At 38.3% G+C, this 72089-nt stretch overlaps 1 protein-coding gene across 1 annotated transcript; it reads right to left on the minus strand.

The window, feature by feature from the left end:
• Positions 1-40375: 40375 nt before the first annotated feature.
• On the minus strand, positions 40376-50365 carry Otol1 (otolin 1). The gene is made up of 4 exons (XM_020155075.2): positions 50010-50365; positions 44944-45033; positions 42111-42182; positions 40376-41492 (listed from the first exon to the last, which is right to left on the minus strand). The coding sequence occupies exons 1-4, from the start codon at positions 50359-50361 to the stop codon at positions 40594-40596; spliced, it is 1413 nt and encodes a 470-aa protein (XP_020010664.2). The 5' UTR covers positions 50362-50365; the 3' UTR covers positions 40376-40593.
• Between the last annotated feature and the right edge of the window lie 21724 nt (positions 50366-72089).

The raw sequence follows: 72089 nt of genomic DNA on the forward strand, positions 1-72089 counted from the left end.
CCTTCTTCTGAGTCATTTTTCAGAACTCCACACTAAGGGACACAATTATGGCGTGAAAATTAAGAAAGGTAAGTTTGACACCCTTTGCTCAGCAGAATGGCCAACCTTTAATGTAGGCTGGCCTCCTCAAGGTACCTTCTCCTTGGACACGATTAAGAAGGTCCGAGATGTCATTAATAGACCCGGTCTTCACGGCCACCCTGATCAATATCCCTATGTCCTTATGTGGCAGACTTTAGTAGAAGACCCCCCTTCCTGGATGTGGCCATTTATCCATGGAGCACCTACAGACCGGCCCGCAATACTGGCCGTGTCGGGGAACACCTCCACTCCCATTAATTCCCCTAAGAAGACTATTCTGCAGGAAGACCCAACTCTCCATCCATCCTTGATAGATTTAGATTGTGAAGTAAATCCCCTGCCATATGCCGCTGCTGCGCCACTCCAGCCAGAGGCAGCTGGCTCCTCTGAGCCTTCTCACTCATCAGCCTCCCCGTCTGCACCCCCTGCCCCAGTCTCCAGACCGGCGAGGGGACTCAGGCCCCGTAGGCAGTGAGAAGAAACCCCAGAGGAGGAGCCCTCCCCCACTTCCACCAGGCCCCCCATCCTCCCGGTGTGGGCCCTGGGTGGTGCTGGTCCCGATGGGGGACGCACCTATCAGTATTGGCCTTTTTCAAGTAGTGACCTGTACAACTGGAAAGCCCAGAATCCTCCTTTTTCTGAGGACCCTAGAGGCCTGACTGATCTGTTCGAGTCCATTTTGCATACTCACAGTCCCACATGGGATGACTGTCAGCAGCTCCTTTGGACCCTATTCACCACCAAGGAACGGGAGCAGATTCTCACTGAAGCCAGAAAGAATGTCCCCGGCGACAATGGGTGACCAACCACCCTGCCAAACCTGATTGATGATCGTTTTCCTTTAAACAGACCTGACTGGCACTATGGGACTGCAGAAGGTAGGGAGCGTCTCCGGGTCTACCGCCAGACTCTTATGGCAGGCCTCCGGGTGGCAGCCCGCCGCCCTACCAATTTGGCTAAGGTAAAGGCAATAATGCAGGGGGAAAATGAAAGCCCGGCTGCGTTCTTTGAGCGTCTTTATGATGCATACAGACAGTATACCCCCCTAGACCCACTAGCGGAGGTGAATCAGTCAGCTGTGATAATGTCCTTCATAAACCAAGCTGCCCCTGATATTAGGAAGAAACTATATAAGCAAGAAGGGCTTGGGGAGATGACTAACCAGGATCTGATGAAAGTAGCTGAAAGGGTTTTTAACACCCGAGAAACCCCAGAAGAACGAGAGGATAGAATCAGGAAGGAGAATCAGGAACTACAAGAAAGGATTCGGAAAGAGGACAGGGAACACCAGAGTAGGGAAAACAAGAAACAGCAAAAAGAGATGGCTAAGATATTGCTAGCAGGAGTCCAGGGTCTGGCCGGACCAAGTTCTGGATGGGCCGGCCCCACAAGTCCCCGAAGAGATCAACCCAGGCTAGACCAGGGACAATGTGCCTATTGTAAGGAATATGGACACTGGAAGAAGGAATGTCCCAAACTCCAGGGTCGCCCGGGACCAAATAGCAGCCCTAATAATGATGCCCGAGTCCTGTTAGCTGGAATGGACAGTGACTAGAGGGCACGGGACTCGGACCCCCTCCCCGAGTCTTGGGTAACCATATATGTGGAGGGGAAGCCCGTGAGATGCATGGTGGACACAGGGGCCCAATATTCAGTCCTTAATAAACCTACTGAGCCACTGTCCCAGAGAATTAGCCTTGTGCAGGGAGCCACTGGATCCAAGGCATATCAATGGACTAGCAAACGTCAGGTGGATTTGGGCCGACATCAGGTGACCCATTCCTTTCTGGTCATTCCTGAGTGCCCTGCCCGCCTTCTGGGACACGATCTGCTAACTAAGGTGAGGGCTCACATTCACTTTGAGCCGGATGGTATCAAAGTGACAGATGGACAAGGACAGCCCCTCCAAGTCTTGACCATGTCTCTCGAGGATGAACATCGCTTGTTCTCCTTGCGGGACCCTCCCCTGAAACCTGTTGAGTGGTCCCCTGAAATGGCTTATTGGATTCAAACCTACCCCCAAGCTTGGGCAGAAATAGCAGGTGTGGGGCTGGTGGAACATCGAGCCCCGCTAATAGTAGAGATCAAGGCTTCAGCTCAGCCCATCCGAGTCCGTCAGTATCCCATGTCTTCCGAGGCACAGAGGGGCATTGCCCCTCACATAAACCTTCTCCTGGAGGCTGGAATATTATGGCCCTGCCATTCTGCTTGGAACATTCTACTCCTCCCCGTTAAGAAACCCGGGAGAAAAGACTATAGGCCAGTCCAAGATTTAAGGGAAGTAAACAAGAGGGTTGAGGACATCCACCCCACAGTCCCCAACCCCTATACCTTGCTGAGCCATTTGCCCCCCTCCCATGTTTGGTATACCACTTTGGACTTAAAAGATGCTTTTTTTTCGCATAGCCCTGGCACCCAATAGTCAACACATTTTTGCCTTCGAATGGCATGATGAGAATATGGGAACCCCCAGACAGTTAACATGGACTAGATTTCCACAAGGTTTCAAAAACTCCCCTATTCTGTTCAACGAGGCTCTTAATCAGGAACTGGACTCATATCGCCAGAGCCACAGTTCTGTCACACTTTTGCAGTATGTAGATGACTTGCTTCTGGCAGCTGCATCTGAAGCTGAGTGCCAGAAAGCCACTGGAGACCTCCTCCAGGAGCTGGGGAAGTTGGGCTATCGGGCCAGTGCAAAGAAGGCTCAAATTTGTAGACAAACAGTCACCTACCTGGGGTATGAACTAAAAGAGGGAACCAGATGGTTAATGAATGCTATGAAAGAAACTATTCTCAGACTCCCCGTCCCCACGTCGGCTCAAGAAGTCTGCGAGTTCCTGGGGACAGCAGGCTACTGCCAGCTGTGGATATTGGGGTAGGCTGAACTGGCAAAACTCTTATATGAGGCAACTAAGGACAAGGCCCCTTGGGCCTGGGGGCCAGATCAACAAAAGGCCTTTGAGGAGCTCAAGACCGCCCTCCTGAGAGCCCCAGCCCTGGCGCTGCCAGAACCTCTAAAGCCCTTCACCCTCCTTGTAGATGAAAGAAAGGGGATAGCGAAAGGAGTACTAATGCAGCACCTAGGGCCCTGGAAGCAGCCGGTTGCTTATCTATCCAAAAGGTTAGACCAAGTTGCAGCGGGCTGGCCCCCATGCCTGCGGATCATAGTGGCAGTTGCCCTAATGGTAAAGGATGCAGATAAGCTCACTTTTGGGCAACATCTGAAGGTGGTAACCCCCCATGCAGTAGAGGGAGTCCTAAAGCACCCTCCAGGTAGATGGATGACCAACGTCCGACTGACTCATTACCAAGGGCTTTTGCTGGATGCTCCCCAAATCCTCTTCTCCGACCCGGTTTCTCTAAATCCGGCCACCTTGCTGCCAAATCCAGACCTGGAAGCCCCTCTACATGACTGTCAGGAGATTATAGCTGAAATCACCTAAGTGTGCCCCGATCTCCAGGACTCAACCCTACCCAACAGTGAGCTGGTATGGTATACAGATGGGAGTAGTTTCGTCTCGGATGGGGTGCGTAAGGCAGGCGCAGCGGTGGTGGACCAAGGTGGGAACATAATTTGGAGTGCCCCACTGCCCCCGGGGACCTCAGCCCAGAAGGCTGAACTGATCGCGCTGGCAGAGGCACTCGAGCAGGCTGAGGGAAAACGAGTGACTGTTTATACCGACAGCCGTTATGCTTTCAGCCCCGTCCATGTACATGGCGCCATCTACCAGGAAAGGGGTTTCATTACAGCGGAAGGAAAGGAGGTACATAATCTCCTGGAGATCCAGAGACTACTGACTGCAGTGCAGAAGCCCCAAGCTGTGGCAGTAGTACATGTTCCTGGTCACCAATCTGCCCAGACTCCAGAAGCTACAGGGAACCGGCGTGCAGACATAGTGGCCCGAAATGCTGCTTTGGCCTCCATGACCCTAGCGCTGACTTTACCCATGCCCGAGCTTCCGTGCTTGCCACCATGACCCGAGTACACCCCGGAAGACAGACAGTGGATCCAAGGTCACCGATGCCCGGAGCCCAATCAGCAAGGCTGGTATCATGATGATGAAGGGCAACTGATCCTTCCTGAAAAGTTAGGACTGTTTCTCCTCTCCAATTTACATCAAGCCAACCATTTAGGCAAGAAAAAACTACTCACCCTCCTCGAGTCGGCCCGCCTCCGGTTCCCACACCAAACAGCCCAGATTCAAAGGATTGTGGACCAATGTGCCGGGTGCCAGGCTGTGAAACCCAGCAAAAAGGGACTCCTACATACAGGTACATGGGTACGGGGGAGGGCGCCGGGACGGAGCTGGGAAGTGGATTTTACTGAAGTGAAGCCAGGAAGGTATGGGTACAGGTATTTGTTGGTTCTGATAGACACCTTCTCAGGCTGGGTGGAGGCTTTTCCTACAAAACGAGAGACTGCCCAGGTTGTAGCTAAGGTCTTGCTGGAGGAAATCATACCCAGATATGGCATCCCCGAAACTCTAGGCTCTGATAACCGTCCGGCTTTCATCAGTAACATCCTACAAGGGCTGGCCTGGGCAGGGGACTAATTGGAAACTGCATTGTGAATATAACCCCCAGAGCTCAGGGCAGGTAGAAAGAACAAATCAGAACCTGAAGGAGACCTTATCTAAATTAGCCATCGAGACTGGCGGAGACTGGGTGGCCCTCCTACCCTATGCCATCTTCCGGGTTCGAAATTCACCATATGTACATGGATTGACACCTTTTGAAATTCTATACGGGGCTCCGCCCCCCATTATTGTCCGAACCCTACTGGACCAAGACCCCAGTATGGCCCCAAATTACTTGGCCAGCTTAAAAGCCCTACAGGAGGTCCAACGTGAAATCTGGCCCATAGTGCACACCTTGTATGAGACAAAGGACACATCGAACCCGGAACATGGCATCGTCCCAGGGAATTGGGTATGGGTAAAGAGGCACAGAGCCCGCACTCTGGAAGAAAGATGGAAAGGCCCTTACCTGGTCATTTTGGTTACCCCCACTGCTCTTAAGGTTGACGGCATCGGGCCTTGGGTCCATCACTCCCACGTGCATCAAGCCAATCATCAGGAACAGAAAAAGGCTAGAGAGTGGACCGCACGGTGGCACCCAGATAACCCATTGAAGCTGAAGCTTTTGCGACCCCGGGGAACATGCAGAGTCTTCAGGAGCAGCCACGGATGGGTTGGCTGGTCGCTCTGATCTTGCTCAATGCCCAGAGCAGGAGCTTCACAGAAACCAACCCTCACCAGCCCTATAAGCAAACCTGGATACTCACCGATGGGGAGACTCATACCACCCTTAACGAGACTACTCCCACTGCCCCCATAGGAACTTGGTGGCCTGACCGGAGCTTCAATTCTGCTTCAGAGACATCAATCCTGCCTACAAGTCTACTGCCCCGGAGTCAGCCCGACGTTATGGTTTATGCTTGCCCCGGCCACAAAAGAACAAGGACTGTGGGGGGATACAACACTCCTTTTGTAAGTCATGGGCATGTGTCACATCCAACGATGGTGAATGGAAGTGGGGGATATCAAAACCGGACCTAGTCAAATTTGCCTTTGTAAATGGGGTATCGTGGGGGTGCAGAATTCCATCACCCACCCATAAGTGCCAGCCCACAGATACAGATAGAATCAAGGTCACCTTCACTGACAGTGGCAAAGAGGACACCCCCAGGTGGATACAAGGTAAGGTGTGGGGACTTGTGTTTTATAAATATGATGGACATTCTGGCTTGACCATAGTAATCAGATTAAAAGTTGAGCCCATGGGGCCACCGTCTAAAATGGTAGGCCCCAACAAAGTACTTAAGCCGCCCTATGTAGAGCCACCTCTCTGACCTCGCACAACCCCAGTCCCTACCCGGCCTCACACAAAGGCTAGTATTAAAACTCCAGGACCATTAGGCACCGGCCCTCCCTTGGTGAAGCCCAGTCTCATGACTGGGTCCACAGACCCCCCTCTGGAATCTGGTAAATGCTGCATTCCTAACATTGAACCACACCAACCCTAATATGACTACCTCCTGCTGGCTGTGCTATGATGTGAGGCCCCCATTCTATGAGGCAATAGGGCTAAATGTCACCTACAATATCTCAACTAGTGAAAACCCCACCCAATGTTCCTTGGGAGACCATAAGAGAGGTCTGACCATACAAGTGAGCAGCCAAGGAACCTGCTTAGGGAAGGTGCCAGTGGGAAAACAGGACCTATGTACTGTTGTAAAAGACAACCCCACCTGGGGCGATGGTATTAAGTGGGTAATTCCAAAAGGCAATGGATGGTGGATATGCTCACAGTCCGGGCTCACCCCTTGCCTATCAACTAATGTGTTTAACGGCTCTAAAGAATTTTGTGTCCTAGTGGCTGTGCTGCCCCGCATCATCTATCATTCTGAGGAGAGCCTATATTTATACTGGAATACAGGAACAGGTGAGAGAAAGAAGAGAGAGCCTATTTCTGCATTAACCATTGCTACCCTACTTAGCCTAGGGGTGGCTGGGGCAGGAACCAGCATAGCCTCCCTGGCTACTCAACATAAAGGGATGTCCTCACTGCACACAGCCATAGACGAGGATATAGAGAGGATAGAAGCCTCAATTAGTCACCTAGAAAAATCCCTTACCTCTCTATCTGAGGTAGTGCTTCAGAACTGATGGGGTCTAGACTTATTGTTCCTTCAGCAGGGGGGAATATGTGCTGCCTTAGGGGAGGAATGTTGTTTTTATGCTGACCATTCAAGAGTAGTTAGGGATTCTATGGCTAAAGTGAGGGAAGGACTGGCAAAAAGGAAACAAGAAAGGGAAGCCCAAGAAAATTGGTTCGAAGCTTGGTTCAATAGGTCCCCCTGATTCACTACCTTGGTCTCTTGGTTCACTACCCTGGTGGGCCCTCTGGTCATACTACTGCTTATCTTAACCTTCGGTCCTTGTATTCTGAATAAGCTAGTGACCTTCGTAAAAGATCGAGTTAGTACAGTCCAACTAATGGTCCTGAGGCAGCAATACGAACAATTACCTAGCCCTGAGGATGTTTACGCTCATCACCCAGATGAGCATGATTCCTCATTATGAACAACTAAAGGGAGGAATGTTAGGGTACAAACGTTAGAGTACCTTTGAGGCTTGCAGCCCACTCAGCCTGAAACCCGCCATGGCTAACATGACCCAAGCCACCACTTACTGGCACAAAGGGAGGTGGGATGGTTTCTGGGAACAGGGACTGTTTCTGGTTAATCTTGCTAAAACGGTATGTGAGTCAATGAGTTGAGACACCTGGTGTTTACCAAATTCCTGATAAATAATCTTCAAGTAATCTGGCCCCACCACCAGGATGTGGGAGATATCAGAAAAATGTGACCCCAGGGACCATAAAAATTGCTGTGTAACCATGACTAATGTCTAAAAATATATAAAAGCAGCCTGAATTTTGTATTTGGGGTCTGTGTTGAAACCCACTGTGTCGGGCGGATACCCAGACCCCAGCTGGCTGGAAATAAACCTCGCTTTGTGGCTTACATTATCGTGAGTGTCTTTTTGTTCCTCTGAGGGGTGGTCAACTCTGGACCCCAACAATATTCCTAGCATTGATTTCATGTACACATTTATGACCCATGTTGATTCATCTCTAATTGATCTTTACCCTGGTTACTGATCTCCTTCTCAAGATAGCCTCTGTTGCTTTAAAGTTTCTGTATTAGCTCCTCTGGAGTGGGGACATCAAATGCTTTCATGTTTTGGGTTTTCTACCTATTTCTTTATCTCTCCTATGTGCTCTCCCCTTGTCATGTGGTCCCAGTCCAACCACATTGCTGCATTTGCCCTAGATCTAAAGTCTGCATATGAGGGAGAACATATGATTTTTGGTCTTCTGAGCTTGGCTGACCTCGCTCAGAATGATGTTCTCCAGTTCCATCCATTTACTTGCAAATGATAAGATTTCAGAATGAAAAGGAGAACCTTTGAATGACTAGCCAAGGTCACTGGATTACTTAAATAAGAGCTGTGCCTAGTTACCCTGACTTCTACATAAGTGTTTTTCCACTTTTGTCTGTAAGACTCTTAGCAGTCTCATTCTTACAATAGCTTTAAAAAGACCTAATGAAATATTTTTTTCAAGACTCTCCTGTCTTCAACTGAAGTGATCACTCATCAATTCTTTTCCTGTAGGATAGAAAATACTGGATTTTTATAACCAGATGCAGACTAGTCACCTCTCAGGAGTCAGTAGTGGAACTGAAGATCAGTGTTCTGGACTGAATGCCTGTGTTCCCCCAAGATGCACATGTTGAAATCTGGGAAGTGGGGTCTTTGAGAAGTAATTAGGTCATGAAGTAGATCCCTCATGAATGGGATTAAAGCCCTTTTAGAAGGAACTCAAAAAACATTCTTGCTCTTTCCACTATGTGATGTTATAACAAGAAGGGAGCCATTTATGTACAAGGAAATGGACCCCCACTAGACACTGAATCAATTGACACCTTGATATTGAACTTCTGTAAGAAATAAATGTTTGTTTAAGCTGCTCAAAGGAATTTTTGTTATATCAGCCTGAACTGATTAGGATAATCAGGTTATTTTAAAATGGCTTCTGCACCACTATTTATTATTCACAACCACCAGGAGGAAATTATGGAAAACTAAATAAAGTAAGTAGATAATGCAATGCATTTTGTGAGTAAGTGGGGAAAATGTTCTCATGACCTAAGTTTTCACCAATGTGTGTTGAATATGCTTGCCTCTTCTTTCACTTATTTTTCGGTTGAAAAGAATAAATATAAAGCAAAGGTTTTTTTCTCTTTTTTTCCCCAGGGGAAATGTAGAGAAAGAATATGTCACGATGAAAGTCTAGAAATAAAATGGTAAGAAAACACAAAAGGAGTGAGCAAGTACAATTAGAAAAGTTTTACCCAGAGTGTGTATCATTTTCAGTAAAAATCCGGTCTACCTAACCGAGTCCTCTCAGTTACTTTTTCCTTCAGATGTGCTTGGCTTGTGCTAATTCTCTATACTGTCATTTTTCCACTGATGAAGGCTACCTGGGTTTGTAAGATGGATGTCTTACTATAGAATCACTGTGGCCATATGAAAAATAAAGCAGACTCCTTTTCTAGTGATAAAATCTTCATTGTCCATTGACTCTATCACTACAGACTACACAAAGGTGAGAAAAAAAGCACTGAGTTACAGGATTTTATGGCCTAGTCAGCCAATGGTACCCATATTTTCTTAGTCTTCTACTGAGACCAAATAGAAATGTAGCACATTCCCCAATGTATATATAGCTGATGTCTGATAGTTTTAACGGCTCTACCACATTTCCATGAGTTACTCACAGTGCCTTTCTCTCACCAGAAAACAGAAAAGTTTCCTTTCTAGGAAGTTAGATTATGAGAGATTGTGCTAAACACAAGAAATAAAAGACATGTGAAGGCAAGAGGACAGAGGGCTTCACAAATCAAGAGTGGTAAAGTGTCAGTTTTAACCCAAAAAAAAGGTCATAAAAAGAACTCCCAAAGTTAGATTTTTCAAAATGGCTATAAAATTGCACATCTCTGGCTGCTTGTCAACCTCACCTGCACCACCTGTGCATATATGCAGTTTCTAAGGAATTGGTAGCTGCCCGTGGGTGGTGATGGTGTTGATGATGCATGGAGCTGGCTTGTTCCAGCTTCACTTTCATTTTATATGAAGAGCCAGACCTTGAAAACACCTTTAATTCACCCTTACAGTTTTGTGAAGAGATATCTAGGTGGATATATTACAAGTGTAGCACAAATATATAGAATAGCTTGATAAACATTGATCTACCATTTGATCCAGCAATACCACTCTTGGGAATATACCCAAAAGACTGTGACACATGTTATTCCAGAGGCACCTGCACACCCATGTTTATTGCAGCACTATTCACAATACCCAAGTTATGGAAACAGCCAAGATGCCCCACCACTGACGAATGGATTAAGAAAATGTGGTATCTATACACAATGGAATTTTATGCAGCCATGAAGAAGAATGAAATGTTATCATTCGCTGGTAAATGGATGGAATTGGAGAACATCATTCTGAGTGAGGTTAGCCTGGCCCTAAAGACCAAAAACCGTATGTTCTCCCTCATATGTGGACATTAGATCAAGGGCAAACACAACAAGGGAATTGGACTTTGAGCACATGATAAAAGCGAGAGCACACAAGGGAGGGGTGAGGATAGGTAAGACACCTAAAAAATTAGCTAGCATTTGTTGCCCTTAACGCAGAGAAACTAAAGCAGATACCTTAAAAGCAACTGAGGCCAATAGGAAAAGGGGAGCAGGTACTAGAGAAAAGGTTAGATCAAAAAGAATTAACCTAGAAGGTAACACAAAAGCACAGGAAATTAATGTGACTCAACTCCCTGTATTGCTATCCTTATCTCAACTAGCAAAAACACTTGTTCCTTCCTATTATTGCTTATACTGTCTCTTCAACAAAATTAGAGATAAGGGCAAAATAGTTTCTGCTGGGTATTGAGGGGGTGGGGAGGATAAGGAGGGGGCGGAGTGGGTGGTAAGGGAGGGGGTGGGGGCAGGGGGGATAAATGACCCAAGCCTTGTATGCACATATGAATAATAAAAGAATAAAAAAAAAGAATAGCTTGAAAAATAAAACTAATAGATTCTTGGGATATATTTTGACAGTAATAAGTATTTTCATATCATATGATTTTGTGATAGAGAAAAAAAATCTCCAAAAAGTAATTAGCTGAATAAAATAAGATGCCCCACAAAAATAACCCCTATTTGAAATTGTTCTGAAAATCATTAATTACAAAACCAAACTAAAAACTTAATAAGATCCAAAGGATAGTTTTCTCTTTGAAAAATGGCACACATGGAGTTGCAGGTGCTGAGGCTTTTTTTGTGGTGGGGGGTAAGAATGAGAGGATTCTGTCTCAGTCACTTAGGTTAGTTAACTTTCCAGTACTTCAGTGAAATACTTGAGACAATAAAGTATAAAAGAGGACAGATGAAAAGTTTGTTTTGCTCACAGTTTTGGAGGCTTCGCTCCCTGCTTGGCCAGTCTTATTGCTTTGGGGCTATAGTAGGCAGAACATCATGGCAGGAGTGTGTGGTAGAGTCAGCTATTCACCTCATGGAGTCAGGAAACAAAGGCAGAGAAAACCCAGGACCCCCAGGACCTAAAACCCCAACTAAGCCCCACCTCCTAAAAATTCTATCACTGTCCAGTAGTGCCAAGCTAAGAACCAAGCCTTTAACACATGGGCCTGTGGTGGATATTCTAGATCCAACCTAGAGCACCACCCTAGCTTCATTTGTATATGTAAGCATGATGATTTTCATCTCTGAATGCTGATTTCTTCATTGAGAAAGGAACTGATCTACTCCTGTAACTGTACAAATCACCATTTATTACTTATTAATAAATTATCAAAAAATTCTTAAAGTAGGCAAGTTATTAAACACTGGATAGGAAAATGAAATAAAGGATCTAGTACTTTTATTAGACTACATAATGTCATATTATCATGTATAAATTATTAAGAAAAAGCACTGTTTAGTAAACTAGAGTGCTTCAGGCAACACAATAAATAACAATAATGGCAGTAATAATAATATAACTTGCATCTATAAACTAACTTACAACTTAGAAACTCACTTGGAGGAATGGGAAGATGGTAAATTAGAGACACCCACCACTTTCCTGTTTGTCTGAAACAAAACATCAGGTCCATGGCTACAGGGAGAGGTAGGTAGTAGCATGGGCATACTTCAGTAAATAGTAAACAGAGATCAGGTAAAATCCAGAAATATTCAACTTTAGATTTGTAAAAGAAACAATGGGCCAAAAAAGTAGGGGAGGAGGAGAATCCCATTCACTGCAGCTTTAAGTAAAAGAGAAAAGGAAAGCCTCAGCAAGCTCTTAGAAGCACAACATCTGTTACTCTGCAAAAAATACAGTTTAACACAGTACCACAGTGATCCATGCAGCAAGCTAATTCCAGACAGGGGCCTCCTACTCTCCCTAGCTTGCTCACAGAGGTATGGTGGAGAACCATCTTAAGAGAGGTCTTATAGTCAAACCTTTTGACCAGGGGAGGCAGAAGCCTCTGCATTTTTATGTCTCCAAGCCCCAAAAGCCTCTCCTTTCCTCTAGTTAAATGAGCATCCAGCCCAAGAATCAGTGTGGGCCTAAAAGACTGATTTTTAAATTGGATGCAGTCCCAGGAACAAAGGTCTACATGGTGGAAAGTGCTGCAGAGGGAAGTGGAGAGCACCTCCCTGGGTTAGTGTGGCCAGAGCACGCAGAATCACTAAGTGCCTGTGCCTCTCCCTGCCAGTGCAGATTGCTTTGGTTTGTCTGCTTTCTGTACTTTCAGAGTTCCAGGGACACTTGGTAGAAACACAGCCTACTCCAGCATTTCCCAAACCAACACCCACATGCTCAGAGAGCTTCTTTTGTGAGAAGCATCCAACCAGGCAGTCCATGGGCTTAACTGATGGGAGCAGCTTGAGGGTGGCTCCTACACTCACCACATTGCCAGGTCTGCAAATGGAGAACAGTTGTAGGAATTCAACCTAGTGATTATCAGTAGCTTGCTCATCCCAACTTCAAAGGCAAGGAAGGGCTCGACCTTGTAAACACTCCTTTCCAGTCTAACCTGTTTGGACTTCAGAGAAAAAAATAACTGAATACCTCATGCCCCCACACACCTTAAACTGAAAAAATAGCAATATGATTTCTCAAAAATTGAATATAGAACTAAAATATAGGACATCAGTTACATTTCATATTCTCAGAAGAATTAAAGGCAGTGGCTCAAATATATTACACACCCATGTTCACAGTGAGATTATTCACAATAGTCACAAGGTGGAAGCAATCGAAGTGTCCTTCAACAGATGAGTGAATGAGAAAATGAGGTATATACACACAGAGGAACGTTACCTAGCTTTCAGATGAAGAAAATTCTGATACATAGAACATGTAGAGAAACCTTGAAGAGATCATCATACCAATTAGCCCAAGTGAAACAAATCATTCATAAAAGAGAAAATGTTGTATGATTCTGTTTGTATGCAGTACCTGGAGTAGTGAAACTCATAGAGACAGAAAGTAGAATGGTGGTTGCCAGAGTCCAAAAGAAGGAAGGAATAGTACATTGTTGCTTAATGAATAGAGTCATTCTGAAAGTTATAAAGAGTTCAGAGATGGATGGTGGTTTCACAATAATATAATTGTACTTAATAACACAGAAATGTGCAATTAAAATAAACAATTTTGTTGTGTATATTTTACCAAAATCTTTAAATAAATTAATTGATTAAATATTTTTTGAACTATATCTATTTGATGAAAAGTATCTGTGATGATTAATTTTATATGTCAACTTTTTTAAGCTATGACAACCAGTTTTAACATTTAAAATCAGTTAACTTTCAATAAAGCAGACTACTTTCCAGAACATGGGTATATTTCATTGAGTTAGGAGAAAGACCTAAGAGAAATGATTTGAGGCCTCCTGAAAAAAGAATTCTACCTCTCGACTGCAGGAGTTTCCAGGATTCAGACTCAAAATTGCATCAACTCTTGCCTGAATTTCCAGCCTGGGACTTGCCAACTCCCACCTTTGTATAAGCTGCTTTCTTAGAATAAGCATCTCTCTTACTCTGCATATGATGTGTGTTATTCTCTTATTGATTCAGTTTCTCTAGAATTATCTTGATTAATATCACATTTAAATATTAAAGAAAAGTGAAATCTTAAAAAAATACAACTGTGTTCAACATTATTAGCCAGTAGAGCAATTAAAACCACAATCAGATACAATTTCACACCTATCAGAATAGCTAAAATGAACGGGAATGATAGCGTCAAATGCTGGTCAGGACGCAGAGAAACTGGATTACTCATATGTTGCAGATAGGAATGTAACATAGTACATCCATTCCTCTAGATGGTTTGACAATTCGTTTCAAAACTAAAAATAGATTTATTACATGATCCAACTGGTGTACTCTCCATCACTTTTCCCAGAAAACTTACTTTCACAGAGGTTCTTATATACAAATGTTCATAGCAGACTCATTCCCAAACTGGAAACTACCCAAGTGCCTTTCAGAGGGTGAATGCCTCATTAAACTGTGGTACATCTGTACCATGGAATATTACTCAATAAATGCCGAAGAATTTTTGATGCATGCACCAACAATGAAATGTATGAGGAAAATAAACATCAAAAGGATTCATATTATAAAATGGCATAATTACAGAGATGGAGAAGAGCTTCATGGTTTCCAAGGTTTAGGAATGGAGGAAGGAAGGAGATGGTCACACAGAGGGAATTCAAGAGAGTCTTACTGTACTGTTCACTTGAATATTTTGATCATGCTGGTGGTTACACTATGTTATGCTTGTAACAAAATTGCATGGAGCTGCACACACAAAGATGAGGCATGCATAACTTGTTAAATCAGGATTAACACCCTGGATCATGCCAATGTCACAATGTTGATGTTGATAATGTGCTCTGGTTGTGTGGAAGGTTGGCATTGGAGGTTTGAGAAGGGATGCTTGGAACTTCTCTGTACATTTGTTTGTGGCCTTTTGTGAACCCATACTTATTTCAAACTAAAAGTTAAAAAATCTAATGAAAGTCCTTTGTTTTTAAAATATTAATATAAATTTCTCCCAAGAGAAAAATTGGCTCTATGTTGAATAAATTCTTCATTCTATACTTTATTCTATAAACATGCATTTTTCCTTATCCACTTTAACACCATTTTTGTCCATTTAATTTCCCAACAATTTGTTTTCCAAACAATAATGTTTATGTAATGAAATAAAATTATCAGGAGAAAAATTTATACCTATAAAGACTGTTTACAGGTTTGTGAATATAGCTACACAAAGTGAGAAAGTCTAATGAATAAAATAGTCATTCCTCTCATACAAATAATGTAATTCTATTATTTTTAAGGGAACTATGGCTCCCTTTAAAGGAAGTAAGTGTTGAGATGAGCAACGCCACAAACAATTCCACACCAGACACTTTTTATTGGCTGAGTTGGTGAGCCGTCATGGCAAGTGATCTTATTAAGGTAGTTTGCATATTTATGAAGACCCTGTAGCTTAATAAACTGTTATAGGGCAATGAATGTTTATGGAGAGCACTAGAAATGTCAGAATAGTACCACAAAGACAAGATAAAATTGTAATTCTCATTTAGATCCCAACCCATCTAAAATGAAAACTAGTCTTTTTTTTATTAGCCCTGTCTCACACATAACAAAATTCAGTTTTCTTATGTAGTATCCTATTTATCTATTATTTAGTTGACTTTATTTTGAAGTTTTGCCATGGATTTAAGTGTAAGTAATAAATTTAAATGATTTAGGCTTAACTCCATGAAAGCTGACTTCTATTTCTTCAGCTACAAATATAAAAGCTGATAGATAGTTAGAGAGAGAAAGGGAGAATAGTAGACAATATGACAAACAATACATCACATCAGTAACACTGTGACAACACTAACCCTGAAACTAAACTAGTACACCACCATACTGTGGTTTGGTAGTAGGTAGTGAATTACATCCTCTTATTTTAAGCAGATTGTTATAGTTTAGCGTTTATCTCTACAGTGATGACTACTACTGTTTGAACCAGAATTATAGTTAAGTTTTATGTATTATATCAACTAAAAGCAACTAATATGTTATAATAACAATAGCATTCAAAACCAGTACTCTGTAGATTACTTCTGTGGCTCCACTTTTACCCTGGACCTTTTACTCCAGTGATGGCATCCACCAACTTTTCTCGATTCCTGAGTCTTTTAGTCTTCTCCCTCTGTGGAACATGTACCATTGTGATAATCTGGACCCCTTCTCAGGGCTGCGAAAGTATAAAAAGATTGGAAAAGATAAATGCCTACATCTATACTGTAATCCAACCCCATCGCAGAATATAAAGTTATTAAAATATCTATTTAAAAGACAAAAAATTTTCCTAAAAGCGAATTTGTTGTCCCTTAAATAACTCACAAACATAGAAGTTGCCCTTGAGAAAATCATAGTGGAATTAAAATACTCTGCAGGTAAAAAACTTTAGGTGAAAATTGAAGAGGCTGCCCACAGAATGAGAGAAAAATCTTCGACAACTATACAACTGACAAGTGACTAATAACTAGAATATACAGGGATTTCAAAAAAGTAAACTCCCAAAAAAAATCCCAATGAAAAATTGGGCAAATAAACTGAACAGAGCTTTTTCAAAGGAAGAAGTCCAAATGACTAAAAAACACATGAAGAAATGCTCAACAAAGGAAACGCAAATCAAGATTCCACCTCACTCCTGTTAAAATGGCTATAATCAAAAACACAAACAACAACAAATGTTGGTGAGGTTGTGGGGGAAAAAGAAACCCTCATACAATGTTAGTGGGAATGTAAATTAGTACAACCACTATGGAAAACAATATGGAGTCTCCTCAAAAAGCTAAAAATAGAACAGTTTTTCAACTTCTGTAAATATATTTCTTGTTTCTTCAATCATTTAAAATCAAGTAAGCAAATTTAACACCTTATAAAATTAAATTCATTGTAAGGATAATACTTCCCATTTAAATTCTTTTTAGAGTTGAATCATTTTGAATTCATTAAATTCTTTTCAGATAAGTATTGTAACACCTATATAAGCTATGCAGGTCCAAAATCATTGTTTACATTTTTAAAGATGAAGAAACTGAGGCTCCCCCAAAATTAAGAAATTTCACAAAAAAGCACAACAAATTTTATAGTAAAAGTTTAGTATATAGTTTTCTTCAACCATCACTGTGCTTACGCAGAAATACTCAGTTTACAAACACATTGTTAAAGTTTATCCTAATTTGAAAAGAATATCCCTATAATACAGAAGCTCATACTATACATCACTTATTTCTCTTTTAAACTTCAGTTTGATAACCCCCATTGGGTGTTATTACTGTTAGTAAGTGCAATATAGTTTTAAATGTACTTTTAATTAATTCAAGTAGGAAATCTTTGAACAGACACCTTCTAATGACTTTAATTGATTCCGAAGACAATCACACTTTATTTTTAGTCTCTTGCAGAGCCCAATTCTTAATAATCTTCCTTTTGTGCAACTTAATCATTTGTATGACTCTTTCCTTTTAAGAAACTAGGTGTATGTAGCCAGCAAAGGAATAACACATAACCTCAGAATGACACATAACCTTAGAGGACACCATATCTTTGGAATCACCATTCACATACAGAAATTGTAGAGTTGTGTATTGATTAGGAACTGTTTCTAAAAGATGACTGGCAAATGACTTGGTGTAGAAAAATCTTTATGATTTGATAAATTTTTAACCATTGAAAGTTAAGGACAAGGCATAGTGGCCTCCACCTATAATCCCAGCTACTTATAAGGCAGAAATCAGAAGGCTAGTTGTTCGAGGCCAGCAAGGGCAAAGAGTTAATGAGACTCATCTCAACAAACAAATCAGACATAGTGATGCATGTCTGAAATCTCAGCTATGTGGGAGACATATGTAGGAGAATTACAGTCCAAGGCCAATCCTGGGCAAAAGTGAGATTTCAAATGAAAAATAAACTAAAAGCAAAAAGGATTGGGGATGTGGTTTAAGTGATAGAGCTTCTTTCTAACATGTCCCTGAGTTTAAAACTTCAGTATAGCCAAAAAAAATAAGAAAATGTCCCATGGAAAAGATAGCTTTCTTTACTTCATGCAAATAGGTCTTCTGGGTGAGTAGAGTCCCACAGAAATCAAATATCTACAGAATAATTATCCAAACAAGACAATTGTATGAAAAAATTTGTAAATATCTCCAAAATGGGAAATTTCAATACTAAAAGGAAATCAGCAACAAATGCAATAAGGAGAGTTAATATATTTAACTTTAAAGCATTTCTAAGGAAAATAGCTTAAAAACAAAATGAAGATTATAAACATTCTAAGAAAAATTATTAAAGTGTACATGGAAAGTATTCAACCTCATTTGAAGAATGTTGGTGAGGCTATGGTAAAGTGTTATAAAGTTCAGCTATTAATGGCATTGTGAACTATAAAATCCTTTTGAAAAGGAACGTACAAACACATAGTAGGAGGCATAAAAATATTCATGGCATTTGTACCTGCTCATTCAGCCCTAGGACTTTGTGCCAGACACTAAGATCATTGACTCATCACCCCTTCCAACCCTTTTTTCAGAGCCATCTTCTGTGCAAGTATGGGTCCCTATCATGGTCTGGTCAAGGAGAGGAGGACTAAGTCTGCTGAGGGCATTTTTCATTCTTTTTCTACATTAAATGGGAAGTGGCAGTTACAGCTGCAGCAGCCATCTTCTGAACATAAAAAAAAAAAAAAACAATAGTATTGTAGAAATATTGGTCTTGAAATTACAGAACCAGCAAATCAATCCCAACAGCTACTATATAAACTCCAAGTTTCCTATTTGTGATGAGCAAATCCTGATTCATATCACTTAACAGGACACAAAGGAATGAATTCAATAAAAGGAAAAAAATTTGTGTGCTTATGTCTATTTATAGCAGGATTTTTCATAAGAGTGAAAAAAGTAAAGTGAACTGTTGTCTAATAATAGAGAGATGCTTAGAAAATAATGGTGCATTTATATCAGATTTAAATGATCAATCTGAAAATCTGTTTGTGGTAGATGGATTGTATTCACAACCCCAATTTTTTTTTATCATTTCCTGTATTCACTCCCTTAACCATGAGAATTTGCAGTTATTCTCAACAAAAAGACAAATCTTTTTCTTCTCTCCTTGAGTCTGAATTCAATCATGAGATTTGTGGACAATGGAATATCAGCAAGCATGTCACAGAAGTCTTGAAAAGTACTTCTGCAATGTTATTCTTCCTCATGCTATCATCTCAGCCTGGCCCACAGCCAGCACAGAGCAAACCTAAGTGAGATTAACTAAGCTCAGCTCAGTGCAGTCAATTCTATAGACCGATGAAGTCAATAGATGGTTACTATTACACGTCCAGAGGTTTTGTAGCTACTTGTTACACAGTATTTATGTGGCATTAGATAAATGATACAATATTAAAATTTGCTAAATGTGTGTTCACCCATTTAACATTCATTGAGTATTCAATGAACCAGGCAATATATTCAGTAAAGAATCAGGAAACAGAGTCATATTATACTATGAAGACAAAGTTGTAAATAATATTCATATGTATGGTGAAAGACTTGGAAGAATGTAAAGCCATGAATGGTTTTTACTTGGTTTTGGATTGCATAAAACCTCTCAAGTACCATTTCTGTAGGAATGGTAGTATGTATATGATGGAAGGGTAAATATGAATTGAAGGAGTGAGGAGAATGAATAAGAATGGTATAGAAATGAGTCAGGAGACATTAGGGTGACCAATCAGTCCTTTCTGGCATGAAAAATACAATATCATTTTTGTAGGATCTGATGAAAACACTGGAAAATATGGAGCATTTAAGATATGAGAGACCAGAAAACTGAGGTGTAAAGCCAGCCAGGACAAAACAGGATGTCAAGCATTTAATAGCAGCTTAGCTAAAAAAGAAAAGACACCAATTCTCCCTCTAAAACAAGAAGAAAGGATGAGTACAGTGTTTTTAAGTAGAAGGGCAAGGAGATGAAGGTACTGCCTGAAAAGCTCTATTTTTTAAGCACTGACACATCAAAATCATCCTCTGTGAGTGAAGAAAGTGAGGAAGAGAGGGGGCAAAAAGAGTGAAAGAATAGTATAAGTCTTGTGAGAGGAGGCTGAGTGTGAGTAGCCAAAGGAGTCCTGACTTTTATTGAAACTTGTCCCAAAGGGCAAGTCATGTTTGAAAAGAATGTTGAAAATCTGTTTGAAGTGGCAGCCTAGAGAAACCAAATAAAAGTAAAAGCTTCATTATTATCTTTATTATTGGTATTTCTGAAAATCTTCCTTTTTAAAGTTCCTTGTTAATTTATTTAGAGTTCAACGTAGATTCAGTAAGACATGAAAGTTTAAGTATTAGGTATAACAAATTAAAACCAAAATGCCAAGATGAGAAAAAATTTTAAGTTATCTTTATGCATTCAATTTATAATTATAACTTTAATTAGAACATCTTCACTGCTCCATTACTTGTGTGGATTTTTCTCCTAATTCTATTTTTGCTGCCTTAATAGTTTCTGCTCTAACCACATTAAAAGATTCTATAGTTGTAAATTCTCTAGTATTACTTTGGGAATAAAATAACCCAAAGAATGGACCAAACTGGAAAGACATACATGAAATAATGATGGCATTTTGGGGTCAAAAATGTGATTTAATTCTGTCAGCCTTGCCACTGCTATAATTTCTGTGAAACTACACAAGGAAAAGTGGCATAAACCGTTTAAGAAGTAGCTTCACTTTGACAATCATCAAATCAAGTCTTAAGTTTTGCAGAAAAAAAATGGAGTAAGGTTGAAAGTTAATGACATCCACAGTTTCCTTGATGTCAATGAGTAAAGCATAATTTGAGCAAATAAGATGATTCCCAGGCCAGTGTGGTGGCACAGGGTGTGACCTCAGCTATTGGGGAGACATAAACAGGAGGATCATAGTCCAAGCCTAGCCCTAGGCAAAAAAATGCAAGACCCTATATATAAAAATAGCTAACGCAAGGCCCTATCAAAAAAATAAATAAATAAACAATGGCTGGGGATATGGATCAAGTGATAGAGTGCCAGGTTAGAAAGAGTGAGACCCAAAGTTCAAAACCTCAGCACCACCAAAAGAAAAAGTGATCCTTTGTGTACACCTGTATGACTTTATGCTCAGATAAAGACACTTTTTATATGGGCAAACTGTATTTTTCCCAAAGATAACTCATAATCCCTGCCCAAAAAAAATACATTTCTACATACACATTGAAACCATGTAAATTATGTAAATTATTCCAAGAAGTTTGCTGATTCCATAAAGACCTTACTGAATCTCTCCTAGTTGTGCTCAAAGATTCTAGAAAATTTACAAATCCTGAACAAAACACACTGCATTTTTTGTCCTTTTCAGTGCTGTTTAGCCTTATTTAGAGTGACAGTAGAGTGTTACATCCCATTAAAATTAATGTTTCACCTGATGCACCAACATACAATCAATATCTGATCAAAATGCAGGATTTACAAAGCAAACGGTGAAAACTGTTTCTCTGACTCTGGGACCACTTAAGCACGTTGAGAATTTTAACAAAGGTTATCAAGGAAAGGATTTGTCTTTTGGACAAAAAACACAGTCTTAGCCCTACCTAAAAGTTCTATGCCTGGTAATCAGGGGCTGGAGACCCTGAAAGAGCCTGGAATATGATAGTTTATTGGGGAATTCAGAAGGGATAGCATTCATTGGAGCTGGCCTGTACTCCCAGAAGTTATCAGAGAAAAGGACATAAAACTGTTTCCATGTAACTGAGTTGGTATGTGTAAGTGTGTGCCAATGTGAGGTCAGCATCATTCTAACCCATTATAGAGAAAGACTCAACAGAAAGCTGGAGATGGAATTCAGCAAACCACCGATGATGCCCCAAATACATACCTCAATAGATCTGCATCCCCTCCTTCTTGAAGACCACTGTAGTTGAGAAGTCCCTAGTGGTGGGGATCATGTGAGATGCTAAGAATGAACAGTAGAGTGAAATTAGATGTCTGCCTAAGCCAGTTCGCAGAGGTACATAAGCTTTATCATACCCCTTACTTCCTCATCTGTCCTCTGTCTTTTTTCCTTTTTCCCTGCCAAGCCTATCAAGAAGCTATGAGTTGAGGGAAAAAGGTAAAAATCAAAGAAAAGAAAAACTATGACCTTCTCTCCCACTGCAAGGGGCTAGAGAGGGAAAGCAGAGCAAATCAATTTTGAAATTTTGATTTTGAAGGACTACAGACTAATTTCTACACTGAAACTGATTATGACTTGAATTGATTGTGGGCATGTCTTCTAGTTAAGTGTGAGTGAGCAGAAAAGTCAACTTATCCACAGTTTCACTCTGAGGCAGAAGATAAGCATTTCCAGTAAATAAAATTTCAGGAGAGAGAAAAACAAAACTGCATTTCCCTCATGCTTCTAAAATCATTTGTTTAATCCATAAATTACAATAGCATAAGAATTTAATAGTACTCCAAGGTTGCAAATTCTTACTGTGCATGCCTGAGAGGGTCAGGAAATGTTTGGTTAGCTGCCAAATGATTTATTTTTTGTAGTACTGGGGTTTGAACCAGTGTCTCTCACTTCCCAGGCAGGCACTCTATCACTTGAGCCATGCCACCAGTCCATTTTGCTTTTGTTGTTTTTTAAATAGGGTCTTACTTTTATACCGAGGCTGGTCTCAACCATTATCCTCCTATTTACGCTTCCTAAATAGTTGGCATGGCAAGCATGTACCACCACACCCAGCTTTTCATTGGTTGAGATGAAGTCTCACATCTCATCTCATCTGTTTTTGCCTGGGCTGGTTTCAAACCTCAATCCTCCTGATTTCTACCTCCCTAGCAGCTAGGATTGCAGGCAGGAGCCACTGCACTCAACCCAAAATGATTTTCAAACTGAATTTGAATACTTTAGACAAAAAAAATGCATTCTCCAATTCAACCTTACATGATTTATATCCCTCCCACCTCAGAGTCATTCATTTCCATCCCTGCATCCCTTCAAATAAAGACATTTGAATTTGAAGGGGGAAGGAATCTACCTTACACTAACAGAGATGGATTCCATTTGGATTCAAGTAACTTCAACTCAAAATCTTGAATGGCTTAGTACTACAGACAAGATATGCAATATTTCTGAACCTCAGAAAGGTGTTGTCTATAAAATGTATTAAATGTTGATCTCACCAGGTTATTTAGACATTAAATAAAAATCTATGTGTAAGGTGCTTAGTAAAGAGTGGTGGCCTGGTGTATATTAGCTCACTTCCTCACCTTTACTTTTTATTGCAAAGTTCATTAGATAGGAAAACAGAGTTTTCTAAGTAACTGTGCACTGCATATACTGTGAGCTCTTCTTTCAGACGTTTTGAAGGCTTCAACAAAATTGCATTAAGGGAAAATTCTACCTAATTATAAATAATAACCAAAAATTGGCTTGGCCTCAATTAAAACAATTTCATACAAGACTCTGCAAAACATTAAAGCTAAAATATGTGGCAACAGTATAATTAAAAAATCAAAAGTTTTGTAATTGCCTTGTTTTTGTAGTGAGTAAAGGTAAAGGCATGAAATTTTTTAAATTTTCTCCAAAGTGCTGTGTTTAACTTTCATTTGGCCTCATCAATTTTTATTTGTTTTTTACTGTCATGTTATAGTCCTTTTCAATGACTACTTCAATAACTATAGCTCCAGGGTGATCAAGCTTTGTCTTTGAATGAGTAGATTTAATAGCTGTCTTTAGAAGGAATGGCACATTCTGATTGACAATGACAACACACTAAGTGAAGAGTTACAATGGCTTATTGATAGATCGAATTCAAAAAGAAAGTCATGTTCATGTTGAAGAGGCTAGGATTGAAGTCAGAGCATCTCAGAAGTATGTAGAACCAGGCAGTTCCCTAGTCCAACTACGCGTTTGTGTGAACTCCTCAATCGCAGATCAGTGGTTATCTACCTTCTAACTGGAAACCTCCAGAAGGTCAAACTCGCCATGACCATAAGTATCTAATGAAATTTCTCAGAAAGGTATAATTTTTAGAGAGTCTCTCCTTATTCCTTATATTTAACTGATATCAACTGGCTCATTAGCAGAGCCACTTCCATCTCTGCCATTCAAGCCCTATTTATAGAGCCATTGATCCTTTATCTGTTGAGAGAGGACTCAAAATTGGTCTCCCTTAAAAAATTCATATGTTTTTTAATATATAGGAAGCGATTCCTTATTTTAATTTCTAGTTTCCAAGTAAGTATAGAAGAAGTCAAAGTAAAAAATGTTCATATTTAAAGTAATAAAACTTCACCTTTGAATTAGCAGTGAAAACTGAAGAATCACACCCCAAATAAAAGGTCAAAAGTAAAAAAAAAAAAAAAAATTCATATGTTTGTGTGTGTGTGTGTGTGTGTGTGTGTGTGTGTGTGTGTACATGTGTTTTTAACTAACTTGTTTATGACTAGAATCTGGAATAATAAAAGTTCCCAATGTTGCTGATGTACAGTATTTGTAAAAATGAGGTCCCTAACTTATAAGGGAATATAAGTCACCAAACTGCTCTTCAAAATGGAGAAACTGATGAAAAAGAAGCTGGGAACCCATGTGACCTGCAGTGATTTTTGTGATGATAGCTTTCCTATTAAACAGGCCCTATGCAAAATGCTCTATTTGTGTTCTCATTTAAATCCTTAGTCAGCACAAGGTAGGCAATGTCACCATTGCCTTAATAGTGAGGAAACTGAGTAAAGAAGTAATTTTTGAAATTACTTCTGAAAGTAAGTAATTTTTTACTTACTTTTGAAAATAAGTAATTTTTGAAATTCACAGCACTAGTGCAGAAGGCAGCATTTTTATACCATCAGTTGGATCTTAGAGCCCATTCTCTTTACCTCTGTGCAATTAGGAGCTTTCTCACTGCTACTGACCCTCCCAAAAAAATTAACATAGTGCTCATTGCCTATTTCTGTGTTTTCTTCTTATTCAGAGATTACCTATGCATATAATAATCTACTTCATTTCTTCAGTCCTCTCTTTCATAAATACAGCATATTTTCATGTCTTGGTCAATAGACCATCATACCAGAAGAGTTGCTCAAGGTGGCTTCAAGAGTACAGATGATGACAAAGTCAGGTCCATCTAGTTGACACCTCCTCCACATTACCCACCGGAAGAAGTGCTAGTCAGGGTACCAGTGTATAGTTGAGGATTGAGCTGTCATTGAGTTCTTGAACAGCTTGGGTATTATTGGGCTGATGAACTGTTGGAAGTGATTTGTTTTATGTTCTTGAAGGCTGGTGGAAATAGTTCTAAGTAATCTTCAGACAAAAATCCAAGCAAGCCTTTCTCAAATGACCTAGATCTAGACGGAGAAGATCCTTTTCTACCCTTCCCACAGCAACATAGATCATTCCCTCAACACTCATACACAGACACACATTCATTTTAAAAAATGTTATATTTGAAATAATACCCTCTGTTTAGGCTACAGCCTCCACCCAGGCAATCAGTGAAACAGGGTGTACTAAATTAGTTGACCGTTTTTTAGCCCACAGACTGTTAGTTATGCCAAATGAGTATAGACATGGTTGTAAAGAACATTCTTGGACTAATCATTCCAATTCCTCCTTACAGAACAATCAACACAACCCAACCTCTGTTAACTTTTATGGGTCCCTATTCTAGGACTGGAGCTCCATTAATTTTGCTACAACCCATCCCTCTTACAGTGATTGTTTCAGAAACCATGGCTTCAGCCAGTCAACACTCTCCACAGGTTCCCTTGAAGATTATTTCTGACCCAGGGACAGCACATGACCTAAAATGATATGAAAGGTCAAGAAGTAGACATTGTTGTATTCCTCTTGGTAAAAATAAGCACTCAGAAAATTTACTGGAAAAGTTTGAAATTGAAAATAATAGTTTATTATTCTCTCAAGCTGGTAAGGTAGCTTGCTCTATGAAACTATCAGATGTCTGGTTGCTTCTACCTTACTAATTTTCTTCACAAGTCTTTCACCTCAAAGCCTAAGCACACCAACCAAACTTTGTTCTATCAGTAGGAAGGGGTAGGAAGAAAGACATTTTCCTTTACTTTCAGGATATAGCCATTAATTGACCCAATTTTTTCCATCACATCCCACTAGTAAGCTCTTGAGTCCCTTGGCTACATCCAAATGCGGGGAGAGCCAGAAAATATCACCGCCAGTAGGAAATCCATGCTTTTAACTAAACCCTCTATTAGTATATAGCAAGGAAAAGTAGACAGTGGGTGACAGATGAAGTCTCTGATATACTAGGGGAAATTATTGTCTTCTTGACATGATCAAGGAAGCATACTTCCTTGGATGCTGTGGCAACCATCTTACTACAATAAGAGAAGCTAGCCTAGGTGGGTACCTGCAGCTCATGCCTGTAATCCTAGCTTCTTGGGAGGCTGGATCAGGAGGATTGCAGTCCCCAGGCCAGCCTGGGCAAAAAAGGGTCTTGAGACCCCTCTCAACAGAAAAAATGATGGTTGTGGTAGTGTGTACCTGTCATCCCAACTATGGCAGGAAGCATAAAGTAGGAGGATTATAGTCCAGGCTGATCTGGGCAAAAAGCAAGACCCTATCTCAAAAAATAGTAAGAGCAAAAAGGGCTGGAAGCATGGTTTAAGCAGTGGAAAGCAAAGCTCTAACTCCAGTATGACCAAAAAAGAAAAAGTGTAAAAAGAAGCCAACCAGAAAATAAAAGCAATGCAGAAAAGATTACAGAACAGCAGAAAAATAGCAATAGAGCCCTTGTATCCTCATGATTCAACCCATCCTACCTCAGAACCACTTGTTACATGTGATAATAAATTTTCTCATAGACTGAATTAGGATTCTCATTAATTGCTGCTAAAAAGACCCTAACTTTTAGAAAATCTAAAACCCAAAGAGGAGGAAAAGAAAGAGGCAACTAGACTTCAATGACTAACAATTTTTTAATGACTTAACAATTTTGTAATAAGAGTTTTAATTTCTCCCATAAGATAAATCAAATTTCTTTATCTGGTTTTCTTTTAATTGCTCAATAAGATACTGACAAATCACTTTCTACAAAAATGTTTTATATCTTCTGTATTTGAAAACAAAGGTAATCTGATGCACATAACAGGATGGCTGCCTTGTGCTGAATTGCAGGTCTCTCTAAGCATGGACCATAGTGATATTTCTTAATTAGAGAGGTTCATTGTGATCTATGCCTAATGAAATTGCTCAATGGTTCAGTTTTAAGCAGTGTTCATTGAAGCTGCAAAAGTGTGAATAACAATCTAAAATAATCATCATTGCACACTAAGAAAAACACCTAATATCAGCACAAAGCATAAAAGTACAAAAAAGAACAGAAAATTCAATGTTTTCATCCTGCTATATGAAGTCCTACAGCCATTTAAATATTCACACAACATGTAGTGCACTTAAACTGTATGAAATGTAATTCATAATTCTATAACCAGGTTTAACTCACAAGTTCATGCTTCAGACAGAGCCATGTTTTCTATCCCATTACAAAAATTGATTTATGTTCTCCCCACACACAGGGAAAATGACTAGTTCTGTCACTTGGAGCAGAAATCATGGCAACATACCACCTGGATTCACAGGATACAATCAGTGGTAAGGAGCACACAGTGTTCAACCAAACAAAACATAGAGACTACAACTGTAACATAGCAATTATACACTTCTGCTCTGAAAAAATTCACCACCTTCCCTATCCTCTCCTACAAAGTGTGTCCCAAAACTGGGTGATTCTAATCCTGCTTACATGACTTGTATTTAGATACCACCAAATTCTTATAGCTTGAATGTGAATTTCCCTCAACAGTCTGACTCCAAGACAAATACTTCAGATCATTGCTATGCATCCACTTCAAATACCAACACTTCTAGTATAGCATGAAAGAAAACCCTAGAAAGAACATTTATTTTGAAATGCAGTATTCCCTAATACTTTCTTTTTTTATTTATTTTTTATATTATTGTTGTACTGGGAATACATTGTGGCATTTACAAAAGTTCTTACAATGTATCAGAGATGAATTCACCCCATCCATCATTCTTTTATCCCCTCACCCTCATTCCTGGAATAGTTTCAATAGATCTTATTTTCCCATTTTCATACATGAGTCCATAATACTGCCACCATATTCAGCCTCCTTCCACCTTTCCCTATATTTTGTCCCCTCCCACTGGTACCAACACCCAGACAGGATCTGTTTTACCTTCCTGCTCTCTGTTTTTGAAAAAAAAGGCACTTTTGTTTGTTTAAAATAGCTCTACAGGGAGTTTCCTTGTAACATTTCCACCTATGTACATATTATAACCTCTAATAGCTTCTGGTCACACTTCTGAAAGGTATTTCAGTTTATCCATGAAAGTTTTTTTATAAACATAAAGACCTTAATATTTAGCAGTAGATTGTATTGATGGGTAAATACCTGGGCTATGTTCCCTCACCCTTACCCCATGGAATACTAAAATGTGATGATGAAGTCCCTTGTATAAAATGACATAATGTTTGCATATAATTGGCACATATCCTCCTGTAGAGGATCCTCATACCTACAACAATGTAAATACTATGTGAATAACTGTTATGCTGTATTATTTAGGGGATGGTACAAGAAAATCATCTATACATATTTCAAGATATTTTTCTAGTGTTTTAACCTAATATGTTCAATTTTCTAATATTTTCAATCTAATGATCTCACACTTTCACTTTTCACATTTGAGTCTATGAGTACATAATAGAGAGTGCTGACTGGACTGCTCAGCTCAGTTACGGATTCAATTAGATAGCTTTTTCTAGAAATGGAATTTGAGTAAATGTGGTTTATGTCATGTCTGAGCAGAAGCTTTTAGGAGCCTTGCAAGTTCCTCACTTGAGGTTTAGCTATCTACTGTGAAGATAACTTTCTAGATAGTGACTGCTCCTTTTGCCTGGGTCCCAAAATAAAGGACACATGGAACAGACCAGAACCTACTCCGCATCCTGGGGCCCAATCTGGTAGAACCAAGCAAAGCTAACCAAAACCAACAACCAACCTATGAAGACATGAATGAGAAATAAAGGTCTGTCATTGTGTCAGCCATTGAAATTTATGGATTGTTTGTCACTGCCTAGAACACTGGCTAATCTATACCAAATTCTTCTGGAAGGTATGTAAGATTATATGGTAAAACTAATTCTAAAATATCCCTTTTGAAACTGACACCTAAAAGCTATTTGCCCAGAAATTAATCAACTGGAAACTCAAAAGGACATTTCCTTTTTGCTACTTTAATAAGGCTATCTTTTCTTTCTGCTCTGACTCTTCATGGTAGATGTGAATAACCCCAAACTATTACATAAATCCTTGAATGCCTGAAAGTAAGGGATGGGAGATCTCTACTAAAAATCCAAAATCATGAGGTATGGGGTAATGGTGGAGAAAAAAATCTCAGTTTCAGGCCAGCTCAGGTGAAACAAAAAGTTCATAGGACCTTATCTCAAAAGTTGAGCTCAGTGGTGTATGCCTATCATAGTAACTGTGGCAGGAAGCATAAAGAGGAACTTTGCAGTCCAAGCTGATTGGGTCAAAAAGAGAGACTTGATTTCAAAAAATAATCATAACAAAAAAGACTGGAGTCATGACACAAGTGGCTGAGCCCCTTGTCTAGCAAGTGCAAAGCCCTAAGTTCAAACCCTACTGCAGCCATAAAAAAAGAAAGAAAAGTTCAAAATCCTATCTTCATGATGTTATGGAGCCAAAATGAACCCTGAACCTATCTCTTTCCCTTTCTCATTTATTTTATTTCATTTTATTTATTTTGTGGTGCTAAGGATGAGTTCCTTCCATTTTAATCCACCTCTTAGCTTTCCTCACCTTAATACTATTTGAATATGATGTTGTTCCTTTCTATTTCAGGCATCTTTAAGGATAGATACCCTGCCGTGTTCTTCTCTGTATGAATTCCCCCACTGTTTATCAGCCCCATGCATAGCATAGGAGAGAGAGGGAGAAAGAGAGATTAGTAAGTGGTAGACAGTGTAGCTACAACATTTTTGGAAGAATCTACTTTGCTAGATTCTTACCAAATGTACTTCATGTGAGTCCAATCACATTCCACTATTTGTAGTTCCCCAAATTTGCCAGCCTCTTTCAAACATCTGAAATTCTAAGAGTGTTGGAAATGTAGGCCCAAAATGACCACATGGAGAGGAGTGATCTGGACAAGAGATTCTTTATTGCCGGGTGGGAGAGGGAGAGAGCCAAGACAGCAGAGAGAGAGAGAGAGAGAGAGAGAGAGAGAGAGAGAGAGGCAGGGGCTTAAATACTCCTCAGTGAGACTCAGCATGATCTGATTGGTTAGGATCTTATGGTTCATGCTGATTGGAGGTTGGGCCAGAAGGAAGATTCAGGCTAGACTTGAGGCAGAACTGTGACCCTGGGAAGTGGAAGCTTAAGGGTGCCATTATTGCCAACAAAGAGTCTCTTCTGGGAATGGCTTTCTTCACTTTTTCCCATGAAAAGTGTTCATAGATCTTTCCAGACACCATTTAATATCTTCCCCTATCTTTCCAAATAAACTGCCAGTTCCATAAAGGTGGAGACACTTTTTTCTTGATCAAAGCTGTATCATCAGCATTTCACATGATGCCTGGAATGAGGTAGGTATTCAATAAATATTTTATAAAGGATAAATAAATTAATGTAAAAAGTCCCCTAATCCTCCCATGCTTCTTTCAATCTCTCTTTTGTTCTATCTTATTTAATAAATACATTGAAGAATTTAAGAAGTTGTGATTAACTCTCACAGTACCTGATAGTTAGCAAATGAACAGGAAGTGTTGGAGGAGTGAAATTATTTATGGCAGAAATAGACTGGGGTTTACAAATCTGAGGTCTGTTTTTGAGTTAGGGTTAGATAGTCCAGTTTACTAAAGTTGGACATTTCACAAGCATATTTTCTTTTCAAGCACAGTCTCAGCTTAGAAATGTACAGACACTGCTTAGGACTAGAAGAACACACCTTCCCTTCTTTTTTAGCTAATTTAGGTCCCTCTTTCTCATCACATAAATTGCTTTCATTGATGTTTCTTCTTAGTTTCCTGTTTTTTCACCATCATTATCAAGGGCAACTGAAATCATTCTCCTGCCTGGAAAGTGTTAGACTCCACGTCTCAAATTAAGATTACTCCCTAAATTCTTAAGCATGCTTTGTAATTTTCTACCTAATTATGATTTCAATATTAGCACCAGTTTCTAGAATGACACCCTCCCTAAAACACTGCACAATCATTCCCAGACTGACAGGAAGTAACTAATGGTCACTCATTTGAAATAGTCCAGTGATCCACTTGTAGTTTTATACTACTTAATCCTTTAAAAAATAAAAAAGTAATCATTTATTAATGAATAAATTTCTTTCTTTATTAAACATCTTTTAATCATCCCAAAATCAAAGAAAACTTTAAGAATAAGTAGCACAATTAAATTTCAGAGCTATAAAAAGTGATTTTATTGACCATTCTTGTCTACCATTTTCCCTCAAAAATATCACTTTTCTAATTTCTGAAATTTCATCATTAGGTATTCTGTCTGCTAGCCTTATTTCCTTTTCAAAGATAAATGGCTAGAGTACAATGCAACAAAGACTTTTCAATCATGTATAATTAATTCTTAGAGATGCAAATTTTAGTCTGACAAAGATAGGAAGTCAACAGGAGAGCCAAAGTTTGAGGGTTTTGGAAACTTAAGGTAAACAATAAAAGAGGGAAGGTTTGGAAAACAAATGGCCTACATGGAAAAGAAAAAAGAAGTAGATTAAAACTTATGAGTCTTGGATGCAGGCAATCCAAAGAACTCCTATAAACCAATAAGAAAAAAAGACAGATAATCCAATAAAATTGGGAAAAAATTGACCAGCCACCTCACAGAAAATGATACACAAATAGACACTCAGCTACACAATGACATTCTCAACATCTGAAGTAGTACACAAAAAAAATGATCTAGACAGCGTTCAAGAACAGAAAATAGATATCTGCTCACGTGAAGCTCAGAAACATGCAAAATTCATCTGCGGTACTAGAAATGAGAAGAGTAGGATGGAGTGACTTGACTGGAAGTGAGTACAAGGGTGCCCTCTAGGACTAGGAATTTTTCATGTCATGAAATGATGTTAGTTTAGACCAGTGGAACAGAATTGAGGATCCAGATATGAAACCACACAACTATAACCAACTTGTCTTTGACAAAGGAGCTAAAAATATACGATAGAGAAATAGCAGCCTCTTCAACAAAAACTGCTGGGAAAAGTGGTTAGTAGTCTGCAAAAAACTGAAACTAGATCCATGTATATCACCCTATACCAATATTAACTCAAAATGGATCAAGGATCTTAATATCAGACCACAAACTCTTAAGTTGATACAAGAAAGAGTAGGAAATACTCTGGAGTTAGTAGGTATAGGTAAGAACTTTCTCAACGAAACCCCAGCAGCACAGCAACTAAGAGATAGCATAGATAAATGGGACCTCATAAAACTAAAAAGCTTCTGTTCATCAAAAGAAATGGTCTCTAAACTGAAGAGAACACCCACAGAGTGAAAGAAAATATTTGCCAGCTACACATCAGACAAAGGACTGATAACCAGAATATATAGGGAACTTAAAAAACTAAATTCTCTCAAAATTAATGAACCAATAAAGAAATGGGCAAGTGAACTAAACAGAAATTTCTCAAAAGAAGAAATTCAAATGGCCAAAAAACACATGAAAAAATGCTCACCATCTCTAGCAATAAAGGAAATGCAAATTAAAACCACACTAAGATTCCACCTTACCCCTGTTAGAATAGCCATCATTAGCAACACCACTAACAACAGGTGTTGGCGAGGATGCACCACTGTTGGTGGGAATGTAAACTAGTACAACCACTCTGGAAAAAAATTTGGAGGCTACTTAAAAAGCTAAACATTGATCTACCATTTGATCCAGCAATACCACTCTTGGGGATATACCCAAAAGACTGTGACACAGGTTACTCCAGAGGCACCTGCACACCCATGTTTATTGCAGCACTATTCACAATAGCCAAGTTATGGAAACAGCCAAGATGCCCCACCACTGACGAATGGATTAAGAAAATGTGGTATCTATACACAATGGAATTTTATGCAGCCATGAAGAAGAACGAAATGTTATCATTCGCTGGTAAATGGATGGAATTGGAGAACATCATTCTGAGTGAGGTTAGCCTGGCCCAAAAGACCAAAACTCATATGTTCTCCCTCATATGTGGACATTAGATCAAGGGCAAACACAACAAGGGGATTGGACTTTGAGCACATGATAAAAGCGAGAGCACACAAGGGAGGGGTGAGGATAGGTAAGACACCTAAAAAATTAGCTAGCATTTGTTGCCCTTAATGCAGAGAAACTAAAGCAGATACCTTAAAAGCAACTGAGGCCAACAGGAAAGGGGACCAGGAACTAGAGAAAAGGTGAGATCAAAAAGAATTAACCTAGAAGGTAACACACACGCACAGGAAATTAATGTGAGTCAACTCCCTGTATAGCTATCCTTATCTCAACCAGCAAAAACCCTTGTTCCTTCCTATTATTGCTTATACTCTCTCTACAACAAAATTAGAAATAAGGGCAAAATAGTTTCTGCTGGGTATTGAGGGGGTGGGGAGAGAGGGAGGGGGTGGAGTGGGTGGTAAGGGAGGGGGTGGGGTGTGGGGGAGAAATGACCCAAGCCTTGTATGCACATATGAATAATAAAACAATAAAAAAAAGACTGTCAAAAAAATTGCTCATTTAGAACTCCTTGGAATAGTTAACTAAGAACATCAATTAACCAACTTGTTGGATTAAGTGTTTTCTCAATTTCTCCAATAATAGCCATGGTGATTAGGTCTTTGTCAATCCTTGAGACAGAAAAAAAAATAGAACAACCATTGCTTTTATTTAGTTGCTTCTTCCATTTGACTGTGACTTGCTTGAAAACAAGAAATTATTTCATTCATCTTTGCATCCCTAGCATCAAGTCTTGTGTCTGGTACATAGTAGGTGTTCATTAATATCTCTCAAATTGAAATGAATGAGTAAGACCTTCACAAAACCTTTTGCCAGAGGCAATTTTAACTTGCATTCAACATCCAAGGAGAGTGGGCGTGCTGCTTTGGCAATAGCTGTGACATTGAATAATCTGGATGTTCCAAATTTCTTGTTGCTCTCATTTATCCTCAAGGAAGAAAAAAAGGAACAGGGAAGAATCATGTTTGCAGGCTAGCCAGACACATCTCAGACTCATCACCCTGTGAGACGGATTAGATGAGGCAGCAGCAAGACCAAGGCCACCTGCCCTGCTACTGTCTTCTGAGTGCTGATGTTGCCTTAATCACTGAGCCAATGCAATTTCCTGCTGCTAAACCTTGCTATGGTCCACTGGGAGGTCTCATTTGTCACTGTCATTACCTTACAGATCAGCAAAACATTCATCTTCAGGTGCCTTGTTTAGGAGTATAAGTAGCACATAGTCAGTGTAGCAACCCAATACAGTGACCTGGGTGCTTAAATATAAAAGTGAACTCATGTACTTTGGTATATTAACTCTATTAATAGTGATTTTGAAAAAAGAGTGAATCTCAATCTTATTTCAAAGGAGTAATACTTTATTTTTTATGTATTCTTTATGAACCACATTTTATGTCTATATAAGTCAGATATTCTATGGGAAGTCCTTGATTAAATGCACAGCTCCAAGTCAAACAACACTATCACCTGTGATCTTACACCAAAACCAGTTCCCAACGAGGCATTTTCCAACCCCCATTTTAAATCTCTCTTACCATCCTTCACTTCCAATCCCCCTTCCAGTTTCATTTTTCCCCATAGCATTCATCAAATTCTAAGATGCTATATTTTTATTTTATAAAAAGCTTATATTTTATTCTTTCTCTTCATAAGCACTACAAAGACACAGAGATTTTCCTTACCTGTTTTCTCACTGATTTATCCTCAGTACCAGAGCATAGCCTGCCACACATTAGCCCTGAATAAATTAGTAGGTATATATAGACAGAGCAAGAAACTGAGGTTTATACCTCCTCAGCATATTCCACAAGCTCAGGACAAAAGAGATTCCATCCAATGTATTTCCTGTCTCAGAAGGAAGGACCATGAATATGCTGGTCTCTCATGCTATCTCTATTAGATGCAATGTAATTCTTATACTTTAGACAGAAATAAATATGCTTTCATTATAGTTCCTAGAACAATTAAGTACTCCTACTAAATTTTTCCACCAAATTCAGTTGGGTCATACATTAGGCTGATCAAAGTGCCCAACTACAGTCTCCCTTATCAGCAAATTCCATTGATGTCACCTGCAGTTTTGCATGAGTCCCTCTTTTGCATCCCCTGCTAAAATATCATTGGATTTTTGTTCTCTTTCTCACTCCCTGTCCCAATTAGGATGATACCCTCCTTCTTTTTCTCTTTCTACCAGCCTTTTACCAGACAAGCTTTTGAATAAACTCCACCCTACTCTGTTGGTTAAGAGTGAGTGTGAGCTCTAGATTCAGATTTCCTGGCCCATGGTGCCCCAACCCCGAGATGAGTGTCCTTTAGCATGTTTCTTAACAGCTCCATGTGTTAGTCTTCTTGTATGTATGATACATGACACTTTGGGTACCTTAAGCATGGAAAACCCTGTGCATGGCACATTGTTCAGAACCAAGAAATAGCAGTTATTGTTATTCTATAACTCCCAGTGTCCCTTTCTTCCACCTTGGTCATTGGCAGCTGCAGTGCTTTCAAGTTCTCCTAAGTCCTTCCAAATCTTACAGTATTCTTGAACTCTAGCCTTCTTGCCCCATTTAAAAGCTTTATGAAAGTGGGCTTACAGTTATAAAATATATTAGATAAGGATGACCCATTTGGTTCTGGGGAGAACACCACTCAGAAGGCGCATCCTCTCCAGACAAAAGAAGATATGCTTCCCATCTATGGTTCTGTCTCCCATTGCAACTCCCTAGATCTGCCCAACAGCCCTATGTCCCACCAAAGGAAACAAAAAAATATGTGGCTCTCTGAAACAAAATGAAACATAAAGTAAGTTCTTAATTATAAAATTTAACTCATCATTTTACTTGTTTTGCAACAGATTAAGATTAGGAAGTAGGAAGTTTGGTTTGGTTTTGTTAATAAAGATGGAAATCAAGTAATGATAATCTGTGAGCACCACCTTGCTCACAGGTGTACAACCACTGTATCAGTTTGGACACTATCAATCTTTGTTCACTGAATGTATAGTAAATATCCTGACACCAGGCATAGAACAATAATCAGACGAGAATATTTGGCTTCATGGAACTTACTTCCTGGGGTAAGACAGAAAATATACAACATCAATACATGAACCACAATGATGAGTGCAGAGGATTAGAGTCAAGGCATAAAGACTGCACTTGAAAATTGAACGGTCCAAGAAGCCCTCACTGAAAAAGTGACATTTGAATAAAGTTTTGAGAGAGAGAAAAGGGCCAGTTAAGCAGTTACCTGGGGCTAAAGCCATCTAGCCAAAATAATACGTGCAAATTCCTGAGTAGAAAGATATTTGGTGACTTTAAGAGGAAGCGTTGAGGGGAATGCTCTACTCTCTGGTGACAGTGGAATAGATGGCAGGAGATGATGACAGAGGGAAAGCCAAGAGCCAGGTCACTTAGGGCCTCTCTGATCATAGTAAGGATTTGGTTTCTCTCCAAGTGAAATGGAGACTTTTCAAGAGGCTTTGAGCAGAGAGTAAGATGAGCATACTTCTTAAACAGAGTTTGTTTGAGTGAAGGAGTCAAAGACAGAAGTAAGTGATACTGCCCTTAGATACACACAAGAGGGACTTCTTCCCTGAACTCACACTTTAGCTGGCCCTGCATAAAACAAGAACATAATATCTAAATTTACTTTTATATAGTTAGTTGCCCATGACTCACACCTATAATCTTCGCTGCTTGGGAGGCTGAGATCAGGAGGATCTCAATTCAATGCCAGCCTGGCCAAATAGCTCATGAGACCCCATCTCCAAAGTAAACCAGAACAAAACAGACTAGAGGTATGGTTCAAGCATTAGAGTGCCTACATGGAAAGTGTGAAACCCTGAGTTCAACTTCACTTCAACCAAAAAGTAAATTTTATTTACTTAAATTTATTATAACACCCAGAGAACGATTGGCAGATCAGGACTCAATTCTGGTAGAGCACAATCTGCAATCTTAAACACATGTTACTGTGACTACCACCTTTCAGATGCCCAGAAACCTATTGCTGCCTCTTGCAACATAGTGCATCAAATAAAAGTTGACTTCCTTCAAAGTAGTGTGGGCTGTGCTGCTACAGATGTGGGCATGGCCACCGCTTTGGAGGATGGAAAGAGCTGGTCAATAGGTATGCTTAATTAAGAGAAATACAGTTTACTAAGCTCTTCTCCTGGGAAGCATAAGTGACACAAACAAAAATGTATTGCATCCTAGTTGTGTTGGGAATCTATTTTTTTTGCTTCTCTTTTTGTTCTACTTCATTATTCTTGATATACCCATCAATTGCATGGCATTTGTAAAAGTTACACACTTCATAGCTACAGAATATTATTCAATATTGAACAATTCACATCACTCAAATTTAAACTTATTCAAATCCAGCCAGAAAATCCATGATGGAGCTAGGTCCTAGAACACTGTTTTAAGAGCTAGTGAAATGGCAACGCACATGGTCATTGTCCATACTAGTGATAATGTATCTTAGCTAATCCACTCTACAATATTTGAACATGACATTTAAAGTTCCCAGTTCATTTCTAAGCCCCACTTGCCAATTCGGCTGAGCAAAGTTTCCCCAAATTAAATTAATTTTTAAAAATTACTAAGACAGAGTGCCAGTGGCTCACACCTGTAATCCTAGCTACTTTCAAGGCTGAGATCTGGAGAATCACAGTTCAAGGCCAGCCTGCATGAATAGTTATTCCCTCCAAAACAACCAGAGGGAAATGGACTAGAAGTGTGGCTCAAGTCACAGAGTGCCTGCTTTTCAAGTGTGTAGCCCTGCGTTCAAGCCCCTGTTACACCAAAAACAATTTTTTTACTAAGAAACACAATGATTTAACAAAGGTGATCAAATTAGACAAAACTGTCAATAGAATGGGAATTGTGCAGAAATCACTCTTTGAAAAACATACTTTATTTTTCTGAAAGAAAGTTTTAAAAATAATATTTTGGGGATAAATATATTAGTAATTCAAGAATCAATACCTTTATCTTATTATTCACTCAGTCATAACTGCCCATTAACCATATATGCAAGAATAACTTAGTCATCTTTGCTATTTTGTTAACTGTCAGTTATATTTTAAAAAACAAACCTTTTTCAATTTTTTCAATAAAAAATTATATTTCAAAGTAGAGGAATGGGACATATTTTAAATAAATATAAACTTGATTTAGAAGTTTCAAATATTTAGACATGTGGTCTGTTGAGTTCTATTTGCATTTTAGCCTTACACTTCTTATGTGTTAGGGGAATCCAGTTAGGAGGTTGTAAAAATTTAAGACATAAATTATAGTAATTTGACCTATGTTGTGGAGAGAACTGTGAGAAATCATCAAACTCTGGAAAAATGTTCCTGAAAGAAACATTAAAAGGATTTTATGATGGGCTGGTTTTAAAGAAACAATCAAATGACACAAGGTATTTGACTTGAGCAACTGAACAGAAGTTGCCATTATGTGAGTTAAGAACAAATGTGGTAGTTGCCACTTGACGGACTTCAGAAGCTTGACTTGGTCACACTAAGCCTGAGAGGTTAGTTTCCTTCCTGGAAGTACATGCAGTTAGTAATCAGGTTGTATGTTTTGTAGTCATTAGAGTAGAAGTAGAACATTGGTTGTACTCAAATCATTGGAGTGGAAGGGATCCCTTCATGGTTTTTTTGCTTTTAACAAGATAGGAGAAATGATATATTGAAAAACTGGGAACACTCTGCTGTGCCACTTCTCCACCCTAACAGCAAAAAGTGTTAAAGAACCTAGAACCCATCTCCCACAGTTATTTCCAGAGGCCAGAAACTTTCTTGATTTGGATGCCCTAGAAAAAGTTCATAATACCATCAATCCTGGGTACCAACCTTACACTTTTAACTTCAGACTTTCCATAAAATTTCTACCACAAATACAAGTAAAAGATGTTGTCAGATATCATAAAGCCTACATGTAAATTGTTGCTCCATCACTGGTTCTCAGCCCAGTTGCTTTTACATCATATGCTTTAATGTGACACTTTTTCTTCTATCCTCCTAGGTTAGTTGGCTCTTAGCCTCTCCAAATCGCAACAATCCAATGGTGGAGAGGATGCATGGAAAAAAAACAAACACAGAAACATAAAAACAAGAGAAAAAACTCTAAGTTTCTTTAATCCCTTCACTATCTAATCTTCAAATTAGAAAAGAAAGAAAATTTCGTGTGTGGACATCACTTTTTAATCACTTATAAATTATCTTATTCTACCTCTGACTGCATAAGCACATCCATGACTAAAACAATATTTTAATCTAAACAGGAAATACTAGTAGTACTTTGTTTGATGTGAAACCTAACCTTTTTCTTGTGATCCATAGTAACAACCACCTGAAATGGCATTGCTCTGATCAGAGTTTGGAAAACACTGTTGTAATGCACACGTAGATGAAAATCTCAAAGGCGAATGTTTCTCAAAGTTGGCAGAAAAGCTCCCCATTACTTGCTCCCTGGCTTCATGCATCAAGATTTTCAAATCTGCATAACTATACCTTCATAGAACCAAATTCAGTCTGGATTCAATAAATTCACTTTTTTAAAAAGTGAAGCCACTGTGCTATCCAATATTCACAGTTATTAAATATTCACATTACAAATGAATTCCCAAACCCCCACCTGCTCTAGCAATGTTATCACTGAATAACTGGAATTAATTATTATAGAGATGATGATAATGATGCCAAAGAATTTATCCTAATTAAATGTTCTCCCATGAAGAAAGGGCTGAAATTTAGATCAATAATGATTTAATTTTATCCTTGAATCTTTCAGGGACATTCAGTTCTTCAAAGAACAATAATTCAATGAATGATTGTATTTTTGCTATAACTGAACACTATCTTTATCAACTTTCTTTTTACAGGTTATCCAATACCCCAGTTCATATAACACAGGTTCTATGGGAAACCCTTACACATAAATAAACTTTAAAGATACTTTAGTTAGTCATTGCCACTCTTTCTGTGTATTTTCCGTGAGTTAAGCGAACATGAGAGTATTTCCATTTTGTTGGAAAACAGCCCTTCAAAAAGAATCAGACTTTGAGACAGACCTGCCATTGTAGTATGTCAGCTGTTAGATGAGACTAACAGTTCAAACACAAAATGGAATGACACACAGCATGAGACAGAGAAGATATTTAGAAGAATATATTTATTAATTATAAATCTCATTCATGTTTTTGCACACAAATATTATTAATTCTTTAAATGGCTTAATGCCATTATAATACTAAATGAAAACTATTAGCTTCAAAGTAAGTAGACATCTGTTCTCAAATACCTATAAAAAATTTTAAAGGAGATGCCTTAAAATATGAATAGTAATTAACTACATTGTAAATTTTTCTGCATTTTTATAATCATAAAAAAATCAAAGTCATTTTTTTAAAAGCACTAGTCTATGTTAACTGACTTACTCCACAACCCAAACTACAGTGTTCAAGACCCAAATTTATGGTGAAATTCTAGGAGCTTCCTCTGGGTACAAAAGGAACCCAGTAAAAATGCTGTCATCCTCAGTGCTGGCATATACCCCATTCCAATCCTTTAACACTTCCAGCCAGACTTGATCTCCTGCTGTTAATTTCAAGATGAGGAGGAGAGAAGACTGGTCTATTTCCTGACCATGGAGAGTCTCTCTGGACTTGAACTGCTTCTTATTTCGGGCCACCAGGCTAATCCCAGCAGGTCGACCCCTCACAGTGACATGGTAGGAGAAAACATACGTCCCAGGAATACTGCAATTAAATTTCCCAGTTGCAGGGCTATAATCCCCTTGGTCATTATACAGAACCTTGTCAAATTTAATAGGAGTGTTGGGAGGTGGGAACGACTTGGATAAGATAGCACTGAAAGCAGATTGTGGGAATTTGGCCACCTCACCCTTAGAGCCCTTAAAACCCCGGGAGCCCTTCTTCCCAATAGGTCCTCGTACTCCCTTGCTCCCAAGCTCACCCTTTGGCCCAGCAGGTCCCATAAAACCAGGAGGACCTAACTCTCCTTTTTCTCCTTTAATGCCTGTATCACCTTTGACCCCAGGCAAACCATTCAGGCCTCTTTTGCCTTCTATCCCAATGTCTCCTTTACTACCTTTTTCCCCTTTCAACCCCTCCTCACCTTTTTGCCCTTTTCCTCCCCTCTCCCCAGAATCTCCACAGTAGCCTTTCTCCCCCATCTCTCCCTTCTCTCCCTTGGCTCCAGGTTCTCCATTCAAGCCTGGGGAGCCCATGGCCCCAGGGTCTCCTTTGTCTCCTTTGGTGCCATTCCCACACAGGTCCCCCTTGGAGCCTTTTTGTCCTTTCACTCCTGCCAGGCCAATGTTTCCTTTATCCCCCTTAGGACCAACTCCACCTGAAATGGAAAATTAGAATACTGTTTACAGGTCACATAGGCTATAAACAGTATGCTATTACCACAGATATAAAAAAATAGGAATAAAACCTAATTAGGGCTGGAAACCTGGTTCTTGTCTCCATAAGGGTTGTATCTAGGAGCTATTAAATACAATTAGAAATGTATGACACGTCATGCTCTTAGGAAGGGAAAAGTTAATGCTTCCAAGAAACAATAGCTTACATTCAGAACTCATATATTCAGTTCTTTTTTTTTCTTACTTTTAAGATAATAAAGTATATTATAGCTATAGTTTCTTATTGTACTCCATTACCCTTTGCATTTTGGCCAGCTCAAGTATTCTCAGCCTCCACACAGTCCATCCAAATGCATGATCTTACAGGCACAGAAACTGAAACCCAGAAAGATTCAGGCCTTGTTTTCTTTCCATTGACAGCTAGGGAGTCTCTAAATTATTTTACCTACTTTATCCAATCAGCACAATGAATTATTGGAAGAATACAGTAACTTGTATTTCCATCGTAGCTCTCTGACAACTCTGAAGACAAACAGGAGGAGAATGAAAGGGTTTGCTACACTTGTGACTGTATACAATATATATATTTTGTATTTTACCTTGTTCTCCAGGCTTTCCTGGGTAGCCTGGAACTCCACTTGTTCCTTGGTCCCCACGTTCTCCCTTTAGTCCTAAAATGGTACCAGGGTTAACATTTTTCCAACTATGTCATTTAAGATATCCCATCTTCCCTCTTACAACCATGTCACATTTTCAGTGTTTAACACAAATGATTTAAGGGCAAATAATGCAGAGAAAGGATTTACCAAAGGTCACTAGTAGTATTTAACTCTAATTAATGGTAAATAGTTTAAAGGGGATTAGAAGGTAATGCCCATCTCTTCAAATACAATTCATCTTTGCCCATGGAGTTTCCGTGACTCTTCAAACCTATCATAAAACCCCACCATCCTGCTTATGTTATATAGGTTTGTGCTTATGTTTTTCTATTATGAATTTTGAATGACAGTTGAAACATTTTCTTTATATGCTCACAAAGCCCAAGAAATAATGCCATACACTATACAAGTTTAAGACAGGCACAACATTCTACAATTGGCTAAAATTAGTCATAAGAACTCATCCAGGAATGAAAAATTGTCTTTGACATAAATCATGAAAGAAAAACCAATTTTCATTATATATTGGAATAATTTTTGTGCACTCTGGACAAATTATGGAACTGTGAAAAATCATATTTGAAAAATGGTGAAAGAGTTGGTTTTTCAGGTATTTACCATATTACCATAAAATAGATTTTTATATTGAGCCTGACTAAAAGCCCATCCTATTACAAAGCAACAATCCTGTTACAGATTTATTTTGATCATACATGTTAATAGCGATAATAATAATATGAGTAATAGATAATTTGCATTGAGAATTTACTTTGCAACAGGTTATTCTAAACTCAACATATTTTTAACTTAGATTGGAATTTTTTACTTAGTATAATTTATTTGGCATTAATACAAACTCTTATATAATAGAAGTCTCATATAACAGCACATGTCATCAATTGCAACATTTTAAATTTACCAAAGTTTATAGCACTCTCCCCTTTCAAGTATTATTACTTTTATCACAGAAGAAACTGAGGTATGAAAAATGTTAAATTTATACAGAATCAAACATGACTGTATATAATCTTGGTTGGCATCAATTTGCCAACCATGTTATTAATGATTAACAATATTCATGATTAATATTTTTGTTTCATTTTGTCAAGGGAAAAAAGTTGAATTAAAAGTGATTAAACTACTGCAATTTCACAAGACCAGCTAGAGACATCCTACTATAGGTCACTCAGCAGAGTTTTCTAGATAACCAGCTCATCTGTCACCACTCCACATATAACATAAAATGTGGAACCTAACCTATCAGTCATCAGGAAAATATTTTGATGCATTTTGAGAGGTTTCAACCCTGCATGGAAGTGAAAGACCAATTCTGTCCACAGTCTTCATCAGTAATCACATGTTGACCTTCTCTCACAGTTATTTGAGATCTCAAATTTATTTAAGGAATTTAATTGCTTACACTGAATTTACTCAGTCAAGTAAATGCACCACTCAACTCAGTTGTTTTTTATTTTTAACTTAGTCTTAACTAAGAGTCCACAATAAGTCTTGAAGTAAAAGGAAAGTAGAGTTACCACTTTATAGAGACTGGCTGAATGAATTTCTACTTTTGATCCTTTATCAAAGTATATTCTTAAGATTCTTATCTTATGATAGCTCCCAGCATTTTCTTCCACTTCCAGAAGTCTAGCTTCCAAAATGTATGAATTGCTGGGGAAGTTCATCACTCATTTTTATTTCATAGCATTTTCTGCTAACATAAGTCAGCCACAAAAGAATTAAATGTTTCTAAGAATGAAAATCGCATAACTGACAAGTGTGAACTAGCTCTCTCTTACCTTAGCAACTTTTTTGGGTAATTACCTCACTGAATGTTCTAGCAGAAATTAGTTAGGCAGTTCCTGAACCATGTGGAAGCTGATGTATAGATGATATTAGGTCTTTTGACATGTGATACTGAGGCTAAAACATTGAGCTTGATGGATAGATGGTGCTTCTATAGGATGCCAGAATTCATTGAGAAATTTCTATGTGTCTCAGTGAATCTGTAACCTTTCTTCAGTACCTTCAAGCACTTGCTGAACCAAGGATTTCCTGGGACAAAAAACCCTCTTTACTGATGCACCTATGGGATTATAGAATTTCTGAACTGGGAAAAATCCATGAAAGCATTCATAACCACAACCTTATTTGATAGTAAACAGACTATAAATAAATACCTGGTCCACTCCCCTCAATTTCCTGGCAATGTAAAGGGACTGGTACAAAGTCACTTTTAAAAGCTTAATAGGTCCATTTTAATTCTTTTCACTTCATCACTTGTATGACTCTAATCTCAGAGTAAGCCAAAGGGAATATGAAATTATCCTTAACAAGCAGGCTTTCTACCTGAACTGAATATTCTAGAGGAATTTCTTGCTGCAGTTAGTTCTCTCTAGTATGAAATTAGTTTTCCTCATGATAAAAGGCACATATGGAGAGTGTAAGAAAAGACTCTTCCCCATAAACTTCACCTTATATCTTAGAGCCAGTGAGTCAGCCAGGTAACCAATAAGGTGGGAAAGCTGTGTATGAGTCTGAGTGTGCAGGTGCATGTACGCGTACATGTATGATGTTCCCAAGTAAGTTTAGATTTTCCCAATTAACTATTTATAAAGTTAACATTGTATAGCAAGTTAAATCATAACATGCTCTGTCACATTTTTAAAAACTTACTCACCTTTAGGAATCTAGTATTTATTAGTAAATTACTCTCCTTAAAAATTATCAGAATGTCCCTGGAGCTTGAATACAAAATGAAAAGGATTCTCACCCTTCTCTCCTTTCTGGCCTTTCAAGCCTTTGGGTCCACTAACTCCTGGTAGTCCTGGGATCCCCGTATCACCAGCCTCTCCTTTAGGACCTGGAAATGGGGTTTTTAAACCATCAAATAAGAAAAATTATCTTTTGAAACTCATTAGTTCACAGGGGAAAAAAGTCATCATTTTATGAAACCAATAACTATCAATGTCCTAATGATAAAATCTGTAAGAATAAGCCATTGCAGAGTTCTAAGGGCAATATTTTTGTCTGATTTGCAATTTGTACTACCTGAACAGATAAATTGAGCCCATTAGTTCTTGTCACTGTATTCATGGCAGTGATCAAATGATTCAGGGAAACAGCACTATATCAAACAAGAACAAAATGATTATCTGACACTCAGGCCCATGTGGGCCACACTTTCAAATTGAAAGCAAAAACACAATTCCTAACACTTTTAGATTTCCCACTCATTCACTTATTTGTTGATTCAGGAACTATTTCTGAGGTCTCCTATACACCAAGCAGCCTGCCAAGTGTTAGGAATGCAGCCATGGACACACCAGCAGCCCCTACCCCTTTCAGAAACTCTGAAAGATAAACATTGAACAAATAACCACACAAAGAAATAGAAATGGCCATGCTGTAGTTAGTGATATAAAGGAAAATAAGAAGGTCCATTGTAAGTTATGGTTCTTTTTCTTTTTAAAGAACCTAATTTTTATTTATGGAATCAGAAGATATCTCCATGAGAAAATAGCACTAAACAAAGACTCAACAAATGGAGTAGGATTTCCTGAAGCAAGAAATAAACAAGCAGTTATTTCAGAAAAAGAAAATGTAGAAAACCCTGCAGTGTTTTTAAGCAATTGGAAATAGAGATCAAGGACAGGAGAGTCTAAGAGTCAGACAAGGGGCAGATCATATAGGGTTCTTACCTCATTGGATATCCTTGTTCATCCAGGTAGTCCAGGTCCTTCTATTTACCTGGGCTGCACAGGAGCCCTAAGTCTAAAATAACTGTTATTCCTGAAACCCTAGTTCTAGTCAAGGAATAAGCATTGCTTCCTAACTGGAATAATTTAAGGCTAGTTTCTTTGAAAATTAACCATATAGATAAGTACACTCAATGAAATTATAAAATTTCATCTTAATTATTATAATTAGGTCTGATGGAATGGAGACAATTATATTCAACAGAACTTCTCTTTGAAAGAACATTGTATTTTTTTTGGAAGAAAACCTTTTATAAATGGCTTGCAATGGAGGTTAAGACTGAAGGCAAGCTCAAAAACCAAAGGAGGTAATAAGTTCCTCTGTCTGCAGAAGGAAGAACTGCATGGAGGAGAAAAATGGTCAAACTACATAATACGCATGTATGGAAATATCACAGTGAAACCCCTTTGTACAATTATTATGCACTAATAAAAGTGGGAAAAATCTATCAGATAGCTTACCTAGCAAGATAAAAATTCAATTTAGAAGATAAATAAACCAATTACTGGGTATGGATTCATTCATGTAGTTAGAAAGCTCTAGACCACCTCTTTAGTTGCTCAAACAGAGGTGAACACTTCCTTTATCATTCTCATGATACCATTTTCTTACATTTCTCAGAATGTATAATATAAAAGAAGAGATTGGGCAGGAAGAAAGAGTGCATGGAAATAGCACAAGGAAACTCCCTATGTAGCTATCTGTATCTCAAACTAGCAAAAACATCATGCTTTTCTTTTTTATCTTTTATGTTTTTTCTCCTACAAAACCAGAGAACAGGAAGGCAGAACAGGTTCTGCTGGGGGTGTGGGGAATTGGCCCCGGTGGGAAGAAGGAGGTGATGGGGTAAGGGGTAGGAGGATGAATGTGGTACAAATAATGTATACACATGTATGTAAAGGCAAAAATGATACTTGTTAAAACTGTCCCAGGAATTGGGAGAGTGGTTGAAGGAAAGCAATGCAAGTGAAATATTTGATACATTGTAAGAGCCTTTGTAAATGCTACAATGTACCCCACCCAGCACAACAATAAAAAAAGAAGCAAGAGATATGGTAGTAAATTTTCTAATTCTCAGAAATTTTTTTAAAAACTGAATTTGTGAAAACATTGCGGTTACAGTTGTATTTCTCCTGTGTTACTCAACACATTATATTTGAGAAAAAAATGAGTTCATGGCTGAAAATACGAAATGAGAATGAGTTAAACACTACATTACATTAAAAAGAATAAGCAGTGGAGATAGAAATAAGCAAGATGGCCAATCACATTCCACTGTGCATTGCTTCCGCCTTCCCATGGCCCCCAAAACTTCAGTGTGGGTTTACTGTTAAGTGAAATAATAAAGTGCTATGCCCAGGTTGGCATAGGGAGCACAGAGCAACTGCTCATGAGGGCACAGGAGAAGGAAGGCCAACCCTTATATTTATGAAAGATGTTTGTCTAGCTTTGATTCTTATAAACACCATAAGGCTGACCATAAAGAGAAAACAAGGGCTTCAAGGGAACAAATTGATCTTGACTCCAAGTTCTGTATTAGTTGTTTGTTTTATGGCACTGGGGATTAAACTCACCAAAGCCTCATGCATGCTAGCAAGTGAACCACACCCCAGTCCTTCTGTGTGTGTATGTGAATGTATGTTTGCTTTTGAGATAGGGAATCACACTCATTTTTTTTCTCAAGCTAGCCTCTAACTTGAGATCCTCCTGCCTCTGCCTCCTAAGTAACTGAGATTATAGATGTACACCACCAGACCCAGTTGATTTTGACTCCAGGTTTTGCACTCACAGGTGTTGCAACATCTAGATTTATGAAACACTCCCTGAACTGCTATTGAATCATCAGATGAAATATAATATTTTTATAAAGATTAGAAAAATATAAAATACCCACCATTCTTGACATGTTGTAGCTATTATAACTGAACTAAAGACAGAAGCAGGAGATAAAATTTTAAAGGGAATTTTACCTTGGCCAACTATTAAATGTATCTGAATAACTCAAGTCATATTCATTCAGAAACACTATAGAGCTAGACTGATGATGTTTTCCATTAGTGTGCCATTTTTCCATTCTCTTTTATCATCATAATATTGTTGTACTGAGGGTACATTGTAACATTTACAAAAGTTCTTGCAACATATCCTCATTAAATTCACCCCCTCCATCATTATTCTTTATCACCCCTGCCCCCATTTCTGGAATAGCTTCAACAGGTCTCATTTTTCCATTTTCGTACATGAGTACATAATATATTCATAGACTAGTGACTTTTGAAAGTAGATAAAACAAAATTTGATGTTTGCATTGTGTGTATGTGTGATCATGGGACCAAGGACTGAAAATTAATGAAGGAAAATTTAGAAGACTTATTTTTCTCTCTTAAGTTTGCTCTTTTACTATATTTCTAATGAAAGAGAGGCAAAGTGACAGAGACAAACAGGAGGGGAGGTGAGGTGGGAAGGAGAGAAATAGTATCTTCAAAAACCTGGATAATGCTGGAAAAAATCTCTCCTGTGAATTTCAAAAGCAAGATCCAGAGTCTTTCACTAGACAAGACTGCACTCCTACCATAGCTAACTGGAAAAGTAAAAATAGTTTATTGAACACTTATTCTATTCCAGTCACTGCATCATGTTCTTGCATGTATTATCTCATTCAGCCAGATGATTCCATGAAGCTATCATCATTCTTATCCCATTTTACCATTTTGAAAACTGAGACTTGGAGAAATTGTGGAACTTCTCTAGAATAGGACTGTGATTAACCCAACATTATGAGCACTCAGTACTTTCAGCGCTCTGCTCTGTGGCAGAACCAGTCAAAATAAGAAATATGAGCTCCCCAGGCAGTCTAGCAACTTGGCACACCTTCAAAATATTTGTCACATAGACTTGGAGGACAGACTGAACTCTCAGAACAGCCCAGTCAATCTACCACTGGCTATTACAGACCTCACAACTCTAGAAGACAGTTTATTCACCAGCTGTGTCTCATGGACCATGCCTTTGGACTTTCCACCCCCAAGAAGCTTGCCAACCACTAGACTAAAGAGAAATTCTGATAAAAATGACTTTCTTCATGTCATTACATTTTCAATAACGTGTTAGCAGCCCTGAAATCTTGGTACCCCCGGCCACTACCTATCCTCTTTGCCTCTTAATCTAATTCTGAATAAATAATGAGCATATTTCTCAAAAGATGTCTGCAGTGATGCATAATTACTGATTTTATAACTTTAAATTCTTTAGACATGAAGCAGAAAACATATATATTTTTAATCAGGGAATAGTGAATTTTAAATCCACATTCCGATCTTAATTTTGTCTTAAATTCTCTCACTAGATGACATGTAAAAATCAAAATGTATTAAATAACACTGAGAGTATAGTTATTAGGTAATTACTAAAGGCATTGGAATTTTTGAAATATGTAACAACAGCATTCCATAGAGAAAATTGTGGAAAAACGACAGAGTGTTGCTTCAGAATTTCAATGAGGAGCAAATTGAGTCCTACAGTTCATTGTCCACCTCACATTTCTAATCTAATTACAAATAGCACTCAAAAAACTCCATCAGTCAGCACACATGCTTACCAGGAGGTACAAATTTCATTTACCTTTTATAATCAGCCATTAAAGGGAAGATTATACTGATAATAAACGTGTGGGACTTGGAGAACCACAACACCATCACTGGGGTGGTAGGCCCTAACCTGGTGTTAATAAGCACTGTCCAGCAGAACTTTCTGCAGTGATAGAAATGTCCGGTTATTCTGTACTGCCCACTACAGCAGCCAACAGCCACACGTAACTATTGAGCATTTAAACTGTGGCTGTAATTGCTGAACTGAATTTTTTGTTACTTAATTTTAATATCTATTAATAACCATGCATGTAGCTACCATGTTGGGCAGCACAGCACCCATGTCCATTTGTCACAGTGTTACACCTAGGCCTGTTGTTTTTCACCATTTATTTAGATGACAGTGCAGAAACACTTGGAAAAATTCCAGGCCTCAACCTATGTCTCTAAGGATGTACAGGTAAAAAACATGGCCCCATTTGTTTTCAAATACCTGGTTTTCCAATCTTTCCTCGTTCTCCTTTCAGTCCAGCAACAGGTGAGCAGCAATGACAGCAATTCAAAAAGAAGCCAGCTGTGTCAAGGGTGAAGTTCTCAAAGGGAAAGACAGTGGCAGAATCTGGGTCAGGGAGCCCAGTGGTGGGCACTGCCACTGCAGCCATTTCTGTGAGGGGGGTTTCCTCTTCCTCCCAAGGTGAGCCGTTGGATGGCTTTAGACCCTTCAGTATGTGTTTCCCCTCAGATTTCCTTGTAAATTTGGCATATGGTGTAGTCTTTGCTACTGTGTCTATATCAGCAATAGCCAAAATAATTAAAATGGCACAAAGCCAAGAAAGCATCCACATATTTGAGGCTGGAAGGAAGACATAATAGGAAAATACAAATTATATGAGATCCAAATGCAAAGACTAAGTGACATAAATATACTTATATGAGAGAAATAAATACACATATGAACCATAAGCATGAACACATGCATAATATTGAATGATATATTATTGGTACATTTTTTGTGCAAGTATGTCCTTGAAACACAACATAATATTTTATTTGCCTAATGTATTTATTATTAGGAACATTTTGCTATAGCTCTCCTTTCTGGTTGTCTTCTTGGAGTTACATGTTCTAAAATAGTGCTCTCAATCATTCAAATTATCTTGCCAAATAGCAAACATGATCTATAATAAATACAACATGACTTAATAGCTCATATACCTGCTGGAAAACAAATATGTATAATTTCCTGACTGACCTCACTTAGATTTATAGAAATCAAATACATTTGTATTAGAGGAAGATGAAAAATATTGAGCTGAGTAGTTTATTCCAGCAAACTCAATTATTTCAAGAAAAAATACTGGTGAAATAGTCTTTAAATCTACCAGGGATAATGGTCCAGTTGTGAAAGCACTCTTTTGGAATCTATTATAATAAATGGAGAGGGAGACAATAAAAAAATCATAAATTTTAATATATACTATGTCCTTAGACTCTTTACATGCCATTTAATTCTTCAACTCTTTGCTTTATAATTCAGAGAGTTTTTTCTGAAAACTCCCATTTATCCTAGTATTGTTTTAATGTGGCAAAGTATGGTTATTCTTATTAAGGTTTTTATCAATGTCTAAAGTAATATTATATAAGGTTCCCAATGAAATGACATTGTGATAGTTCACAGTATTCCATTCTCCATCAATTCCAAGCAGTCTGGTGACAGCTAACAGATAACCAAGCTTAGGTTCTCTGATATGAGAAGAATGGAACAATTAGGATAAATACTAAAAGAACACAGAAAATGAAAATAAGGATAGTAAAAACACCTACTCTGTACACAGACTCTACCACAAGTAAGTGCCTTACATCATCAATCCAATCAGTTCTCAAAACACCTATACTGGACAGGTGACACACTGTTATTCACTTCCACAGATGAGGAAACAGGCACCAAAGGGTTATATATTTTGTCCAAGGTCACACAACCAGTAAGTAATGAATATAGAACCGAAATCCAGGTCTGCTTAATTTCAAATCCTAAATCTTCTCCCACAAATCCTTATAGCATTTATTAGGATAGGATTAAACAACAATAAATTTAAGGGTAGCTCAATGGAACAGAGCTATAGAGGAAACAGGCATAAATCAGAGCAGGTGTGAAGGGACAAAGATAGGAAGGAAGCTTCATTTCCAAAATCATAAAAATCCAGAAATGCCAACATTTCTCTGAGTTGTCTCCTACTATATTTATTCATTCAACCAATGTTTGCTGAATATCAACAATGTCACAACCAGTGACACATTGTATGTGATGACAACCAAGCGTAAGCCATGGTCTCTGTCCTCAAGGAGTTTACAGTCTAGTAATGAAAGATGAGAGTCAACAAAAGCAAAGAGGAAACTATGAAAGGTAGCTAATTACATGGTACTTTTCAAATACAGACCCACGAATATACCCTCCACCCCAAAGAAAACATGGTGTCCACACATTGGACAGCTAAATTCAGCCCAAGTGAAAACTCAGTGACAGATTATTTGAATATGAAATAACTGAACTTTCATTAGTTCATACAATTGCATTTAATAAAGTAATAATTTGTTCAAGAAACATTTATTTGAATATCTAAGAAGCCCTATGCACGTAGTAGAATAGAAAGACAAGTAAAACCCAGCCCCACCCCTAAGGACCTTTTCTACTATAAAGAAGCAAATATAACCAGATCTATACCTTTAGGCTATAGAGAAATCAGAGGTCTGGCAAAAGACCAAAAGTGAAATATTAGAAGCTTTTGATTTTCTCCTCACTTTACCACAAGAAGCATTAGGACTTACAGAATGCTGAATGTTAATGCTGTAGGATCCTTCCTATGTTACCTTTTAAAACTGAAGTCATGTGGACATTAGATCAAGGGCAAACACAACAAGGGGATTGGACTTTGAGCACATGATAAAAGCGAGAGCACACAAGGGAGGGGTGAGGATAGGTAAGACACCTAAAATATTAGCTAGCATTTGTTGCCCTTAATGCAGAGAAACTAAAGCAGACACCTTAAAAGCAACTGAGGCCAACAGGAAAAGGGGACCAGGAACTAGAGAAAAGGTGAGATCAAAAAGAATTAACCTAGAAGGTAGCACACACGCACAGGAAATTAATGTGAGTCAACTCCCTGTACAGCAATCCTTATCTCAACCAGGAACACTTGTTCCTTCTTATTATTGCTTATACTCTCTCTTCAACAAAATTAGAAATAAGGGCAAAGTAGTTTCTGCTGGGTATTGAGGGGGTGAGGGGGAGAGAGAGGGGGTGGAGTGGGTGGTAAGGGAGAGGGGTGGGGGTGGGGGGAGAAATGACCCAAGCCTTGTATGCACATATGAATAATAAAACAATAAAAAATAAAAACTGGGTCATGTGCAAAAATAACCTTTCTTTTTCCTTAGTAGAACATCTTTGTTATTCTTTCCTATGTACAAAGCATTTTTGACTCTGTAAACATGTTGTGATAGGATCCTGACAAAACAGTCCTGAGAGGGCAAGCAAGAGAGTGCTGGAAGAACAAGGAAAAGGAAAGGAACCAATATTGAGAATGTGACAAGCACTTTATGTCAATTATGCCAAACAAGAATCATGCAATATAAGACTCACTATGCCCACAAAATGGGTTATAAAATGGAGGCACAAAGAGGTTAAGTAGCCTGCCAGAGATCAAAGTGTTAGTAAGTAGTAGAGCTGGAATTAAAATGTAGACCTATTTGACTGTAAGGCTAATCCATGTGCCTCCCACTGTGCCTTGTTACCTAGGGATTAATGAGCAATCACAGATGCTACAGAAGCCAACTGGAGTTGGACCCTTCATGGAGCTCAACTTTGGGACATTCAGCAGACAAGAACTGGGAAATTATTGGGAGAGATGAGGAGTCTGGCTTTGACAATGGAACACATTCGTGCTGGGTAAACAAAGCTACGGAAGATAACAGAACATTCAACAAAAGGCCAAAGGTTGCAGAATGGAATGATCAGAGTCAATGGATACAAGAAAGGTACTAGTGTCCCTGTCTGTAGGGGAGAATTTTCCTCATATATATTTCTCTTGTGCTGTAGGTTCCTGCTTCCCAATTTAAATACAGATGTTAAAGGATAACCTTGTTGAAACTTTAAGACTATGATAAAGGTTGTGAAGCAAGTGTTGGTCAAAGACTGAAAATGATGCAGATTTATTATTTCTTTTATATTGGACTATTTTATGTTTGTGTAAAAACATAAAAACCTAGCCAAACAGGACTTCTACAATGAGTCAAACAAGTAAAGATTTATAGCCAAATTTTAAATCACTAAAACAATAAAACAAAACTTAAGAGTTAAATGTAATGTTTGATGTAGGTATAACAGAGCAGTTAGAAGTAAAGATCAGAATGGGAGGTTGAATCCCCAATAAAATTATGTGTCCCAAAAAAATGTTTGTTGAGCTGAAATGAAGTAAATGTAATAGTAGATTGCATTATTATCCTCAATTTTTCACCCCTCCCTGTACTCATATCCTTTGTGATATGAGTTTTGCACTTCTTCTCACAAAAGAAATGGGATCTATACTCTAATGCTTGAGTCTGAGTTCCACCATGGGACTCTAGCAAATAAAATGAGGTAGAAGTAACAAGATACCAGTCCAAAGCCTGGTCTCATGGACACAGGTGGTTCCACTTGCTATCTTCCCTTTTGCCGTTGCCATCAGAAGAATGTGAATGACCTAGATCGTAGGTTCCCTAACCAATCAACATAGAACAGAGTCCCCAACTGACCTGAACAGGCATAAGCAAGCTCAGGTAAGCCCAGCTGAGACAACCAAAATCAGACAATCCTCACCAATCCAAATATGTTCCAGTTAATTATTGTTTTGTTGTATTTTTTGGTGGTACCAGGGGTTGAATTTAGGGTTTCACACTTGATAGACAAGTGCTCTACCACTTAAGCCACTCCCGTAGCTCCAGTTAGTTATTGCTGTGTAACAAAGTAACCTGAAGTCAGTAGCTTTAAGCAGCAACCATTTCATAATAGCTAACAAATCTAGGCTCAGAAATTCAGGCCTGGATCAGGTACATGATTCTTTTGCTTGTGAGGCATCAGATAGCATTTCTCAATAGTATTCACCTGGCAGATGGGCTATTCTGGAGAAACTTACCTACTAGTATGGTGCCTTGATAAAAATGGAAACAAGCTCAGCTCAGCTGGAACTCTCAATCTCACAGTCTCTCTAGCTTGCCAGCCTCGAGGTACTCAAAACGTCTTCCATCATGGCTAAGGGATACCAATAATGTTCCAAGAACATGAAAGCTGTCAGTCTCCTAAGGCTAGCTCTGATAACTAGCACAATGACATTTCCATTGAATTCTATTAGTTGAAGCAGTCACAGAGGCAAGAAACATTCAAATGAAAGGACATAGACTTCACTTCTCAGTGGGAGAAGTGTCAAATAATTTCTGGCTATCTTGAATCTACCACAGACACACTCAATAATTTGTAAGTTAGGAAATTTTAGCAAGGATAGGAAGCAAAAGCTAACTGAGTACCAATAGTTGCAGTCTTTAGCCTAACACTATTTTTGCTGCCATTAACAGAGACAAAACTAAGCAGCCTTCAACCAGTACCATAGCAGCACGCTCTTCCTCTTGGACTCCTTCTCCTTGTTAGTTAGCCCCACATCCCTAGAGATCTCATACACTAAAAGTGTTCAAGTAGAAATTCGGCCACCCCTTACCAACATGCTATTAAAAAGGTTTCATTTGTTTGCAGTGCTGAGGATCAAACCCAGGATCTCATACATGCTAGGCAAATGCTCTACCACTGAGCTACTTCCCAGCCTTTAGAAAAGATCCTAGAGATTTTCTGAACATCCCTCCTAACCTTGACGTTCTATGATGTGGTCTTATAACAGTAGGTGCTCTATCAATATGCAAAAATTAGTTTATTCCATAAAGTTTCATTCTAATGCAGGAAACATTACGCTTCTTCTAAGTAAGTACTCTTTTCTCTCATTAAGAAGAATCTGCCCAAGATTGGGAAGGCATTCCGGGAAGATTTGTTAGTTCTTTTTCCCAGCCCAGGTAAGATGTTGATACTGACCTAATAACGTACATTTGTAAGATTACTGACAATGTTTCTGTTGAAACTAACTAGGTCCATGAAAATAAATAAATGTAATAACTAACTATCAAATAATGTAATATAAGGACTAAAAGCCATTGGCTTTGTAGATAGTCCTGGGTTAAAAGTTTAGATCTTCTACTTATTAGCTATTTTATTTGGGATAAATTACTATACCTCTTAAATTCTTGGTTCCTTATTTCCAAAATGGAGATAATAACAGTACCTTCATCTCATATGAAGCTGTTACTGCTGGGGAACTTGCAAACTTAATGATAAAATGCTTGAAAGCCTCCCAGCATAATGTCCTGCCCTCAGTTAACATTGGCTACTGTGTGTGCGCTACTGTGTGTGCACATGCCCATGTGTGTGTGAAGATTAGATCTCATGAAATTTAACTAGCCAGGAACAATATTGGAAAACAGTAACAAGTTTTTCCACATCTCATATTGTGCCAGATTGACTTTGGACATTTGGCACCATTCTCTTCCCCTCCTTTAGATCTCAGGGGCTCAAAACCTAGGAACTACATTTCCCAGAATCTCTTGCCATCGAGGTTCCACTTTAGTATCTGCCAATGACAGAAACTTATATGGGATGTGCAAGACAGAAGGGAGTAGCCATTATTCTCCTTCAATCAGTAGCCAGTAAATGTATGGGCTTTGGCACATGTGAAAGTTGTGGCCTCTAGCACACCGACATAAAATCCCACCTTGGTTCTGTAGGTGGCTATGACTGTTAGCAGTATATCCTGTAGTTCCTACCCTGGGCTACAGTAGCAATATATTGACTCTCCAAAAGCTAGAGGCAAACCTGAAAGATAACAGCAGCCCTCTATGCCTGGCTACCTTCTCTTCCTTCTTAACTCAATTACTCCTCATTCATCTATATCTTTAGCTAATAGAAAACTCAAAGTTTTGTCCACAGATCCTCTCTGATGATCTGAGATTTCAAATATATCATCCATAGCAATTCTGCATCCCAGTTGTATTCTTGATATTAATTTCCTATAAAGACTTTTGCTCTTTCCCCCTTCAATGATTGAGTAGACTCCTAATTGCCTGTATTAGATCGCTTTCTGCAATCAGTGGCTCCAAACCAAATCCTATTGTAATATCTCCTTCTTCTACATTTAATTGTATCTCCATCTTGCTTACAAATTCCCAGTCTGCCTACTTACTTTGTCCTGTTTTATATTCAATTCTACATTCTCTTTTGGGGGGGGTGGGGTTTATTGACAGGTTCTCTCTATGTAGCCCAAGCTGGCCTCCTATCTCAAATTCTTTCTCAGCCTCCTGACTGCTGGAATTCCAGGCATGTGCCACCATGTCCAGCTAGTCTCTTTGTTTCTTAACTCAGTCACTTCTCATCCATCCACACCTCTATCTATTAGAAAACCCAGAAAGTTTTGTCAAAATATACTCTTACAATGCTACAATGTTCTGAGCCTTCAAATGTACCACCATTTGTTTCCCAATTATATCTTTAAGTTACCTCCCCTTTAAAGATTTTGAAATAATTTTAGTCACATGGATATGTGTGAAACATGTTGTATGAGCCACCACAATGGTGACCACTTTGACCTGACATAGAGCATTCTTTCCTTCTGACCCTATGTAGTTAAATAGAATTATAAGATGAAACTTTATGTCTATAGCATTATTTTGCTATTTTAATAATTACTTTTAGTTTTTCATTAGATCAATACCCTATGCTGAGTTCCTTTCCATGTTCTTTCTTTTCTTTCATTCTTTTTTCCTTTTTTTAGTCAATAAATATTTGTTAAAGCTCTACTCTATCAGACACTGTATCTCATGCAGGAGTTACAGAACAAAATATCTGCTCTCATAGAGACTCCATTCCAATAGAAAGAAACAAGCATCAGATGATAAGCAAATATTTTAGTTTGTATTAAGTGCTATGGAGAAAATGAGTGGAATATTTGATAAAGAGTGATGAGGAAGGATTATTTCAGACATTTGTCTAGAGAAAGCCTGTCTGAGAAAGTAGCACTTAACTACTGGAGAGTCTGAGGAGAAAAGCTGCAGCCTCAGGAAGGGCAAGGAGAAGGGTCAGGAGCTTTTCAATCAGCAGGAAACAGATGTGCTTTTGCACAAGGGAGAAAGGAGAGACGTGTGCTATAGGTGTTTGGGGTGAGAAGGAGAGAGACTAGTGTGCTCGTCCAGGCCCCATCATGGTTTAAGGACCTGAGGCTCAATCTAAAAGCTATAAGAAGTCATCAAATGTTAATCCCGGGAAAGACTTGATATGATTTAAAGCCCTACAAAAAACTGAGAGGCTGTTTAACTAGCCCAGGCAAGACATAATGGTTGTTTTAGAACACTTTGTTGATGTTATTTCACAAAATAAAAGATCAACACATTCATGGGCTAAAAACTTGGCTCAAGTGATAGAGTGCCAGCCTAGCAACCATGAGGTCCTGATCTCAAAACTCCAGTACCATCAGAAAGATCAACTAGTTCACAAAAATAAACACTTTATTCGCTATCTGAAAAGTGCAACTTCAAATCGGTTAAACTAGAATTTAACTTTGTATTTTGAATCTAAGAGGTTTCTTGGAGTTGTTGTTTTAATTAATAGAACCTTGAGAAATTGAGGATAAGAAGAAAGCAAATTCCTGAAATTTCCTGAAGTAAGTGGCTATTGAGTGGTTTTTTTTTTTTTTTTTTTTGGAAATAAAAGTTGAAGTTTAAACATTGATCACATTTTACGTTAAAATACAGAATGAACCAGAGATAATTTTGTACTAAGCAGCATGTCATAGACATAGAAATGTTTGCACAGAAATGGTGCTAAAGTGTCTTTCTAAGCCCAAAGTAATTAATCCTTAGCTTTTCTAAGTGAATTTTAGGAGTACAGTGAGATCTTAGCCCCAACTTCTGATAAAACAGCTTGCATAAGATGAACCTGGTTAGAACGAAGGGCTTTAACTGTATTAAGACATGGGAGAAAGAAAAGAAATATTGTAAGAAGCCTGAGTTCCAGTCAAGAGATGGAATGACGTTGAGCTTGTTGTGGGGATGTTGGCAGCCCATTGAGACTTTAAATAAGTAATCAAGAATGAAATTGAAAGAAGAAGGTTCCACAAGAGCACATCATACAAGAATGTTAGGCAGGAGAAGGAAAATGGGAAGGGATGGTTGTTACCGCTATTTCCATCTCCTCCCCACCCCCAACTCCATCCATCAAATAATCTTCTTTCCCTTCTTAAAACTCCCAATCTGTGCTCTCCATGCTTTGCAACCACAAGAGACTGCTCCTGATAAACTATTTCCTCCTGCCTCAATTCCTCTAGCAAACTCAGACAGGAAGGCCTCTTAGAGCTCAAATCTTGAGTTCATTCACAAATATATGCAGCATCAAAGGAAGGAGGAGAAACTTTGTAACTACAGATTCCTATTTCCCATTTTAATTTTTAAGAGCAATTCCAGAGTGATTGCAATCAGCTGTGATGGGCTTCACACATCCCTTTGTGTTGATAAATGCAGCAAAAGCACCATAATTTCTATTGTCCAGTGGGAGGCTATTTTTTCCAATGTCTAAATAAGTGAATCCATTACAATTTTATTAAGCACATTGAATATAACATTACATTCTACAAAGTTTGTATTTGAAAAGTACACAGTAAAATAAAAACATATTCTCAGCATTTTTTTCTGTCAGATGCTAAAGTATTGGCTTTGGTTCAGAGTATAACATCATGAAGAGTCCAGCTGCAACTGTGAGTATTTTTTTCCCTCAGGCATGCCACTTTTTCCATTCCTCCTCTTCTCTTCCCACCCTCCACCGAATCAAAATAAGAGTTCAGGAAAAAGAACATTTAAAGTAATAATTAAGACTCAGCACAGGGTTGGAAATGGAAAAGGAATTGCACTTGGAAGAGCCCTCAAGCTAGGGCAGGGTGACTGGTTGATGGAAAAATGAAGTCACCTGCATGAATGAATAGACAGGTAACAATGTAGATTCAATTTTGGCACAAAAATAAACTGTGGCTATCTATCTCCACAGTCTAAAAGTAAAAGTCTTAAGAATGGGATTAGGCAAAGGCAGAAACAAAATTTTTACTACTTGATTTCATCATTTTTATATCCCTCACAATAGCCCTGGGTATGTCTTGTGTAGTGGTTTTATTTTCTTTTTAGGAAGAGTGAGGTTGGGGAAAGAGACAGTATGAATCTGTGAGTGTGCAGCTGAAGTAAATTTTGGAGGCAGATACATTTCACTGATTGTGAAAAGGCAATGGGAAAGTGTGTGTGAAGAGTGAGGGAGGCGGGTATTTGGGAACTCACTTTTCTTTCTACTTAATTTTTCTGTAAACCTAAATCTGCTTTAAAACATAAAGTCCATTAATAAAAACAGAAAAGAAAGCAATGGTCTGAACATGTGGACTCATTTGCTTATTAGCTGATCTTGGCATTAGTTAATAATCTACCAAATCTGTTATTACAAATCTGAATTTAAAACTTACACAGGCCATATGTAGTTTTGTTAAATTTTGGCAGGTGAAAAAAAAATCCATGATGGAGTGAAACTGGGGTCAGTGTAGAGACCACTGAACTTTCTGTTTTCCTTGATATAAAATATTTACACACTCATTTAAACTGAGGAATCCTCTTCACCTTCCTGGAGACCAAGTGCAATGTTCTGGAAAATGCATGGAAGTGAGTGCACTCTGCTCCATCCAGTCCACTGGAGTGAAGGAGAAAAAGAGTTTGTCCTTGAAATAAATAGTGCTTTGAGAATGAGGTGAAAAGCTGGAATTTCCATCACTAGCAGCTAACCATCTGTTGATAGCGTAGCTTCTCAGTGTTGAAGACCTGCATTGTTTTCTTTTATCTATGTACTCCCATGTGTAAAGAACACAAATGTGAAGTGTAAGTACTAAAAATATGGCATAAAAATGTTTTATTATAAAAATATTTCCAATTACCTAACTTTCACTTATCTTCCAGTTTGTCTTTAATATCATCCCTATCTTTTTCATTCTAAAGAGATAAAATCTACTCCAGTGCTCAGAAAAAGATGATAAAGAAGACATCAAGAAATTCAGAAGCGTGAGAATGGCAATAGACTAGATAGATAGACAGACAGACAGACAGATGATAGATAGCTCGATCTCCAAAAATACATCAGTTCCTTTCTTGCCCAGTAGATTCTGAACAGTTTCACAGACATTCAGCATCCTAGACCAAAGTAAGAGTAGGCCCTATAAAAAAAACTATAATGAGAAGGTGCCAAGAGAAATCAATCTAGGACTATAGAGCTGATTCTTACCTTCTCTCTACTTCTCGAAAATCCCTTAAAATCTCTCTCTAATACTCGTTACACTCATAAAGCTATTTTCATGATCCAAATCATCATCGAAAGTAGAAGGCACAGAGGACAGAGGGCTGTGGCCTCTGTGCTAGCATGCTGATAGCACTACATAACTGGCATCAGGCTCCAAGACTTCATCAAAGATTTGAATTCATAAAAGGAAGACCTGAGCCTGATGTGTGAACCTGGGATCAGTCCCCACCTACTAGGGCTCAGTATCCTTACATTAAAAACAAAGAGTCTGGGCTAGATTAGTCAGCTGTATGCCCTTTCCTAGTTCTAAAGTGCTAAGATTCTTTTCCCAACAAATTCTGGCTAATCTCCATTGGCACTGAAGAATTAAATATTGTTATAGCCTCATTTTGTCACCTAGTTCAAGGCCTGCTCCAGGACTTGAGTCTTCTTTGCCTATAGCAGTGGCTTGGGAAGTCATTAGAGGTCAAAGGTTCTCCTAGAGAGTTAAGAATCCCAGAATAATAGATATCTAATAAGTATCAGGTTTAGTATCAGCCCAGAGAAAAACAGAAGGGAGCCTGTCCCTGAAAAAGCTACCAGGAGGCTAATGCATCACATGAAAAACAGCAGTCACTTCCTCTTTCAGGACAGCTTTGCTATTTAATACCCCAAAAGACCAAGGACAAAGAATGGCATTGTATAAGCACTGTAACTCAAGCAATTAGCCAGGTAATGGTCTGTGGGGTTCATTATAGCCGAATGTCAATTAAAACACTTGGAAGGGGATTATGCAAAGCACTTACATTCCAAGTCTTATAAGCTACTGAGAAAGACTAAATTATAGTGACTGTCATATTACTACAGTCAGTAAATGAAAATAAAGTTTCCTTTTTTAATATGGACCCTTGCCTAATATCTTATAAATCCCAGAAATTGAAAAGAGCAGCCAAGTGTCTAGGTTTTATTCAACAATGCAGACAATGGGTGTCATGTTTGAATATCTTCTTTCCTACCTTTGGCTTAATTAAATAATGCCTTGTATTTTTTAATTAATTGTTTTTCAAAAATTCAAAGCTGCTCTTGTTAGTTTTATTTTGACATTCTGCCTATGGACTTAAGGAAGAAGGGAGAGGAATAGATAAAATGTGAATTTCAGAAGGAAAATTGTGTCTTAGAAAAATCTTTCGATGAGATTTCTTCTGTTAATGACTTGCCTGAATTCATTCTCATAGAAGCACAGCAATTTTTTCACTGCATATGTTATCAGAAAAACTGATTTCTTCAAAAGAGAAAATAAATGACAGTTTCTTTATGAAATTTCAAAATGCAAAGAACAGTTAGCATCCAAATAGATGACTATAATGATTTTCCTTGAATCATGGTAGGAAGAATATAATATATAAAAATTAATTCTGTCCTAAAAACCCTCAAGTCAAGTTTAACACCATGGTTAATTTTTATTCATGAATTGCAAATCTTTTACTGGCGAGAGTAAAAGTAAAATGACCAATAAATCTACAAATATAATATTCCACTAATTCTATCATAGGAACTAAATGCATATTAAATTTTTATTATTATTCATAACTTTTCTGTAAAATGCTGCAAGCATAACTTATTTTTTTGAAACAAAATATGTTTTCCCCCTACCAAATAATTGTTTTAAAAAAATCACATTTTAACATAACTACTTACAGTCATCTTAGCTGAAGATATGTCACCCTGTTATAATCTAAACAAAGCTTAATTTTTAAAACCTTCACTGTGCATCATCTCTAAAAGGTAATTAATTACTGCATGGTTCCGAAGCTATATAATTCTTCCTCAGTAATACCAATATCTTATATTCTCCCTTCAGAATTTGTTGCTGCTTCTTATCTCAGAGATATTTGGAAATTTAGTAACTTTGAAATTAAGAATGATTCTATACTTCATGCTAAGACTTCCACATTTCAAAAATCAATACAAAAAATAGATTTAATATCAGAGAGGGAAAACTGCCTCTTATCAATTTCAGACTTTTACCATTTTTAGTGATATTCTTATTTCCTGGAGGCAAATTAAATTAACAGGACCTTTTTAAGGTTGGGATCTTATTGCAAAGGGCTGATGGAAGATAAAATAAATCAATGTTTATAATCATCTCCTACCTTATGGATAGTCCCTTATCAGCAATCCTTCTCCTGATAGCACATTGAAAAATTCAATTTCATTCATCATTAGACAGAGGTCTGCTTTATTTCTTTCAAGATTTATCCTTACCCAATGAGAGGTGAGTGCTCCATGGTAAGGGGAGTGGTAACTTCTTCAGATTGTAGACAAAGACCTGAAATCTGATGAAATGCAAATGTCTTGGGAATGCTGAAGTCTTAGCTCTGACTTTGTTGACCATTATTCTTGGCTTTCAATATTACCTTTTATCCTCATACTGTAAGGTCTGTGTTCCCTAATGTCAAGTCCAGAAAACTATGTGAGTATCATAGTTTTCTGAAGTATGCTCACTGTAATGTTATTTGGGCAATGTGTGGTTATTCCAAGGCATCTGCTTCCATTGTTCAGTGAGGCCTTGTTTCAGGAGAACAACAATGTAGGTGACACATCTCAACACACCCCACCTTTCCTGGGCAAGGCTGCCACCCATTGAGAATTGGCCAAGACTTGTTAATTATTGGCCTGGTTCATTTATATAAGAAGATATCTTAATCATCATTTGGTAGCAACAATGAGATGTATTACCCAAGGACTCAAAAATCACAAAAACATCACTGGTCTCTTTGAAGATCATCTATTCATTCATTCATTCATTCATTCATTTATTCAACAGCATTTATAAGACCTGCCAAGTGCCAGACCCTATTCTACATGCTGGTCATAGAACAGGAGAAAGATTCACAATGTTCCTGTTTCCATAAGGCTTATAGTCTAAAGGGAAGTACAACCAAAAATTAAAACACAAGTATGTAAATAGTACATATCAGCTACTAAAAAAGCTAATAAGCATTATGCAAAGGCTAAAACAAAGTGAAGAAATAGAGAGTGATTGAGTAATGGAGAAGACCTCTTTAATAATCTGGCCTTTAAGCTGCTACAAACTAAATGACAAAGGTACCATGTAGGTGGAAAAAAAAAAACAGAGAAGGGAAGAGCATTCCAACTGTAGAGCCCCTGAGATGGCAAACATTGGGGCTTAATAGCAACATCAAGCAGATTAAAGCAGAGATACAAGAAAAAAATTAAAGCCCAGACCAGCAAAATAGTGATATAACTGAATATATTAATATATCTAAATATAACCTATAAAAGGACCCTCAGCCATTAAAATATAGAAGAGTGAAAGTCACAAACAGAACTACTACCTGTTCAGAAGTCCCAAGGAGCCTAAGCCATCGGGACTTAAATAGTCCAGCCCCATTAGTAAGTAAGTTGATTTTCATTTTGAATTGGCTACAGCTGATTAGTTTAACCAGATGCCATGAAATATTTCATTAATGTAAATCTTTTCCTAATTGTATACTTACTGAGCACTTTCTCATTCTGCCCCTTGAGAGGATGTGCTGATCATAAAAGTCAGATGATCTGATATAGTGATTACTAATGATAAGTTACAAAATGGATTTCTAATTATCATTTGGCTTCCCTTATAGTTGTCTACTTGGAGAGAATAATGTGGTCATGCTAGTACAACTCCAACAGCCCATTTGGTTCTCATTTAAATTAATGGGCATTCTAGAAGCTATCTGTCTCCATTTCATTTTATTGTTGCTGGAGACCTGATCCCACCTAGACACAAACAAGTTCAAGTTTAATCAAGCTACTACTAGAGTTTCCCTGCCTAGCTCCAGCTGGCCTTTTCTTATTGCCCACTGCCTACTGATGTTGAGGACAGAGTGAAAGCCACCACATCACCATTTCAAATGCCTGATTAGCTCCCAAGACAGTCAAGTTCACGGGGTCCATATCTAAGTCTGAGGCCCTTGGCAGAAAAATACCAGTTTCCTCATCTCTGAAGTGCAGAAATTAGGCTAGGTCCTTTTTCATTTCTAATTATGCAAGTAATATAAAATATATTTTCCCTACACATATATAAAATATTAGACAGAACAAAACCATCTCCTGCTTCCATTGCCTTGAGGTAAGTACTGTTATTGCACAAGAATATGTACATATATATATGAGTGTGTGTGTGTGTGTGTGTGTGTGTGTAGTATACTAACTAAAAGTAGGCAGTATTGCTCACTTTGTAATTATTAAGCAGTGTACCTCTTGTTATATAATTATTTTCACTAAGCTGTATGCCTTGGAGATATTTCCACATCAGGACACATAGATTTCCCTTAGTCTCTTTAATTGTTGCATAGACTCCATTATAGGAACACACTATACTTTTGATGGCTATCCATCCATCAATTGACTATTTAGACTTTCCAATTTTAACATCAACAAAATGTTGCAATAACTATCTTTTCACATTCTTCATTGTGCACACAAAAGAATGTTTCAAACTATATTACAAAGCAATAATGATAAAAACAGCATGGTACTGGCACAAAAACAGACATGAAGACCAGTGGAACAGAATAGAGGACCCAGATATGAAGCCACACAACTATAACCAACTTGTCTTTGACAAAGGAGCTAAAAATATATGATGGAGAAATAGCAGCCTCTTCAACAAAAACTGCTGGGAAAACTGGTTAGCAGTCTGCAAAAAACTGAAACTAGATCCATGTATATCACCCTATACCAATATTAACTCAAAATGGATCAAGGATCTTAATATCAGACCACAAACTCTGAAGTTGATACAGGAAAGAGTAGGAAATACTCTGGAATTAGTAGGTGTAGGTAAGAACTTTCTCAACACAACCCCAGCAGCACAGCAACTAAGAGATAGCATAGATAAATGGGACCTCATAAAACTAAAAAGCTTCTGTTCATCAAAAGAAATGGTCTCTAAACTGAAGAGAACACCCACAGAGTGGGAGAAAATATTTGCCAACTACACATCAGACAAAGGACTGAAAACCAGAATATATAGGGAACTTAAAAAATTAAATTCTCTCAAAACTAATGAACCAATAAAGAAATGGGCAAGTGAACTAAACAGAACTTTCTCAAAAGAAGAAATTCAAATGGCCAAAAAACACATGAAAAAATACTCACCATCTCTAGCAATAAAGGAAATGCAAATTAAAACCACACTAAGATTCCACCTCACCCCTGTTAGAATAGCCATCATTAGCAACACCACCAACAACAGGTGTTGGCAAGGATGCAGGGAAAAAGGAACCCTCTTACACTGTTGGTGGGAATGTAAACTAGTACAACCACTCTGGAAAAAAATTTGGAGGCTACTTAAAAAGCTAAACATTGATCTACCATTTGATCCAGCAATACCACTCTTGGGGATATACCCAAAAGACTGTGACACAGGTTACTCCAGAGGCACCTGCACACCCATGTTTATTGCAGCACTATTCACAATAGCCAAGTTATGGAAACAGCCAAGATGCCCCACCACTGACGAATGGATTAAGAAAATGTGGTATCTATACACAATGGAATTTTATGCAGCCATGAAGAAGAATGAAATGTTATCACTCGCTGGTAAATGAATGGAATTGAAGAACATCATTCTGAGTGAGGTTAGCCTGGCCCAAAAGACCAAAACTCATATGTTCTCCCTCATATGTGGACATTAGATCAAGGGCAAACACAACAAGGGGATTGGACTTTGAGCACATGATAAAAGCGAGAGCACACAAGGGAGGGGTGAGGATAGGTAAGACACCTAAAAAATTAGCTAGCATTTGTTGCCCTTAATGCAGAGAAACTAAAGCAGATACCTTAAAAGCAACTGAGGCCAACAGGAAAAGGGGACCAGGAACTAGAGAAAAGGTGAGATCAAAAAGAATTAACCTAGAAGGTAACACACACGCACAGGAAATTAATGTGAGTCAACTCCCTGTATAGCTATCCTTATCTCAACCAGCAAAAACACTTGTTCCTTCCTATTATTGCTTATACTCTCTCTTCAACAAAATTAGAACAGCAGCTGCTCTTGATATTTTGTACCTACCAATTAACACATGCTGTGAAAACGGGGTGGGGGACAAACCAAACAAATGAGATTTGAAATTGGTGAGCATTACCAGTGAAAACAATTTCCTTTGTTTCTACTATGTAAGTTTTTCCAAACAATTCAACTCAAATACTGTAAGGCATTTATTTTCTAGTTCTCAAAAGCAAAATATTGGCCCCTTCTTCCTTTATTCATTGACATTGTGCTGTCAGATGGGGTTTCCACTACCATCTTGTATCTTTTCAGAAACTCTCCAGTCTACACGTTAAGATCTATGTTAATTGAACAAAGGCACTGTATAGAACAGGTACCTGACCATAGGTACCTTCTCCTTTTGTAGGACTGGAGTTTGAACTCAGAGTTTTGTGCTTGCAAAGCTGTTGCCATACTACTTGAGGCACATCTCCAGGCCTGCCTTTCTCCTTAAAGCTTTAGTAACATACGTGGTGGTCGTAGCTTAGGGTGGTTTCCATAGACTGTCTCTGGACGTTCTCCCAAGACACTGAAAAAGAGATTGGGAAGGAGATGTAGTCGGAACGTGTTCTTTTTTTTATGCATAATCTTTGTGACTCTTGAAGTTTCAAAAAGCAATGTCCATGTATGAGTTCTAGAGGAAACTTATAATGTAAAAAAATTAATCTCAATAGGTTTTATTGGTTTACTTTCACCAGTAAAGTACATAGACCATATTCACCCTCCTTCACACTCTCTGTTCACCCTTCCCTCCCACTAGTACCTAGCTCCTTACTTTCACTTTTGATATTATATACAATAATATAATATTCTTATACTTAAAAAAAACAAAAAACAAAATTAGAGATAAGGGCAAAATAGTTTCTGCCAGGTATTGAGGGGGTGGGGATGAGAGGGAGGGGCGAAGTGGGTGGTAAGGGAGGGGGTGGAGGTAGGTGGGGGAATTGACCCAAGCCTTGTATGCACATATGAATAATAAAACAATAAAAAAAAAGAAAATCACTGTCCAAAAGTAAAAAAAAAAAAAAAAAAAAAGAATGTGTCTCTAAAATAACTCTAGAAACGGAAAATACTGAATGAGAGTCTGGGTCTAGGCTTACCTGTAGACCTATACTCTGTAGGTAGATCACCTGAATCAGAATCACCTATTGAAAACAAATGCTATTAAAAAAATAAAATACACTAAATTTTTTTAAAACAAATATTTTTAAAAAGAGAGAGGAGAAAGGGGCTGAGAAAGAGTAATTACAGGGAATAAATATGATCAAAGTACATTATATGCATGTATGGAAATACCACAATGAAATCCCCTACTTTGTACAATTAATATATGCTAATAAAAATAAAATAAGAAGCCAGCCATGGTGGTTCATTCCTGTAATCCCAGCACTCAGAAGGCAGAGGTAGGAAGTCTAAGTTCAAGGCCAACCTGAGCTACATAGTAAGATCCCATCTCAAAAAACCAAGGGCTGAGGATGTAGCTCAGTGGTAGAGCACTTGCCTTATCATGTACAAAGCCCTGGTTTGATCCCCAAGACCACCAAAAAATTTAAACAAGAGCAAAATAAAAATAAAGAAAAAAGCAACTTCTTTGGTCCCACCTCAGAATCTAAGCCAGAATCCTCAGATGTGAGAGCTAGGAGTTACATTTTATACAAGCCCCGTAGGTGTTTTTCACAGTTAAAATTAAACAACTCCTGGGCTATATGGATCTAATGTGACTCCTGTATCTAAAAATGCCCATTTACCAACTTTCTTTCCATGTGCAAGACACTTTGTTAAGAGCTTTACATGTTTCCTGTGGAAGCAGCCCAAAACCAGAGGTGACTTGCAATTTAAACCTGGATTCCAACCCAGACTTATGTCTACTAAGATATATGAGGGCCCAGGAACCCATTGCTTCATTCCCAAGTATGCTGTACCCCCAGAAAGGTCCTCTTTTACCCTGACATCCCACCCCTCTGAACATCCTTCCTGTCCATTTCCGCCACCTTCAGCTCTCTTCAGACCTGCTCCTGATGAGTTGTCTTCCGAATGCATGCTGCCCCCTGCTGGACTATAACTGACATGCTGCTCTTAGGGTCATTTTTCCTGTTACAGGTGTTAACAAATCTGTCTGAATAGCTGTTGTCCTTGAAGAAGGAGAGAGAAAGAGAAGGCAAATGAACAAAGGCTCCAGTCTATTGTGGGCTAGGAAGGTTATGAAGGAGCTGTAAATATAAACACATTAATAATTGCATTCAATTAATAATGTCCTACTTAATAAAACCTTGTACACCAAGTACCACTTCATAGATGAACAAACCAAGCACAGAGGTGTTAAAAACTTTGCTCAAGTTAATTGGCCATGGAGGGATAATCCATCATTGAAACCCAGGTCTGTCTGGTGTAAAAACCCAGCATTATACTATTTTCTTTCTCTAATCCACCTGTGTTTGTGGGTTTTGTGCTTTCCTTCTTCCTGAGTATTTAAGACTTTATTGCTGAAGTACAAGAAACAACCTTGAGCGTGAAGTTTAAAGGAGTGTAGCCTGTGGAAATCTTCATCAATTCACTCAAAAGTGCTCAGCAGGCCTCACACATTGTGCTGAGTCATATTAGATATTCATGCCAACCTATATAATTCTTTACACTCCTGGCATGCTGACACTGGATGGATTTATATACCACTAAACTTAGATAACTTAAAACGCCTCATTGCCTGAGCCCTCAGTAATGCTGATAAAATATATATAGCTGCATTTATAAATCATTATCTTTACTTACATTTAATAAAATTGAAAATAATGTTTTCCAAGAACTCGTTGGGCAGTTTCTTCACTGTGGACTGACTCTGATTTTTATACACCATTTCCCTACTCTATTATCAGCATTGCTAAAATAGTGGACTATTTTGTTTGGGTCATTTTTATACATTTCTTTCAAGATAAAATCAGGACAATCTTTAATCATTTGCAACTTAGTTCAAATTTAATTGAATAAAAGAAGGTCCTTTCTGTGGAATGAATGCTGTGTCCCCCACAATTCATATGCAATTGTATTAGGGTGGTGACTTGGGGGGTAATAGGGTCATGAAGATGGAGTTCTTATGAATGGGATTAGTGGCTTTGTAAGAAGAGACATTAGAGAGATGCTCTCTCTGTCTGCTGTGTGAGAACAAGGGCTTTTACCAAGAACCAAATTGGCTGGCAGCACCTTGATCTTAGACTTCCCAGCTTCCAGAACTGTGAGAAACAAATTTTTGTTGATTAGACCATTCACTTTGTGGTATATTTGTTATAGCAGGCCCAAATTACTAATGGCCCCTTTTCTTATATCCAGAGGTCAAAGTATTTATGAGTAAAGTATCATGATGCCTACAACTTATTTTTGATAGTCCCCAAAAATCTAGAGAGAGATAAAACAAAAGAAGGGCATACTGGTAACAGTTGTCAAGCTTAGGAGATCATAAAAGTACTCATTCTACTCTTCAGTTTTCTGTAAATTTTAAGTTTTGAAAAATAAAAAGTTGAAAGTGTATTAGTCAGATTCTACTATATGCTGTTGTCTAAACAACATCTCTAAAAACCCCAATGGTTTATAAAAAAACTTATTAATTTCTCACTCACAAACTTATAAGTTGGCTAAGAAGCTCTACTTCAAGTTGTCGGTCAGCATTATTTCTGATCTTTATGTCTCTCATTATCAGCGTTGCTGATAAAGATTCCCAGTATATGCTCAACTTTGTAGCAGATGGATGAGTACAAAAAGGTGGGAGAAACACACAGTATCCCCAGATTAGAAGCAGCATAGTCATTTTTTTTCTAGGTTCCATTAGCTAAGACATGACACATGGTCAAGCCCACCGTCAATAGGTCTCAGAACTCTATTAGTCCAACTGTGAACCATAGAAGGTATGGAGAAAAGGGAGAAAATGTTGATAAATAACACAATCTATGTCAGAGGAAAATGTTTCTTAATTTCAAAAAGGTGAAAGGGAAAAAACATCAGAGGAAGATTTATACCCAACCTACATTATCAAAACTTGCACAAGGCCTCGCTGAAGAAATCACATTACCGCACACTGTCAGATGGAGACGTCCAAATTATTAACGTGCTTATTTACCTTGCTTCATGATAGGTCTGTAGAGAGGTAGGGATTTTAACAAGAAGGTGCTCCATTGAAGACCAGTAGCTTTCCAACCACTCGAGGTCTCAGAGAACAAGGGGCAAAAGCAGCCACCCTAGTTCACTATACCTGCAGTGAGATATCCACCAGGAGCTGAGGGATAAAATTCAACCCTGAGCTGTGCCTTTGACTTTTGACTTACTTTGCAATAAGCTATACTCTCTTCATGACTGAACATTTAACCTGGAAATGGACATTCTTGCACAAATATATCTCAAAATGGTAGCTTTTCTTTTATTATCATCACAGTGATCACTTAAAGAAGGCTATGTGTGTTAATTTTTTGTGTGGAGTTTGGGATTGAAACCTGGCACATGTTAGGTAAGCACTCTACCACTGAGCTGCACCTACCATCTCTCATGTATTGTTTTTAAAAAAAAAAAGAAAATGTATCCCCATCCTTGTGTGTATTAAATTAAAAAGAAAATGCATCAAGGTAAAATTCATGTTATGAGAAACAAAAAGTCATATATACATATATATATATATATTCATACATATTATATATAATCTCCCAATGACTTCATAAAATGCTTTGTGTTCCTCTTCTGGGTAGCATTTTTACTCAGTGTAATTTATTAGAAGGCAAGTAATGACGGTCTGGAATAAACCTCCTTTTGTAAAGCAGCTACATCACCAAGCAGATTATGTTCCTGACCCTGAACTGAGAGAGCTTGTCAGCTTTCTTTCTTTCCAAGTAACTCGGTCCTGTTGGGCTTCAGTCCAGAAAGCCTCTCTGCTCCAGCTCACTTTATCTCTTCCTGACCTTTACTTCCCAGATGTGTATCTCATGGAACAGTTCTGCATGACTTGACCCTGACTACTTTGATCAAACACAAAAGAGGAAGGTGTTAAAAAAGAAAGCTTCCTTACTTACTGTACAACAGAGCATCTTCATATATCAGAGTCTTGTGTTTCTAAAAGTATA

Source organism: Castor canadensis, chromosome 5 (genome assembly GCF_047511655.1).
Source record: "Castor canadensis chromosome 5, mCasCan1.hap1v2, whole genome shotgun sequence".
Taxonomy (NCBI): Eukaryota; Metazoa; Chordata; class Mammalia; order Rodentia; family Castoridae; genus Castor; species Castor canadensis.

Bases quoted from the DNA above. Each gene is read 5' to 3' on its own strand.
- Otol1 (XM_020155075.2), bottom strand. From the start codon at position 50,361: ATGTGGATGCTTTCTTGGCTTTGTGCCATTTTAATTATTTTGGCTATT. The intron at 45,034-50,009 runs GTATTTGAAAAC...CCCCATTTCCAG, and splicing joins AGGAAAGATTGGAAAACCAG to GTCCTAAAGGAGAGGCTGGT. The intron at 42,183-44,943 runs GTGAGAATCCTT...GTACCATTTTAG, and splicing joins AGGCCAGAAAGGAGAGAAGG to GACTAAAGGGAGAACGTGGG.